Source organism: Lacerta agilis, chromosome 2 (assembly GCF_009819535.1).
Source record: "Lacerta agilis isolate rLacAgi1 chromosome 2, rLacAgi1.pri, whole genome shotgun sequence".
NCBI lineage: Eukaryota > Metazoa > Chordata > Lepidosauria > Squamata > Lacertidae > Lacerta > Lacerta agilis.
In genome coordinates this window covers 3,534,840-3,606,408 of record NC_046313.1, presented here as the reverse complement: position 1 = coordinate 3,606,408, position 71,569 = coordinate 3,534,840, and the positions used below count along the sequence as shown (strand labels likewise).

Here is a 71,569-nt window from a genome sequence, read left to right as displayed (position 1 = left end):
AACCCTTCATCATCCAAAGATCTCAGGGCAGTTCACAGCAGAGAAAGTAGCATACAACTAGAGGAGGCATCACTGAGAGAGGGTGGGTCTCCAGTGCTACTGACTCCCCACACCATTAATTCCTCAGGAGTGAGCTCCCATTGCTCGGTCCCAGCTCCTGCCCACCTAGCAGTTCGAAAGCACATCAAAGTGCAAGTAGATAAATAGGTACCACTTCGGCGTTTCCATGCACTGCTCTGGTTCTCCAGAAGCGGCTTAGTCATGCTGGCCACATGACCCAGAAGCTGTACGCCGGCTCCGTCAGCCAATAGAAGGTTAAGGGGTGATATGATAGCCATGTTCAAATATGTTCAAATATATAAAAGGATGTCATATAGAGGAGGGAGAAAGGTTGTTTTCTGCTGCTTCAGAGAAGCGGACACGGGGCAATGGATTCAAACTACAAGAAAGAAGATTCCACTTAAACATTAGGAAGAACTTCCTGACAGTAAGAGCTGTTCGACAGTGGAATTTGCTGCCAAGGAGTGTGGTGTAGTCTCCTTCTTTGGAGGTCTTTAAGCAGAGGCTTGACAGCCATCTGTCGGGAATGCTTTGATGGTGTTTCCTGCTTAGCAGGGGGTTGGACTGGATGGCCCTTGTGGTCTCTTCCAACTCTATGATTCTATTATTCTATAAAGCGAGATGAGTGCTGCAACCCCAGAGTCGGACACGACTGGACCTAATGGTCAGGGGTCCCTTTACCTTTTTACCTATATGCCTGGGGGCACTATCAGACAACCTGTTTGCAGAGCATCCAACTTGATTGGTTTGCAGAAAGATTGCACACCAGCTGTGTAATAAACATTCAGATGTTTGCAGGGAGGTTAGATGATGATTCGTCACACAAACATTATCCTGTGCCTTTCAGTGTATTTACCCATCACTTTCCTTATTGCAAGAAGTCCAGGCTTTTGGGAGAAGCAGGTTTATTGCACAAAACCTTCCAATCAATGATAAATGCACAACCTGAATTTGCCAGTATGTGTATGAATCCCACCCAAAGCACCCTGGGTTATTATGAGGTATACAAAAAACAACCACAAAAAATGCTCTCAAAATGCATTGCTTTCTTGCAGCTTAATCTTGAATATACCCGAGAGCAGGCATTTGAACCTTGCTGTGAAACATCTCAAACATACCCAATGGTTAGCCAACATGATGCCCTACAGATGCTGTTGGGTTTGAACTCCTAGGCTCCCCAGAAGGCATGGCTCATGCTCAGGGATGATGGGAGTTGGGAGTCCACCAACACCTGGGAGACCCTCCTATTGGTTCCACATGAAATATACATGAAATCACTCCCTGTCAGAGCGTCTCTTACCTCCAGAGTTAAACATTTCCCCCCTCTGCTCCTTGGAGGCCTACTTCTCCAGGACCAAGCAGATAGGAGTACCTCAGGGAGACATGTCTTCCTGCATGTAGGAGATGCATACCATCCAACATTCCTCAGATGAAAATACATCAGTGCTGCTGCCTCGTCCCCCCTATATACGTGCACTGCCAATGGAATATTTAGAACAGGCAGTGCTGGCTGAGCTGCCCCAATGGTTGTTACCAAGAGGAGGATGTAACAATAACATACCGGCAGATGTCCTGGTTATATGCAGGAGATGATAAAACTGCGAGGCTTCCATCTGTCCGCTTTGAGCGTCAGAGGAGACACCTGCAACAGATGTTTACAAGGTGGCACTTCCGTGCCTGCAGTGTAGTCTCTGTGGTCGGCGGCTACTTTCGCTGAAGGGCCCCTGTGCGCCTGTGTGAGCTGGGCCCTCTTAGACTACTCCTGCCACCACCATCACCACAGTCAAATGCGTTGAGTGGTACTGGCTGGCAGAGCTGAAGAGCACAGCGGGAACACCTGGTGCCCCTGCCCCTCCCCTCCCTGTGAGTCCCACTGTACCACCATGAGGGGCCAGGCCTCCTCCTTCTCCCCTTGCCCCCACCCTTCCCTGCTCCCTTTTCCCACTTGCAGAGTTAGGGACTCTGCATGACATTGTGAGAAGCCATGATTGCTCAAGTTTTTTTTTTAACAGTCCTGAGAGCCAGTGTGGTGTAGTGGTTAAGAGTGGTAGACTCGTAATCTGGTGAACCGGGTTCGCATCTCCGCTCCTCCACATGCAGCTGCTGGGTGACCTTGGGCTAGTCACACTTCTCTGAAGTCTCTCAGCTCCACTCACCTCACAGAGTGTTTGTTGTGGGGGAGGAAGGGAAAGGAGAATGTTAGCCGCTTTGAGACTCCTTCGGGTAGTGATAAAGCGGGATATCAAATCCAAACTCTTCTTCTTCTTCTTCTTGCATTGGAGACTATGGTGATGGCAAAGCAGAGGGTGGGACTGGTATTTCACCTGTAATAAACAAAATCTGCCCTTATTCCCTTATGAGGTACACAAGACAAGAGCCCTTATAGAGTCCTTTGCAGGTTCTCCATCGGTAGGAGTAAATAGCAGAGGCCAGCCAGAGAATATTTAGAAGCAAAGCAGCTAGTAAGCTTGATCTTTATTACAGCTGTTGCAACAGGGTGTTTCCCCACACACAGGTGAGCAAGGAAGGACCTAGAACAAAGGAGCGCCTGCCCTTATATAGAAATTTGAAATTGCCCACACTGCCGTTCAAGACCACCCCCAGAAGCATCATACATACATCACAGAAGAGGTGTAGCCCAAAGCCCACCCCCCAGATACATCATACCTACATCACAGAAAAAGGCGGTCTCCAACAGAAATCTGAGAGCGTTGTTTTTCTCCTGCCTGCCAGTTTACCTGATAATGCCTTCTCTGATTGCCCCTCCTGGTATGTGTGGCCATTCCTTGCCCATACACCTGTATACGTGTCTGTTTGGTACATTGATGAACAGTTTATATATATATATATATATATATATATATATATATATATATATATATATATCCTTAATTTGTTTATTTCACACCCAACATGACTCTTCGCACCCCCCAGTCCTTCTTCAGCATCTCTTCACCACCTAGGGAGAGAAGATAAGTAGCAGCTTTGGGAGGGCAGTTTTCATAAGGGGAAATCCTCTCCATGGCTGTTCCAATCACATTTGCACCCTACCACAGCAGCTTCTCCATAATTTTTTAAAAAATAATGGGGGAGGGAGGTATTACATGTAACTGCTGTGTAAGCCTTCAATGAGATGGTAAACCTGTATCTGGGATGTACCACTTCAGGCTATAAATGGGGGCCACATGATTAAATGTTCCCCCATACAACCCTCCCTGCCCTCTCCAAACAGAAAAATAGATATCTGAGAGGCAGGATCTAGCCTAGCCTTCTCCTGGACATGCTACATTTCTATGCACATATCACCCTGGCAGTCTGAAGTAGTATAGCCCACAGCAAGGTTTACCACCCCAGCTAGACCTGAGCAAGCCCTTTCCAGCCTCAAGTAAACCAACTTTCCCCTCCCAGCTTTATCACGAGAGCTACAGAGAAATCAGAGGGAGGTTTTTTTGGAGGGGTGTTTTTGAGGGACACAAGGAGAAACGGAAAAGAAGGGTCCAGTCTAGGGTTTTTGACAGGGAAACAAAGTCGCCACTCAAAATTTAGGCATGAACCAAATATGATGACCTTGCCTGGCACAGTGTCCTTGCCTAGCACATGTCCACTAGCGATGTGCATCTAACAGATGATCTGTGATGTGCCCCCACGATGGGAACAGGCGCAGCACATGCTCCTGCTCTGTTATCTGTGCCTTCTACCTGCCCCCCATCTCTCTCATCTCATTCTAAATACCCATTAGGAGATATTATCCAACCGCTACACGGAATATTAAAAAAACTAATTAAAGCTCCGTTTCAAGCCAAACCAGGCCTCTGTTCCTTGCTCATATAATAGTTTAACAGCCCTCCTTTCAGGCACACATTCTGTCAATCTACAAATCTTTTGTTAAGAGTAAATGGATACAAATAGCTGTTTTCCATATGCACAGCAACATCTGTTACTGCCAGGAAAATTTGCATGGCTAAATGTAATTTGCGTATTATGTCATTTATCAAAAAAGTAGGGGATGGGGAGGGGAGAAGAAAGGAGATCAAATGCTGATGAGACAAACAGCAGGAGAAGGGGATGGTGACCCATGAAGAAAGTAACTTTCCTTACCTCTGCTGCCTTCTATTCACCTGGATGGATGGAGGACAATAGTGACCATGGGCCACAGAGGCAAAGACCAAAGAAGCAACAGGGGAAAGATTTTGGGATGGATTTACATATGCATATTCAGTGCAATCTGACTGTAGCAATCAAGCAGTGGCTCACAGGTGGGAAATACCGGTACTCATCCTAGATCAACCACCCAGGCAGAAGTCTCTTATCTTCCAACTAGCAACACACCACACAGCCAATACTTTTGGGGTGGAAGTTGTTCATATTCATTCGGCTTTTATCCAGAAGATGAAAACAGATCACCGTTGTCTAAATAGTAATTTAATATGATGTCCCTGTAACTACTAGTGGGTGTTCACATTACCACCTTAGACCACAGTGAACTTGGGTTTTGGAGGGGGGAGTGTTTCACAGCTCCCCCCCCCCAGCTGTTCCCATCAGCAGGGCTGCAATTAATTTCTTTTTGTGTACACATCAGGGGGTGTTGATGGAGAAAGGATGTCTTTACCCCATGCAGAGGTGTTCATTCCTTGTATAGAGAAGAATTAGAAGAATTAAGGACTTCAATCATTATAAAGCTGGTTGGAGAAACAATGCAAAAACAGCAGGATCTTATTGTTATAATGCATATACAGGATACATATGCATTTTTGGAAAATGTGTTGTGGACACGGATTAAAAGCCCAGCACTGGAAACGCAATGAGTGCCCAGTAAACAGGATTGTGAACTCAGCCTTAGTGATGAGGTGACTTTTGCCATGACACTAATCAAGGACCGTTTCTAACTGACCCACAGAGGCTTAGAGACAGTCTCCTGCTGTAGTCCCATATGGCTATGGTATATGTGACAATGCACAACAATACGGGTTGGGCTCATTACATGACTCATTACCATGTGACCATCCTTTTGGAGAGGTGGCAATTGGCTGGAAAAAAGCCAGGTGATCAGCCTAGTCCAAACATACAGGAAACCAGTGGCGGAGCTTCATGCTCTGGCACTAGGGGTGGGGATGGGGGGTGGAGAGCAGATGGGGGCAGGGCTGGCGTGTATCCTGGGGACATGGTGCACGTCCTGGGGGCCAGTGTGCTGTAGTGGTTAAGAGTGGTAGACTCGTAATCTGGGGAACCGGGTTCGTGTCTCCGCTCTTCCACATGCAGCTGCTGGGTGACCTTGGGCTAGTCACACGTCTCTGAGTCTCTCAGCCCACTCACCTCACAGAGTGTTTGTTGTGGGGGAGGAAGGGAAAGGAGAATGTTAGCCGCTTTGAGACTCCTTCGGGTAGTGATAAAGCGGGATATCAAATCCAAACTCTTCTTCTTCTTCTTCTTCTTCATGGTGGTGCTCAGCGAGGGCAGAGGGCAGCTGCGATGGCACCCCACCAGGATCTCGCTGCCAGGAGCGGTGCACTCCCCCCCCACTCCTCTTCCTCCGCCAGTGCAGGGAACTTCATTGTGGCAACAGGGAAGCAACTCTGATGCAGCTGTGGTGCAAGAGAAAAGGATTTGGGTTGAGGAGGGAAGACTCTGTGGCCCTGTGGGTGTTGCTGGATTATGGCTCCCATCCTCCCTCCCTGACCATTGACAATTATGGCTGGGGCTAATGGGAATCCAACCACATTTCAATTGGACCTCAAAAGTGGTACCTGTGCATGTGTGAACCAGCCCTGAACAAACAATTACATATGGCTGATACAAGAACCTGGAAATGCACATAACTCAATTTTCTCCACCTTTTAATCAGTACATTCCATTATTGCCAGATATAGCCTATTTTGTTTGATACTAATCATCATCATCAGTAGCAGCAAATGGCAGCATTATGGTTAGTGTGTGCAAATGCTCACAGAATGAAGGCTCATATAGTACAAGAACCAGGCTTGCTGCAGCGGGGCTGGGCTACCCATTGTGTCCTTTGATTTTTGTCAACAGGGATAAAAACAACCATTCATTTATGCAGTAAGAAGTAACAGGGTGCCCTCAGGAACACAGGGAAGTCTCAGGCTAAACCTGCTGTCTCTGCATCCAGTATCCCAGTGTTGGAAGCTGGCTTTGCCCCCTATTTAACTACACCCTCTTGGTAAGATCCCATCTACTTTGCCCTGTATAAAAATTCACTGAACATTAATCTTACTCTTCTCAGTCCAGTTTCCTGGTCACATTGAAGTATGACAAACATTGGGCAAATAGGGCAGAATAGAATGTTGGTGTTGGGAAATGGTTTTTATAGATCATTAAATATTAAGCACTGTGGAGTTTCTTCAAAGGACTTTCTCTTTTCTCCTACCCTCCCATCTCTATCTTGCCCTCACTTCCATGTGCCCTCTGCCCTTCTCCTCAAGCCTCATTCTCTCTACTCATCCCATAGGTTCCACTTTTCTGTCCATTGCCTGTTTCTGTAGTCTTCCTTCAGCTTCCCTGACTCTAAGCTCCATGCCCCTTTTATTCTGCTATATCCTAGATTTCTCTCCTGTCCTGTTATCCCTTGTGTAATTTAAAACAACAACAGCAACTCAGCCAAACTGACAGCTTTTCCTTTCCTCACAGAAGCTGAATTGCAAGCTATTCCCTGAACATCCTGTGCCATCACACTAGCTCAGTCAATCAGTGTCAGAGGCTTCACCACCACAAGCTCAATACAATATAGAAAGATCATGGCACTTTCACTACACATTAGAAAGTGTTTCATGATTTAGCTTTTCCAACACATCCACAAGCTAAGTTAACGCTGAGTGGCAATGCGTTGCTCAAGGACATCTGGTGCGCTTCGTGAATGAAAAGGGGATGTGATGTGAGGCATCTTTCATGTCTAAATTGCAACAGTCTGGCCACTTCACCTGTGTGGTGTTGTTGTTGTTGTTGTTGTTCAGTCGTTCAGTTGTGTCCGACTCTTCGTGACCCCATGGACCAGAGCATGCCAGGCACGCCTGTCTTCCACTGCCTCCCGCAGTTGGTCAGACTCATGTTGGTAGCTTCGAGAACACTGTCCAACCATCTCATCCTCTGTCGTCCCCTTCTCCTTGTGCCCTCCATCTTTCCCAACATCAGGGTCTTTTCTAGGGAGTCTTCTCTTCTCATGAGGTGGCCAAAGTACTGGAGCCTCAACTTCAGGATCTGTCCTTCCAGTGAGCACTCAGGGCTGATTTCTTTAAGGATGGATAAGTTTGATCTTTTTGCAGTCCATGGGACTCTCACGAGTCTCCTCCAGCACCATAATTCACCTGTGTAGCTGTGATCATTTCTGACTTTGTCCTTTGCTCCCATCTAGAGCTAACAACAGAACCCACAGATGGCTCATGATATTTTGGTGGCTGCCTATCTAACATTGCTCCGTGTGGTCATAAAATAAACAGAAGCCCTGATATTGGATGTCCCCAAATCTCCTTCCTGAGATGGGTCACCTCGCTGTGCCTAAAGTCAAAGCCAAACCATGTTTTCTGACGGCTTGAAGCAGAAGCCAGCAAACCATGATCCTGCCCTAAGACTAGCACCAGACCCAGCCCTCCAAGCAGAGACAGGGGATGGACAAGCCAACCCTTTTAATTTCCCACAATGCTCCTGTCTTGGCATCCACTCTGGGGCACTGTGGAAATTTTATAGGTGGCTAGACCCAGTGTCCAGCACTGCTTGGGAGTGATGCCACCACAAGCCTGCTAAGCCACCTGAGCCCACTGATACTGGGCCCCACTGACACTTTGCCCAGGGGCCCTCAAACCTGGAGCTGACTCCAATCTGCCCCACCCTACTCGGCAGTGCTGTCAAGTATCCATTTTCCCTGGATTCTCCCTTATTTTAAGAAGTTTCCCACTGCTCTCCCCTTATTTTTTATTTCCCTTAAATTTCCCATTTTTAATGGAAGCAGCTCCTCCACTGCTGGCCAGGGACTGGGTGGGAAGACCTCGCCCTACTTGGAGAGAAAAGCCTCAGCCCTCAAAGCAAGTGGGAGCCGTTTCCTGTCCTTACAGGGGGGTGTATTCCTCCCCCTGCAATCAGCCCTATCCGTTGCCGCCGAGCCCCTCAGCCGGCCAATAGGGTTAGCTGACGGGCGGAGCCTGGCTGCCTTTGAGCAGCTGCTGCTTCCTGTCCTGTTTTGATGGATCAGACAGAAGACGATGGGGCTCCATTGCGCGGAGCACATGGCTGCCCTCCTCTTTGCTCTGCTCTGAGCCCGAGCCTGCTTGGAGTTTACATTGCTGCTCCGCCCACTTTTGCTTCTGGCTCCGCCCACCACTGACATGTGACTGTCCCCGGGATAGGTGAGACTGCTGATCCCTTATTTTCAAATCCGAAACTTGACAGCTATGCTACTCGGGCCAAAATATTTCGTTACATATCCAGATCTGGGAGCAGAAAACATGGATCCCTATGTTCTAACAATCAGATTTCCACTCTGACTGAGCCAACTAGGGAGAAATTACCAGGTATCACATGTCCATTTCTTTGCTACCACTAAATCCCAACATAAAACCCACTGTCACTCTAGCAATATGTTTTGACCATTGGACTTGCTGGCTAGGGCTGATGGGTGTTGGGAGTCCAACATCATCTCAAGGGCACCAGCTTGAAGAAGGCAGGCACTAGTTTTTACAAGAGCAGGAAATAAGGCTGCTTTCCATCCCATCTCATTACATTTTATAGCCCACATCCCATCCCTTGCCAAAAGTTGGAATGCAAACTGCCCTAGTTGCCCCTGCCTGCTCTAACTACTGGATTCTGCAGTCTCTACTAGCAACAGCAAGTCTGCTGTTAGTGAAGGAAAGTTTTGTTTCCATTCAAGAAGCCAGGTGGAAAGCGAGGGAAAACACTGTGTGTGTGTGTGTGTGTGTGTGTGTGTGTGTGTAAAAGCAATGCAGGTTGATGGCCCCATCAGTTATAAATGTCACCCTCGCCTGGTGTGAAGTGTAGGGACCCAGCAGCAAACATACCTGCGTTTTGTTTGTATGAAAAATAAATTGATTGCAGGCTGGCATATGGTGGAGAGACGTGCATTTTGTCGGCCTTGGCAAATATTCCCGGCTCAGCCCTGCAAGGGGTGCGGAGAAGAAGCAGTCACAAAAATTGTACATTTCTTGAAGGCTGCGCATAGCACAGACAAGGCAGTGATCCTAGCTACATGCAAGCGGTGTGATCAGTGTAACATGTAGCTCGGCTCTATAGTGGAGAGGTGTATTTCCATCTCCCAGGAAAGCGCTTTGTCTTTCTTTGTCTTTTTCCCCCCTTCAGGAGGGGGAAGCAAACAAGGAAATTAACTGCAAGACAATGACATTTTGAGAACCATGCAGGCAGCTTGGATAGGGTTTCACAGGCTGTGGGCCCCAACACACACAGTGATAGCATCTTCCAGATGCACAAAAACAGCTCTGTGCCCCTTTGGGATGAACCTTGTGGGTGATTCATGTGAGCTCCAAGCCTCCAGCCTCTTTCTAGGCTTGCAGCTGGAGGCATCCTTGTGCACTCGGAGAACCCAGAGGCTGATGAGACAGAGGAAGGCCATTTTTAGTAAAAGGCGAAAGATCTATACAATCTGGGGTGAAACCAGAATATTGACAGAGAAAGGCCATTTGAGGTTCCCAAAGGTTGCTTGGCCCAGTACCTCAGGAATACTTAGCATAACTGCACATGGCAAGCTATTCTTCCCCAAACCTCGGGCCATTTGGCAATCTTGGTGCAAAGTGGAACACTGGCAGGAGCCCAAAGAAGCTGGGGGCTCCCGAGCATATTGCAAAAAAGGGTGAGGGTTTTTTTTTTGTTTTGTTTTTTGTTTAACTTCTCTCACAGTGGGTCCCTACTCTGCACACACTTTCCCCAGCCTCTCTCACCCACCTTTGCCATATAGTTGTGTCTAACATTACTTCCCCTCCCCACCCCATTTAATGAAGGGAGGGGGAAGAAAAGAAAAGAAAAACCAGAATGAGAAAAAGGTGAATGGAAGGGAAGAAACACCACCAGCTCACGCCAAGAAGCAATATTTTTTTTCTCCTCTTACTTTGCAAAACCACCCACAAAAGAGTCTGCCCAGGTTTCAGTAGTCTAAGCAAGTTTCCCTAGAAGTATCATACAACTGGAAGGTGCCTCAAGGGTAATCTAGTCCAACCCAATGCAATGAAGGACTTTTTGGCCCACAACCCTGAGACTGAGAGTCTCATGTTCTACCTTCTAAGTCAGGCATAGGCAAACTTGGCACTCCAGCTGTTTTGGGACTACAGCCCCCATCATCCCTGACCACTGGTCCTGTTAGCTCGGGATGATGGGAGTTGTAGTCCCAAAACAGCTGGAGGGCCGAGTTTGCCTATGCCAGTTCTAAGCTACCTGCCCCACAGGACCTGGACTCACCTCCAGCTCCCTTGAAGAGCATCTTTCTCCCTGCCCACTCACAGCGGCAGAAAAGCAACAGGTGACCCCACTTCCTCCCCTCACCAAGTTCTACGCCACGGGAGTTTCTCCTTTGGGGAACTGATCAGCCCCAAGCCCCAATGAAACATAGGACTGTCTATCTGCAGTCCAATGCAGGACTCTTTTGCCCAACATGGGACTTGAACCCAAGACCCTGACATTAAGAGTCTCATGTCCTACCGACTGAGCAGACCCTCTGGCCTCACAAGTACACCCCTCACCTCCACCAGCTGAATAAAACAAACTTTTCTCCCCCTCCCGCTCTGATTTTGCCTGAGGTCCCCCAACTCCCCTCCAATGGTCCCGGCGCCTCCCTCCCTCCCAGCCGCCCTCCCCGCGGGTCCCGGAGGCGGGGGCAGACGCTGCTGGGACGCGCTGGGCTGGCCGAGCGGCCGCTGGACTGGCTGTGGCAGCCGCAGGAGCCGAGGAGATGGGAGACAAGGAAGCCAGCGCGACTCTCCAGCCCAGCCCCGGAGCGAAGGGCGCCCCTTTGAGGGGCAGGTTCTCCCGGCAGCTCAAGAGACATCCAGGAGTGAGTCACCTCTTTCCCGCTTGACCCCTTAGCCTAAGATTAGTGACCCTGAACCCCACTCCACTCCCCCCGCCTACTTCCACAGCAGCCCCCCCAAACCCTCACTAGGCTACCCACAACCCTAAACCTTTGTTTCCTTCTCTCGCCAACCCCCTGCACAGAAAGTACTGCTGAGCATTGCCGCCTTCCCCACCGCTGCAGGCAGAAAGTCGCCAGGTGCAGCTTTCCCCCAATAAAGAGATGCAACTTTCCTCTTATCACTTTGTCTCTACGGTTGGGGGAGAGAGAAACTGCACCAGCCCGCTTGCTTGCTTGCTTGCTTATTTGCCTTCCTCACACCAGAGAGGCACAGGAACCTGCTTCGTTTCTTTTTAAATGAAACGTGAAAACCAGCCACTTCCTTTTCCCCTGTCCCAAGGAGTGAGGTGTTCCAGGTTTCTTTCTTCCACACTCCCATTCTCTCCCCCCCCCCCCGTGAAGTTCCCACTCCTATCTTCCTATGGGGAACGGCAGCAGCTCAGCAGGAGAGCACTGATTGCGGGCAGAAGGTTTCAGGTTCAATCCCCAACATCTCCAGGGAGGGCAAGGAAGATGCCATGCCTGAAACGCTGCAGAATCCCTCCTCTTCAGGGCTCATCCACACTTGCCTTTTGCCCTGGGCTTCCTAGGCAAAGATCTGCACTTCCCCACCCGTGTCGGATCACTTTTCTTTTTTCTTTTTGATTTCCGCTAGAAAACCTGCTCTTTGCTGCTGAATCAGAGCCAAAGGCAATTCGGTTTTTTCCGCAATGGTAAAGAGCAGGTTTTCTTGGGGAAAGCATCAAAACAAAAACCAACCAAACCAACCAACCAACCCTTGGACCTGGACAGCCTTGAGCTATAACTAGAAATGCAGAGCAAAGGTAACTGTGGATGAGCCCTCGGTGTTAACAGTGATGTGCTAGATGGACGCAAGGGTCTGATTTGGTAGATGGCAGCTTCCCTCTAACCCAAGCCACGTTTGAGCCTTATTCTATAACCTCTAACCCTATAAAGACACTCAAGCCTCAGAATGCCAACCCTAACTCTTTGCATTCAGGAGGAGCATCTCATCCCTAACTGCTTCCTCCTAAGCCCACTCAGGAGAAAATATACCTGCTGCCTCTGCTAGCCGGATTCCTATCAAGCCTCTACCCTACCCTCAGAGAGCCAGTGTGGTGTAGTGGTTAAGAGCGGTAGACTCGTAATCTGGTGAACCGGGTTCGCGTCTCCGCTCCTCCACATGCAGCTGCTGGGTGACCTTGGGCTAGTCACACTTCTCTGAAGTCTCTCAGCCCCACTCACCTCACAGAGTGTTTGTTGTGGGGGAGGAAGGGGAAGGAGAATGTTAGCCGCTTTGAGACTCCTTCGGTAGTGAAAGCGGGATATCAAATCCAAACTCTTCTTCTTCTTCTTCTTCTCAGTGATGCCGTTAGGTAGTTGTAGACCATAAGCGCTGGCTCCTAGGGGCTGAAGCACTTTCAGACCCACCATGATTTGGTTTTTTTAACGGGGGGGGGGGGTTGTTCAGATTTTTGTTGTTGTTGTTCAGTCATCCTGAGAAGCTGGTGCCTCTGCTATATAGCCAGAGTGGGCCTGAATTCCCAGCAGCCCCAGCCAGAATAGCCAGTGTTCAGGGATGATGAGAACCGTAGCCTCAAAATATCTGGAGGCACGGCTGGTGCAGGACATTTTGGTGCCTGAGGAGGACCAGAAAATGGCACCCCCACCTCCCCGCCTGGGAATAAGGGTTGAGTGAAGATTTACATCAGGAACAAGGGGGGAAATGGAGATCTACATCAGGATCTGCTGCCAGTGGCGTAGGGAGGTGGGGGGTGCAGGCTGCCTCGGGTGTCATCACTGAGGGGGGTGACAAAATGGCAGAAATATGTGGTTTTGAATAAATAACTCCCGCACCCACCACACGCCCCTTCCTATGCCACTGCAGGAGCACTCTCCCCTCGAGTGATTTCCAGAAAACAGAAGCATTGCTGCCTCCAAATTTGCAGGGAGAGCACAGCCTTTATGGCTAGTAGCCTTCGACAGCCCTCTCCTCCATGAATCTGCCTAATCCAGAGGCGTAGCTAGGTGAGGGGGGGGTCACTGGGTGCCACACCGCGGGGCCTGCAGCGTGCCTGAGCCACGCGTCTCTCCTGAGGGGGAGGTGGCGGGTGGACTGCTTGCCAGCTCCGTGCTGCTTTTTCAAGAAGCGCAGGGCTTGCGTCTGCCCACCACCTCAGCCGCCCTACAACAAAGGGTGAGGCTGCGGAGAGGCTCCATGCAGCGCGCCCAACCATGGCTCACCCCACCCCCATGGACGGCTCGCTCCGCCCCCAGCTGCAGGGCACGCACGCCACCCTTGGCACCCGAGAAGCTAGCTATGCCCTGTCTGCTGCCCCGCCTGGACCACCTTGCCTCATAGAATCATAGAATCACAGAGTTGGAAGAGACCCCAAGGGCCATCCAGTCCAACCCCCTGGCAAGCAGGAAACACCATCAAAGCATTCCTGACAGATGGCTGTGAAGCCTCCGCTTAAAGACCTCCAAAGAAGGAGACTCCACCACACTCCTTGGCAGCAAATCCCACTGTCGAACAGCTCTCACTGTCAGGAAGTTCTTCCTAATGTTTAGGTGGAATCTTCTTTCTTGTAGTTTGAATCCATTGCCCCGTGTCCGCTTCTCTGGAGCAGCAGAAAACAACCTTTCTCCCTCCTCCACATGACATCCTTTCATATATTTGGGTGGCCCGGCCCTGTCAGAAGGGCCCATAGATTCCCTATCCCTATTTTAGACTCTGGACTTTATGCCACCCCCCACCATTGTTGTTGTTGTTGTTCAGTCGTTCAGTCGTGTCCGACTCTTTGTGACCCCATGGACCAGAGCACGCCAGGCACGCCTATCCTTCACTGCCTCTCGCAGTTTGGTCAGACTCATGTTAGTAGCTTCGAGAACACTGTCCAACCATCTCATCCTCTGTCGTCCCCTTCTCCTTGTGCCCTCCATCTTTCCCAACATCAGGGTCTTTTCTAGGGAGTAAATCCAGACATATGGCAGCCCTACCCACCATATAACAATCCCCTGATTCTTTTGAGGGTTGGGGCAGGCATGACTGTATAAAGTGACATCATAGTGCTTTGACTGTATAGGGCAGATGGATAGTTTCATGGGAATCAAAGGCATCTTCTCTCTTTCTCCCAAAAAAATATTTATTTATTTACTTGCTAGCCAAAACTTTTGAGCTTTTCTCTCCCTCCACCCATAGTGGCAAGCTTATGCATATTTAATTCTTGGTAGTTTGTTCCCTAACCCTAGATGTCCGTGGACGGCTGGCGCGCAATTGGCAAGAGGGGAGATTTGATGTGTTGTTATTTACCTTGTTATATCGATGTCTCTAAGGGGTTTTTCAACACTCTAGGAATAAATCAACACGCAGCAGTTTCCAACTCACCCCTCCCCTCTCCAAATTCGAAAGCCAGCTTAAGGTGGTCCCCCCCCATCTTTCCCCTCATACGTCGTGATCTGTTCCCCCCCCACACACACTTCAGAAATTTCAGTGGCAGAATGGAAAACCTACAACCCACCCCAAGCCACCCCCCCTTTATCCCATCTCCCAAAGCCATTGTCTCGCTTTCCATCAAAAATTCATGACAGGGATTTTGTTTACAAATATGAATAAACCCTGATAAATTATATATGCCCACGAGGCCTTGATATAAATACAATTTCCCCTCTCACAGGCTAAAAATGGGGGAGGGGGGAGATGGACTTGCCTGAGCTGGCCACACACACACACACACACACACACACACACACACTGGAGGGGAGAATAAAGGAGCACAGCTTTTCCATTCCATACAGGGGAAAATGCACAAACACTTAAAACCAGATTTTCTCTTAAAGGGTACTGGTTTTCACTTGCTATGGATCTGCATTGGTCTCATCTGAGGAATTTTATTCAAGCATTGGCAAATGGACAATCTAACCAACCTCCTAGAGACAATCTCATTACAACCCCACCCCACAGCTCTAGACCACCACCACTCTCAGCAAGCAGCATCCTGGAGGGTCCATTTATCTCTCAGAATCAGGGGCATAGCAAGGTAAATTGGTACCCGGGGGCAAAAAAAAAAAATGTCACTGCCCCCCCCCACCGGCATGGGAAGGTCAGGTGGTGCCCGGTGCGGAAAATTTCTTGTCAACCCCCCCCCCCATTGATCCTCCCCGTAAAAATGGTTTTACGTTATTTCATATTTTCTTACAAAGGAATAATAACAAGTAATAATAATAATAATAAACTTTTATTTATATCCCACCCTCCCAGGCCGAAGTCGGGTTCAGAGTGGCTAACATCAGATACATAACATTGGTATAAAATCAAACAATAATTAAATTACCTCCTAAAAACATCTCAAAATCAAATTAAAGTCTAATTAGATGGCTTTCCAGAGGGTTAGGGTTGGGAACAGTAAGTGTTCTCTGAACTGAAATTTCAGCCTTCATGACATAGGAAAACAGCCAAGTGAACAGCTATTTTGGTGGAGGAGGGTCAAGATATTAACCGATATGCATGAAATTTCATATATAGCTATATAATCCCTAGTATAGTAAGATAAGACCTTCAGAGCAGGCATTAAAAAAAAAATTCAAAAAAAATTTTCAAATCCCCCCCCCAAAATTGTTCCTTGGTGATTTGTCACCCCCTCCAGTATGGAACACGGGGCGGCCTGCCCCAGCCCCACTTGCTACACCCCTGCTCAGAATCCACCGGTTCCCACAACATGGATGTCCCAAAACAGTTAACAGGTGGCAGTTAACATCTGCTGAGAAGTGCTAAAAGAAAATAAAAGATGGGGGAGATAGAAGAAAAAAGAAATGCTGTCACTATAATACCCACTCACCCAAACAGCCAGTATTTGGGGCACATCCAAAATGTCACTATTTTGCAGGAGAGCTTCAGGTCCAAATTGGGAAATTTAGGCTTGTGCAATTGAAGCAGATTAAGGGGCTTTTTCACCCTGGTGCAACAAATCTAATAATAATAATAATAATAATAATAATAATAATAATAATAATAATATTGCAGTTAGGGAAATGACAGCAAAATGCATCGAAAAGTGTGAGATGAATGAATTACTAATAGGAGGATGTTTATGAACACTAGGGTTATAACTTTTCTTTTAACCTCATGTTCCTGTAGCTTAGTTAGATGAATTTTGGCCTAAAAACAAAGGAATGAACTGTAATTTCCAAATCTTTTGAAAAAAAGGTCACCTGAAAATCAAATAAATTGACTTTTGTATATATAACTGTATAATGTATTATGTAGTTCGACATAATAACAATAATTATGTATTAAAAGACAGGAAAAATAGAGCTTGCAATTTTTCTAAGACGTGTACAATGCTTTGTACATTGTACACAACTTCTTATTGCTTAGAATAAGTCGAGGTTGCAGTTTGTCTCTGTTTCTGCTGCAAGAACCATAAAGTTTCCACATCGCTTTGATTGCGTGTTCTGCGCACTGATTACTTCTTGGTATCTGGAGTAGGGATGGTTCCTGTTTCCAGTGATTCTCCGATACCTATAATGCTTCCCCCCCCTTTTTTTTGGTAAGGTTTCAATATTTCTGACAAGTTCTTGAAGCCATTTTCATTGAGTAGTAACATTAGATATAAGGTGATTCCAACTTTTCATTTCAGGGTGACTTTTTTCACAACTGGGAAGAATTACCGTATTTTTCGCTCCATAAGGCGCACCTAGTTTTTAGAGGAGGAAAACAAGAAAAAAAATTATTCTGAATCAAGTGTTGTAATGAGTTAGGCAAGGATCAGTCCCACCACCAGTCCCAGACCCTTATAGAGGGCAGGCACAGGATCCGCGGTTGGAAGAGGCGCTGCTCTGCACCTCTCCGAACTACGGGTCTTATGCCTGCGCTTGTGAGTGGTGGCGGGGGGGGGGGAGACGAGCAGCCCAAAAGGAGCTTTCGGGCTGCTTGTTCCTCGCCCGCCCCTTTGCAGCTGACAGTGGCTGTGGAGCAGGAACGTGAAGCCCAGAAGCTGACGGGAGCCATGGCTCCAGCGGCAGAGGCATCCCTCCGCTTGTGACTGCAGCAGCAGCCGAGGGATCCCGCTGCCGTCCAGTGCCTTCGCTCCATAAGACTTGCAGACTTTCCCCCTTCCTTTATTGTAGGAGGGGGAAAGTGCGTCTTATGGAGCAAAAAATACGGTAGTCCGTTTTTTCAGTGTTTTTAAGCAAAAGATCATTCCTTTATGATACAGGAACTCTTTTTTTTTAAGTCAAAAAGTTATAACCAGGGGCGGAGGAAGGGGGTGCAGTGGGCTGCGGACCACCCCAGGTATCACCACTGAGGGGCGTGACAAAATGCTGAGTGGCACTCACCGTGGGGGCCTTCAGCGCGCCCCAGCCATGCATCTCTCCTCGTGACGCAGCGGCTTGAGCGCCCGCAGGCTCTGCACTACCCCAAATGATCCACCCATTGCCCTCCCCCAACTGTAGGGCAGCTGAGTGGGAGGAGGCAGGCAGACTCTGGAAGCCCTGCACTGCGCCCCACCCCTATAGGCAGCTTGCCTGGGTGTGTTACCCGAGGCGCCCAAGCGGTTTCCTCTGCCACTGGTTATAACCCTAATGAACACGCTGCAAGGGAATCAGGACGAATGCAGGGCAAATGCTCGTTGTTGTCAAAGCTCCCTGCAATCAAATCAGAACAAATGCTCAATACAGACTGAACATACAGTCATATGCTACTCAGAGAAGACCCATTGAAAATGAAAAAAAAAAAACTTAAGTTGATCTTATCTATTCATTTCAATGGTCTGCTCTGTGTGAAACAAGCACTGGGTGCTAAACCATAGTCTAACCTCTGCGTATGTTTTTAAAAGCTTTGTGCCAGCAAATTGGGATGGCTGCTGAATAAACAGGTCATCCAGAGGAACCTTTGGAAGAACTTTGCTTCTGAAATTGGCCCCTCAGTTTTTACACACACCCACACTCCCTGAAGTCACCTTGTTGCAACTCAGATATTCACCAAGATTTCCTGTTTGGGTAAGCAATAATGGGGGAGTGGGGAAGCAAGCAAACTCTACTGCACATGTGCACCCACTATCAACGTTTTAAAAATGGCCATTCCCAAATTCTTCCCACAGAGGCGAAAAGGAGAGAAAAGGAGACAATGATTTACCGGAGACAGATGCTAGAAAACAGGGACTGTCCCTGGGAAATAGCAGCAGTTGGAGAGGGTGCAAAGGGTTAACTGTGAGCGCCAAGCCCTGCCTGCCTCTGATAGGTTGAAAGAAGTAGGGGGATTGGTGCAGCCCTGACATGCCATCCATTATCCACCATCAGCTGTTCTTTGCACCATCCATGTGGATCAGCATTTTCACCTTGCAACAGCTTCTCCTGCTGCTGTGTGGTTGCACTTCCCAGGGCGCCCAACTGCCGCAGCCTATGATTAATGCCAACTCCACTTCTACCGCCAACTGAGCATAAAGGAAGGAAGGAAGGAAGGAAGGAAGGAAAAGGCTTGCAACCCCAGAACTCTGCTGGTGGTACAGAAACAGAGCAGAAACATGCCGTTGTCACAAAGCAAGGCTGGTGAGAAGCAGTAGCAGTGTTGCCTGGTGGTGGTGGTGGGATTTTGTGAAGTTCTCTTTCTCAGAGTAGCAGAGACTTGGCCCTATAGTTGTCTTGCACGTGTAGAAGAAGAAAAATCTGGACCAGGAGCATTGGGCATAGCCAGGATTTATGTTAGAGGGCAGGCTTCATGTTAGGCGGGGGGGGGGGGGGGACAACCTCAGTTATTTTTATTGATTTATTTGATCTGCAGGGGCAGGTGCCTCCCCCCTGGTATGCCCATGGCCAGAAGAAAAGTCCCACATCCAGTAATTCCTAGTTGGCAGCCACACTCCTGCACTCTCTTTCCACGACTGGCATCCTTTCACCATTTTGCTGTCCCCTACACTCTAGGGCAAGGGAAGGACAATGTGGGGGCTGTTGGGAGTTGAAGACCAGCAATAAATGGAGGGCACCACCATGTCTCTAGACTAGAGTTCTCAGCAAAATAAGAACACGGGAAGTTGCCTTATGACAAGACAAATCGTAAATCCACCTTGCCCAGCACTGTCTGCAATGACATACCACCCAACTTTTTCCGATTGATACCAGGGTGGAATCTACACACATATGAAAAAACACTGTGAAAATGCTTTTTTAAAAAACGTTTTGAAAAATATATTGAATTTGCCATAGCTCATTGTCGCCATCTTGTGTCATATATTGCACTTTACAACACCCTTAAAACATTTTATTTGCAGCTGTATAGTCAAGTCCCAGGACACACTCCCAGGTGCAGTGTTCTTGCCCCTTCAAAGCGCTTTTTGGGGGCGTGATCTCGTGCGGTGCCCCAAAACAGACCACTGCAGAAGGTCACAGGTCTCCCCAATGCTGGGGGGGGGGGCAAGAGCACAGCACGAGAGCAAGCAAGATTACAGCACCCAAAATGGCCACCATGATCTTATGTGTAAAAATGGGAAACTTGGCAGGTATGCAATGCCTGGCAATGGCTCTCCAGGGCTTCAGAGGAGTGTTTTCCAGCCCTAACAAGTATGCCAGTCACATCCTCACAAGAATGCAGGAGTCTGGGAGCAATGACGAGCCAGAGACAGGAGAGTGGGTTAAACATGGCCACAAATTTACTGGTGACAGCACACCACTGGTTCAGTGCAGCATAGGGCAAGGATCTATCCATTGGGCAGCCTACCCCAGCCTGTCCACTCCAGGCCACCTCCGCTGAGACGTGCCTCTCATGAGCCAGCCAGGGCCAGAGGTGGGCTCTGGGAGGTGGGCAGGGCTCACCTGAGACAGCCATAGCATGGAAGCATGACTATCTAGGAACCAGCTCCCTCCCTCCTTCCTTCCCCTGCGGTTTCAGTGTGCAACAAAGGCCTGTCACAGAAAGCACGTTCTTCCCTAGGTATTTCCTGTAGCTCCTTAAGGAGACCTACCTAGGGTTGCATATTTCAAAAGGTAACAATCCTGACACCCCCAAAGTTGTTGAGCTTTTGGGGGGTAACCCGCCCCCCAAATACAGTGGTTTTCCATCATGTTGCCATACATCTGGGTTTCCCCTGACATTTTGCTCCCCCCACAATGCCGTTTCCCCCACAACGCCATTTTTTCACCTGGAAACCAGGACATGTTGGGAATTTTCGTGATGTATGGCAAGCTTAGACCTACCTCACATTGCAAGTAAAACAGCACTGCTTATCCACGGCTTTGACATTTATTTATTTATTTATCTATCTATCTAAGTTTATTTTTTTAATTTGACTAGTGCATCACATCATAACATTTGTAGATTGTTGCTGGATCTGGCCAGTAGCCCATCTAGCTCAGCACCCTGTTTTCACAGTGGCCAACCAGATTCCTATGGGAAACCTGCAAGCAGGACCTGAACGCAACAGTACTCTCCCCTCTGGGATTCAGGTGTATGCTACCTCTGACCGGCTAGTAGCCATGGGTAGCCTTCTCTCTCCTTCATGAGTTTGTTTAAGCCTCTTTTTAAGGCATCCTAGTTGGTGCCCATCACTGCCTTATGTGTGAGCAAATTCACTAGTTTAACTGTGTGATTGTGGGAAGGACTTCCTTTCATTTTACCTGCCCTGAATACCCCAACATTCCACTTCACTAGATGCCCCCGAAATCTGATGTCCTGAGAAAGGCAGAAAAACATTTCCCTGTCCACTTTCTCCATGCCATGCATAATGTTATACAAGTCTATCATGTTGCTCTTCCTCACCTTTTCTCTGAACTAATATAGGGAGCAGTCTCACTGTGGCTGCTGCTACTACCACCAGCTTCCTATCTTGTTGTATCCCTTAAAAACCAGCACCCTTTGCTAAGCCTTTAGAAAACAAGAGGACAAGCTGAGAGCCTTCGTGGCTAAATTGAAATATTAAGCAGCCCTCATGCTTTGTTTACACAACATTTTCTGAGCTACTTTCTGGAACTCACACTTCAAAAGGCTTTTGAATGGGGTGGGTTGAGGTGGAACAACTTGCATACTCTGAAATCATGGAGAACAGGAAAGCAGTTTGGAAAACGTATCATCAGTGCAACGTTCTTCTATCCTCTGCATGGTTCACATGCCCACTGCCATAGAGTCACAGCAGCTTTCTTCCCAGTGGCAGCCAAATTCATGCGTTTATCCCCAGTGAGTTGCCCATCCTCAGATGTTTCCCCAGAATTAATAACCCAAAAGACGCCAGCAGCAGATGGTGAAATACGTCTATAATCCCTGACTCTCTGCAGAGGTGCCAGAAGTCCCTGGGACTGTGGCGTCATTTTTTATTATCCGGTGTGTTTCAGCTAGAAGCCACTGCCAGGTCCACCTGGCATGGGGCCGGCACACAATGTGAAAAAAGGAAAATCATTATTTCTCGACAACTCTAACCTCCTGAATCGCACCTGGCGTCTGCTGAAAGTTGGATGCGCCAAAGGATGTGGGGTGGGGAGGGTAGCTGTGCCTCAGACTGAGCATGCTGAGATGTTAAAAGAAAATGGGGGAATGAATGGGACGCTGCCTGGTCACAAGCAAAGTTGTAGGGTTAATGGTGGCCAAATTATTCTAGATTCCAGAAGGATGCCAACAAGTCTCCCAATGGGAGATTAAGAATGGATGGGAACCCAGGAAGCTGCCTTATACCAAGTCAGACCATTGGTCCATCAAGCTCATGATCTCCTACCTGGAGATGCTGGGGATTGGACCTGGGACCTACTGCATACAAAGCAGGTACTCTACTGCTGAGCCATGGCCCTTTCTGGACTGGAATAAAATATTCCACGATGGGAATAAAACCTATCAATCCTTATTCCCAACCCTTTCTCACCCCTTGGGTTACATCAACCCTCAGAGAAAATTATGTGAAGTGACATTCTTTGGGGGGGATCTTAGAACAAAATATCTTTGGGGTATATATCCCAACAGATAGAGTTTTCCGTACCTGGATTCCTAGCCCTGTCAAAGATCATAGCCCGTAATCAATCAGAAAACTCGTATTTATGTGACTGCCTTGCCCCCCTACTTCCCAGATTCCACTCTGTGTTCTGGGGTAGGCAATGTTTTGATTTACTTCTATGGCAATAGTTAGGATTATAAACTCCTGGCTATTTGTTTCCTAGAGGGCAGGGGGGTAGACACAGAGGTTCATTATGCTCCAAACATCTAGCTGGGCATGAGGGGCCAGTGCAATTTGGGAAAGGTCAAGCAGCTGCTGTATCTGTTTGGATTGCGGCTTTGCACCTTCAGCCTCCTGGGGATTCATATAGCAGGCTAGGAAGGAAATTACCTTGGAATTGGATACAAAAGCTGTTGGCGTTCAGGGCAGCTTCGTTAAATAGGGATGGTAGCTGGAGCCCAAGAGGCAAGTGAACGTAAACATTTTGTGTATGTGGGTGAGCACGTGTGTTGCAGGGATTTGGAGAGAAGTGTTGCTGTAGAAAACAGCCTCAGAATCAAACTATTGGCAGGCAGAGTATTCGGCACTGGACATCAAGTTGGGCTGGAAAGCAAGCAATAGTGCACCAGATAGTGGAAATAGGATTGACGGAGGGATTGGTCCCCTTGCTGTATGTTCCACAGTAGTCTCTGATCAAACCAGTTTTGCAGGCTTTTGTGACACTACCCAAATCTGCAAAACCTGTTTACCAGAGACAAAAGTTGGGACACAACATGAACAGCAACCATACTCTGTCATATCACTTTCAACACTCTGAAAAGCAGCGGTCATCTGTGTTGAGCTTTATGCCCCATCCCAAACCCCCAGCAGCAAGCAATAACCCCCAGCTTGATTAGCTGAGAATACTTTAGCTGGGAGTATTTGGGATGGACATCTTCAGAAGGCGATGCTGCACCCTATGGACTCTCCAATGTGGGGTGCCACAAAGGTCAGCCTTATACCTCATGCTGTTTAACATCTACATGAAACCACTGAGTAGGATCATCCAGGAATTTGAATGGCATTGTCATCAATATGCAGATGAAACACCTCTCTATTTATCCTTTGCATCTGCAGCTGTGGCAGTGGATGGTCTAGACTCAGTGATGGACTGGACGAATGCTGGTTAAACTGTAGCTCCATCTGGTTATTTTGACTGTACTGGTGGGGTCAACCTGTTCTAGGTAGGGTTGCGTTCCCTCTAAAGAGGCTGGTGCTCAATTTGGGGTTTCTTCTGGATCCACTATGGTCACTCAAGGCACGAGTAGCTTTGGTGTCATGAAGTGCCTTCCTTCAGCTTCAGTTGGTGGCCCAGCTGTGACCCTGACTAGATATTCAATGCAAGCAAAGATAAAAGATTTCTTTACAAAATACACGGGGGAAAGCAAGAACGCAGCCATGCCTCCTGACCAGTAGAAAACTTTCTCAACCATGTCCTCTATATCAGCATCTAAGATTTAACCATGCATTGCCCACATACTTTCAGACTGATTGTTGTTTCCATATGGACTAGGAACTTTTTATATATAAAAGAAAAAGAAAGCTGAAATTGTTAGAATGATTATTCCTCTGCAGAAAGCCATATCCTTATATTCTGTGTTAATTAAACCTCGTTCCACACTCTGGTTCCTGTAAAGAGGAAGTCAGTTGGATCTCACCAGACAGCATGCTCCATGTCTTGGGTGCCACAATGGGCAAGGCCCTTCTCCACACTTTCACAACAATGACACTTAAGATATTGGGAGGATATGCTAAAGGACTGCCCACTTCCTTGTCCTCAGTGGATGGCAGGACTGTATGGAAGGAGACATTCCTATAGGAATTCCTGTACCGGAAATAAGCATCAATCCATCTTTTTAATGCTCTCCACTAATTTTGAGAACAGCAGATTGACTATGAGGTAGTTAAGTAGAAAATGATACCGAGGAAGGAAGGAAGATTGGATTGGGGTGTGACTGAGGAAGAAAACTTAGTGTGAATAAGAGAGGTCAAGAATGGGTAAGTGGATTGATAAAAATCATTCTGAGCTGGGTGGAGAAGTGCAAAAGTGAAGGTACTAAGTATATCACAATAAATAAAGGCTTTCATTTACCAGACAAAAGTGCTCATCTTCTCATCTCCCACAAATAGCAACCACAGCTCCATCAGTTACATCACTGTTGACAAAATGCCCCTCATAACCATCTCCCTAAGGGCTCAGCAGGCAGAGGGAGAAAATACGTGCTTCTACTGTCCCTAGACTTTCCCACCAATATGCTCCAATATGCAGTGTTAAGAGGCCTTGCTCTCCCCCATCCCGGGAGGTATGGGGAGTGGCAGGCAATTTCTCATCCCCAGATCCAATTCCTCCCCTAGATATGTCTATTTTTCTCCCCCTCTTTTAATTCAGTCACTCAAACTGACAGCTACACTGTGTACCAGAGCTTGGCTATACGATTGCTGTGCCATATTTTCCCTGTAAATCTCCTGATGTGTCAGGGCTCCCTTTAACTCCCCAGTCCCCCTGATAAATATTCATTTTATTTACGTATTTTTCATCTCTCTCTCTTTCTCTCTCCAGCTCATCCCCCTCATTGGCTTCATTGGACTCGGTCTGGGAAGCGCTGCCCTCTACCTTTTGAGGCTGGCCATCTACAGCCCCGACGTGAGGTATGTAGTTTCTGGAGGGAGACCACGACTTGGTTGCAACGAGAATGAGTTAGTTGCAGCATAGTCGCAGGCATCATCATCATCATCAGTTTATTTGTATGCCACTTTCCTGTGCTAAACCATGCTCAAAACGACTCACCTTCGAAAAGTTTACATAATAAAATATAATAACATTTCCAGATCATTCACTGATAGTTGCAAAACATAAATAGCCTAAAATACAGATAGTCATACAAATAGCAATAGGCCTGGTGCTATTAATAGACCCGTGCAGATTTGTAATGCTTTGTTCACTCATTTCTGGTAGGGCATCCACACAATACCATCATTCAATCATAGTCATCCTGAATTCTCCCTGTTACGAATTCTCCCCGCACACGAAAGCTCATACCAGGAACAAACTCAGTTGGTCTCTAAGGTGCTACTAGAAAGAATTTTCGATTTTGTTCTGAATTCTCCCTGTGCTTCTTCCCACTTTTCCCCCCCCAGACCAGGGGGACTTATTTTTCAGAAGAAATGGAAGGATAGTGCACTCTCTACAGGTGCAGTCAGTGGTCTTTTCCCCCAAGAAAAATAGGTGCTGCTACACATCCATGCCCCCCACCCCCTTCCCCCGCCACCACTTGCCTGCCCACCCACCAACCCCCTCCCTCCCTCGCCACTTCCTACACTGCTGCCACCACTTCCTGTGGCTGCAGACGTAGCCTCCCAGAGGTGCATTGGCACCAGCCTTTAACTATCGCCAAAGCACCTCTTATGATCACCTGGAAAACTCTTTGGCAATCGTAAAAGGGTCATGTCAGTAGACATAGATGGAAGTGACCAAGTAACTCTAGCATAATGTTTAGCTGAGGGTATCACCATATGTTTCAATAGTTTTAAAAGAAATAAGATCCATGTTCTCAAAATTGTGTCAAGAAGGTCTAGCCAGTGCTTAATTTTGAAAGCAAAAGGTGCCTCTGTATTATTATTATTATTATTATTATTATTATTATTATTATTATTATTATTTCTACCCCACCTATCTGACTGGGTTTTCGCAGCCACTCTGGGAGGCTTTCAACAGAACATTAAAAACAGAATAAAACTTCAAACATTAAAAACTTCCCTAAACAGGGCTGCCTTCAGATGTCTTCTAAAAGTCGGGTAGTTGTTTATTTCCTTGACATCTGGTGGAAGGGCGTTCCACAGGGCGGGCGCCACTAGAAAGCCCTCTGCCTGGTTCCCTGTAACCTCACTTCTCACAGTGAGGGAACTGCCAGAAGGCCCTCGGAGCTGGACCTCAGTGTCCGGGCTGAACAATAGGGGTGGAGATGCTCCTTCAGGTATACTGCATGTACACTGTCTGCCTTGGGAAGCAAGCCCTGCTCAGCTGCTCAGTGGTAAGTGAAAGAGGCTTTGCTCATGTCCAGAGTACTTTTCTTATTTATTTATGCACATCTTTAAGGAAACTATCTTGCCACAGATGAAGCAGCCATCAAGTGTACAGCAAACAGGTCTATAGTAATCAAGCAATGTACATGTGTGAACTATAGACCTACATCTCCCAACCCCATCATTCCAGCACTGCTTTATACATTGCAGTGGGGCAGAGTCTATACAGTGCGTGTGACTGACCTGCACTGACACCCTTGCACGCTGGTTGTTCCATTCTGCTGTTGGGACCCTATCGTTCCCCAATAGTATGCTGGCAAATAGTCAAGGTGGAACTAATGGGTGGATTTGCAGTTTGCACCTGTGCAAAACTGCCCTGGGGAAAAATGGAGGAAGGAACAGCAAAGGGGCAAATGGCTATTCATCCCTCTCTCTCAGTTGCCTATGCCTGCCTGCCAAACACCAGGCCGCTGCGCCTCTGGCAAGTGCACCGTGAGTCACCCTTTGAAGATGCCTAATGCTTTTATAATATCTGTTTGCTTCTGCTAAAACTATCATTGATTCAATTTGACACCATCTGCCCAGGGCACTTAGCAAAGCAATTATCAGCTCTAGAGCCCCTGTGCCTGGGATTGAGCTGTGCACACAACACTTGAACAGACGTCCGGGGATGTTCACCAGCCTCTTAACAGGCATTGGCAAAGCCAGCTCTGGATTTTTGTAGGGCCCTCCACGGGCCCTCCTAGTCCCATTGCGCCCCTAGACAAGAGAATACCATGTCCTAGAGAATGTACAGTGTGCTTTCCCTTTCCACTGTGTAACCATAGTCAGCTTCAAAAGCCAGGGAATAGGGGGAGGGACTTCCAAGGCAAAGGCGGTTATTTCCACCAGTCATCAGTTTCTATTCATTATCTGCGTAGATCTGAACCCAAATCCCCTGTGCTAGGGTGGTCAGGGAATTGTAGCCCCCCCCTCTCTCATGCCCCCTGCCCTCTCTGTGTAGTGGAAACTGAGTTTGATCCCCTTAACAGTTTCTGAGTCCTCTCAGCAAAAGCCTGGCACTACCAACTGCTGGTGTTGGCCAACGCAATGAAGGAAGGAATAAAACCCAAGGGTTGCCTCCAACACTAGTGCTACCATTGAAATTAATGAACCATAAATGTCTTAGGTCCATTAATTTAAAGAAGATGCCAGTGTGGTGTAGTGGTTAAGAGCGGTGGACTCGTAATCTGGGGAACCGGGTTCGTGTCTCCGCTCCTCCACATGCAGCTGCTGGGTGACCTTGGGCTAGTCACACTTCTTTGAAGTCTCTCAGCCCCACTCACCTCACAGAGTGTTTGTTGTGGGGGAGGAAGGGAAAGGAGAATGTTAGCCGCTTTGAGACTCCTTCGGGTAGTGATAAAGCGGGATATCAAATCCAAACTCTTCTTCTTCTTCTTCTTCTTCTTATCTGAGTAGGACTAGCATTGGAAACAAGCCCAAGCATGGATTTGGGATGAGGTAAAAGCATCCAGATTTGGTTTCTCTGCCACTGTCAATGCAAGCGCCTTCTTTTATCATCAGTGCCTGATTCCCACATGGAAAGTTTGGTCTCTGCTTCCTGTTTAGGGCCAAAGTGTTAGAGGAGCAGGAAGGAGCTCATGAGTGTGTGGGAAAGAGTTTCTCATGGGAACTTTCCTGGCCTTGATCTCCAGGACTGTTTTTTGGGCTTAACCTCTCCTTGTCCCGACCCATATCATGAGCTGCTTGTTCACAAATACCTCAAAGCTAAAATGAAAAACAGCTCTGAAATACTTAATGTTTCAACAACAAGCACCCTTAGGAGATGAAATGATAAAGACACCCCACCAGCTTAGCTTGTGTCTCTTGAAATCTCATAGTCCCATCTCCAAGATTTGAAATATCTCAGGCACTGATCCACCAATCCCTTTCTCCTTACAGTCAAACCACCATCTAGGAGAGTTGGGCACTCTGGAATTAGAGCCAATACCATGTTGTTGTTCAGTCGTTCAGTCGTGTCCGACTCTTCGTGACCCCATGGACCAGAGCACGCCAGGCATGCCTATCCTTCACTGCCTCTCGCAGTTTGGCCAAACTCATGTTAGTAGCTTCGAGAACACTGTCCAACCATCTCATCCTCTGTCGTCCCCTTCTCCTTGTGCCCTCCATCTTTCCCAAGATCAGGGTCTTTTCTAGGGAGTCTTCTCTTCTCATGAGGTGGCCAAAGTACTGGAGCCTCAACTTCAGGATCTGTCCTTCTAGTGAGCACTCAGGGCTGATTTCTTTAAGAATGGATAGGTTTGATCTTCTTGCAGTCCATGGGACTCTCAAGAGTCTCCTCCAGCACCATAATTCAAAAGCATCAATTCTTCAGCGACCAGCCTTCTTTATGGTCCAGCTCTCACCTCCGTACATTACTACTGGGAAAACCATAGCTTTAACTATACGAACCTTTGTTGGCAAGGTGATGTCTCTGCTTTTTAAGATGCTGTCTAGGTTTGTCATTGCTTTTCTCCCATGAAGCAGGCGTCTTTAGACCACAGTGCCACCCGCATCTCAAGGCAGAGACTGGTAGGAGGACATAGTGTTAAATACAGCTCACCACTGCTGCAAGCTTGATCTACAGACATTAGTATGTGACCATCTTTATCTCCTGGCCATGGAATGTTTCATATGCTGATATCTGCAGATCAAGCTGCATTGCTGCCAAAGGTACCAGGCCATTCTGGAGAAGGATGTTTGTTTGTTTGTGGTGGTAGGCTGCTCTTATTATTCTATATTGACAGCAGTGTTTTCTGGGTCAGGGCTGGGGAAGGACACAATGGAAGAAATATGGGTAGGGAGAGATAGATTCAGGGCTTGCCCAAGGCATGCTGCTACCTGAGGCAAAAGTCAAAATGGTGCCCTCTGCACATGGACTGAGCTGGCAGTTGACTCTTACTTCAGCACTGGCAGTGGCCTAGCATTCTGCACCACATCTGTGATAGAGAGCCACATTAGGAGACCCAGGAGAGTCTAGGAAGCAACAAACAAGAATGGCTTTGAGCCTTGGGAGGAACAGCCACCTGTTGCACTTGTCCTATTCTGCCTAATGGTTGGACCAGCCCTGTTATAGATTTGAAAGAGACAGAGGGAGATCTGTGACTAAGACCTGCATAGGTCTTGTCACTGGTACACAAATAATTGAGAAAGATTGAATATCCCTGTAAATCCATGGTTACCTGGCCTCTGACCTAGTCCCCATGACCTTGGCCTAGGAGGAAGAAACGGAATCTCACCTTTGGGGAAAAGCAGGAAGCTGCAGAGCCTGGGGGCGACCCAAGTTGCTGATGCTCTCACCGCAGGGTCTGACATAGTGTCTTCTTGCCAGGTCCACAGGCATGGTGGATGAACAAGCAAGTGGCAGGGATCACACATTCATTCCTCAATGAGGTGTGAGGGGCAAATCATACCTGGGGCATCAGTACAGTCACCTTCAGCCTCTGTCGCAAAATAGCCCCAGTAGCACATGGGGCTACTCATCCCTACAGGTTTTCTTTTCCAATGTACCTGCTCACACATGCCCCAGCAGAACATATCTGCGCCTGGTCCTGGAGCCTCGGGTATAATTCCCAGCTCTGTCACTACGTTGCAAGGTTAGCCTTTGGCAAGTTGCTGTTTCTCAGCCCCAATCTCCCTTTCGTAGAGATGGACTAATAATGACAACTCACAGATTCACTAAAGGCGGTAAACACTTCTGCACCTTGCAAGAGTTTTATCAGTAATCATTCTCGATATCAACACAAACAGCCACAGAGATCCCATCAGCAACTCTCCCCATTTCTGGGGATCCTTTTCCTCATGGGCACTGAGCAAGCAGCGCTGGATTAATGCAGTGCAGAGGGAATATGTGGATAAACAAAGCAATGACCATTGGGATTAAGACATATACACCACTAATCAGAAAAACATGGCCCACTGCTGCCTGGTGCCCATTGGGACTGGTAGGGTGGAAGGTAGAGAGGTCAACAGAAGGTGGAGGCAGAACTAATGACAGAACCAATGCCATCCCCTGGACTGGATATAAGCAAGGAGGCAGGCAAATGGGGGCAGGCTAAGGTTGGTGCCTCCAGGGTCCCATTTTCCTTAATGGACCAGCCTACACTGCCAGACTGGAATGAAGGGGTGGCAGAATCTGTCTACTTCAGTTTCTCTCTGTGTCTCATTTTTATTTATTTTATTATATTATTTATTTCACAGTGTTTATATACTGCTTGATTGCAATGAAACCTCAGCACGCTTTATGAAAAGGTTTTTCCAACCTTACATTCAGATCTCAAATTATCCACATCAACTTTTGATTTTTTAAAAACATCATCATGAAAATTCATCAGCATTTTTAGTGTGAACGTCTCTTAAAATATTCATTTTCATACGCAGTCTTGCCTAATATACACATTTTTGCAAACCAATTTCCCATAATATAATGCATTTTTCTGTGTTATTTTCATGAATATATGCATTTTTGTGCACATTACTTGCTTGGAGAACCACACAGCAAAATATGGAACAGTGTGAATTTCAAAAGATGGCTGTGTTTTGGTCTGCATATTGTTTCAGAAAGTTCACTTTTAAATGGAAACCGAATAGAATTTCTCTCCCATTCCAATGGAATGAACAGGAAAGCTGGAGTAATGCAAACTCTCTGATCAGTTTTGGTGATATTTAGGGTAGCCAGATGCAAAAGAGAACAGAGCTGCTACTTATACTTTTAATAGTTGTTAAGAAGATGGAATTTGGGATGGGTCAGCTTTTCATCTCATAGTGCTGCATAGGTGAGCAAAGCTGGACCTGTTGAAATTTCTGCTGGACCTGCTGTATATCTATTATAAATACAAGAGAGAGCCCTGCTCTGCTTGGCATCAGGTCACTCTAGTGATGAAATTCTAATTGCCTGCCTCTTCTGAAGCACAACAGCATAACTTAATTTGAAAATACATGGATAAGACAACCAGCAATGGAAGAAATAACAAGAAGGAGGCACACATGGGTCTTAGCTAGATGGACAAAACAAACCAGAGGCAAAGAATGACCTAAGGTGGCCTGTGAACTCATACCATAAATGAGGAGACTCCACAGAGGAGCTCAGAGGTGGGACAGCGCGGTGTATGTGGAGAAATTCATTTGATTCACATTTCAGTTTGCACCTACCTAATTCACACTTCCTGAACCAATATATGAACTGAACAAACTATACTTTGCAATTTGTGCTTCTACAAAATTTGAGACCTTTAGTGCCAAAAAAGCATACAAATATTTGTGCATCAGGGGCAAGTGTGAAAACAAGTAAACTATACAGCAAATTATGAAGCAATGTTTAGGAAAATGTACGTATTGGGCAAAAATTCATTAAAAAATTGCACATTAGGCAAAAGTTGTACAAAAACGCTTGATAATTTTTGTGGGGCTTAAAGAGAAAAAAATCTGCTGTGGAAATAGGCTGACTGAATTGAAGCTTGGGAAAAATGGGAAACTGAGAGAAACCTAAATTGACAGATTCATTTATCCGCAGCTCAGAGTATAAGGCACAACTTTAGGATGGGTTGGCTTAGTTATTTTAAAAGGCTGGAAATCCCTAGCATAAAAGGATTTGTGTTTGGGTGCACAGAATGAAAGAGAAACATTTTAAAGAATCTGGTAGAATGAGATGGGATGGCAGGATATTCGTTTGTTGTTCACTGACAGGCAGATACCTAAATATCTATACATGTGAGACAAGCCGTATAGATTACCGAATAACCTGGAGGGAGGCATGCGTGTGCCTGTGTGGCGGAGGGCAAATGTGGCTTCTCCAGGGGACCCACATGCCAGGTTCATTTCCTCTTTTTGGATCCACAGCTACAAGCAGCTGGAGTTCTAATATGGCTCCATGCCTGGCAGTCTCCCCAGCAGCCAGTTGTCATAGCTACAGGAGTTCACAGGAGTCTCTCAAGTTTTTTTAGTGTTAATTTTGAAGGCTTAATTCCATCTCTTCAGCTTCACACATGGAGATCTTGTCCTTGTTCTCCTTTACACCTTGTTCTCCTTTACACCCCGTGTGAGGTAGCTGTCCGACTGCTTCAGAGTAAGGACTGCTGTAGGGGGGGGGGGAGAGAGATTTTGACTGGAAGTTAGAAGACAAGTAGTAGGAGCTGAAACCAATTTGCTTGAAAATATCTCGTCAGAGAATTGGTATGCAAAATAGTCACAATATTCTGAATATTCAAATATTTACTGGACTTCCTCTGAATATTTTATATCTGCATACAACACCTGGTTATATTTGATCAGAGTGCTCAGTACTGGACAATTTTTGATGGTATTTTATATTTGACAGTTGGCATGCAATAGCATTTTAATAGTATTTCTTTATTTGGTGCCAACATCATGTAATGGTTAGAATGTCAAATTAGAATCAGGGAGATGAGGGTTCAAAAGCCCGCTCAGCCATGATGCTCTCTGCATGGCCATGGGCCATGTATTCTCTCAGAATTACCTCATAATGTTATCACAAGGATGAGGCAGTGGGGAGAATAATGTACACCACCACGAGTTCCTTGGAGGAAGGTTGGGATAAAAATGTGATGAATAATATTTGTCCGTATTTGATTGTAGCTGACATATGGATATTTGCCTCTATTTGACAGATGTCATGTGGTAGTATTAGTGTTTGACAGTTAACAGCTTGATGAAATTTCATATTTGATACCTGCCAAAATCAAAGCAGTCAGGAAATGCCAGAGTCTCGTGTCCTAAAATTCTGAGGTAAATTTTCACATTCAGAATTTGAATTACCCACTGGGTAATATGACATTATTTGTAATCACCTACTCCAGCTATACCCAGGCAAGTTGGGATACTCTACAATATCCCAAGATATTAGTGAGCAAGGATCTCACAACTTGCCTGCAAATAATTGCTCAAGTTGTGGCCATCACCCACCTCAATGATGTCCACCCATAATGCTCCTGATTGTCCCACCCTCATGCTGTCTAGAACCAACAGCAGGGACTGAAATAGACCGCCTTCATAGACAGTGTCAAACAAGGCCGTACTATAGCAGCTGTAGATTGGGCTCTCCTTGTCTCTTTCTAGCCTTAGACTTTGTGGCCCTTAAGCTTAAATGCTGAGTACATGCAAGCTATTTCCCCTTCTAGTGCAATAATGAGTGGCTCTAAGACCAGGAGGGAAAATCAGAGGAGTACTGCCCTGCTTTACACAGACAACATGCTGAGTCCTTTGTAGCACTATACAAGACATTCAAATTGAGTACAGTGAAAGCACATGGAGGGAGTGGGGTTGTGGTAACAGCCCCCCCCCCCCGGCCTGCACGTGTTCTGTTAAATAACTGGCCATCTTACATGGAGCCTGTATGTGAGTCAGGGAGGAGCTTACCACTACAGTCCCAAATCCAGTACCCACGTGTTTTCACTATACGTAGCTCTAAATCTTCTAGCAGAAATTCTGCCTTGGTCAGACCAAACCTGAAATACTGTGTCCATATCTAGGCGCCACAATTTAAGAAGGATATTGACAAGCTGAAACGTGTGCAGAGGAGACTGACCAGAGTTGGATCTACACTGACCTATTTAACATTATTAGAACAATACTAGCTATATCGTTCTAAAACGTCCCAGGGCATACTGCTTTTAAAAAAAAAGTTCATTACCTTAACGTTCTTCCTCCATAACAGCAGTTCCTCTTATTGCCTGGTTCCTGGTTGCTTTGCAATGCCCTCTGGTGTCACGTTTTAATAACACATTCTTAGCATTCTTAGCAAAACGTAATGTGACCCTTACGTTTTGAAAACCATCCCTTAACTCTTTCTTAACGTTATAAACCATGAGTGTAGATCCGCCCCAGTATAATAAAGGGTCTGAAAACCATGTCTTATGAGGAACGGTTGATGGAGTTGGGTATGTTTAACCTGGAAGAGAGGAGACTGAGAAGAGATATGATAGCCATTTTTAAATATCTAAAGGGCTGTCACATGGAGGATAGAGCAAGCTTGTTTTCTTCTTCTGTGGAGGGCAGGACCCAAACCAATGGATTCAAGATACAAGAAATGAGATTCTGACTAAACATCAGGAAGAACTTTCTGACAGTAAGAGCTGTTCGACAGTGGAATAGACTCCATTGTGAGGCGGTGGACTATCCCTCATTGGAAGTTTTTGAGCAGAATTTGGATGGCCACCTGTCAGGAGTGTTTTGGTAGAGATTCCTGCAATTGCAAGGGGTTGGACTAGATGACCCTTAGGCAGTGGTGGAGCAAGCCGATCAGGCACCATGGGGCGGGGCCAGCCAGGGCAGGACGCTCTATGGGGCCTCCAAGAAGTCTGCCTGCCTCCTCCTACTCAGCCACCCTACAGCTGAGGGGCAGGCAGCGGGGACCATTTGGAGAGATGTATGGCATGGGCGCACTGCAGGCCCCGCGGTGAGTGCCAGCCAGCATTTTGTCACACCCCTCAGTGGTGACACCCGGGTCGACCCGCCCCCGTCGCACCCCCTTCCTCCGCCTCTGCCCTTTGGATCACTTCCAACTCTACAATTCTGTGAGTCTGTGGTTCTGTGATCTGCGTATGGTTCCCATCTCCTCTGTAACCTTAAAAAGCCAGCTGTGTTTTAAGGACAGAAAAGAGAGTGACAGAGCCCCCTGGGTGCAGTCAACACAGTGTAGGGGTGTACAACTCTATTCCTGCAACATTCCTGATCACCTAGAGGTGACTGCTGCTACTCACTCAAAGTGAGAAGAAATGAAAATAAATTAATGCAGGTGGCCTGTGCTGGGTATTGGGCAGAGTGCTGGACAAGCCACTATTTCTCTGTTCAGCCTCACCTCATTGGGCAGTTGCAAGGGTAATATGAGAAAAAGCTTCCTTTTCTTCCTCCCTGCCCATTCCTTTTTCCTTTTGTTTTGCATATTTTGCACTGTGAGCCGCAGACAGACACTGTCTTATCTTTTTGCATTTTCCTCTGACCTTCTTGGAGGAAGGGGGGGTGATTAATCATCATCACTATAGCAACAATAACAACAGCAGCTCCATGTTCCCAGAGTCTAAATTCTGAAGCCAAGTTTATTTTCTTTAAAATGTCTTCCCATCCTATCAGGTTGGGATTACTTTGCCATCTATAGCTTCGAATGAAGTGAACCCCACCCCACCCCCAATCTTCCCTCTGCTTTAAGATTGTATTATATTTTAAATGGTGAGTTAGGCTCAGTGTTGACCTGAAAAGAGTTAACGCTGCCCCATTATAAGAGGACAGGCCTGCAGCTGACAGTCAGCTTTCCATCTCCTGTCAGGCCTCAATATCATGTCAGCCGTTGTCCTGGATATTCATTTAAATGGAAAGATGCAGGTTATTTCCCCCGGGCACTTCACCACGATCTGTGGCCATTGCCTGACAGGTAAATATGCATTAAAATGCCATTCTTCGAGTCTATACCTTACCCAGCTTACAACAGCCTCTGTTACCATAATATCTGAGCACCTTAATATATTTTAATTTACCATATTTACTTTCCGGTCCCCCTGCATGAATGAGAAACCAAGATCTAGAAATGAGGCTTGCCAGTCTGCCAGCATTTTACTGGCCTGACCACAATGACCACTAGTAAAACCACATCCTGGCCTCCAAAAAGCCAGGAAATCCTCATTTAGCCAAGTTGTACGCAGCTCCCTCAGTTTTCCAGAATCTGTCTTAGCTCCCCGTTGATGCACAGTGCCTGCCCACCTTGGTCAGCCTTGAGACCAGCCCAGGGTGCCATCTTTAACTTAAATCAAAGTTGGCACACTCCACGCTAGCACACCAGTCTAGCTTTTGAAATATAATTTCCCTCTTCACATCCTAACATTCCATTCCAGTACACCCTGCTAGCAGACTATAGCATATGAACATTCATTCAAGCAGTTGCAAGTTACTCCATGAGGTAAGGGTTCTCACACTTGAATCCATGCAAAGAGTATGAGGAGGGGCCAGGATCACTCTGAGTGGCCCACCTTGCCTTTCAGCCTCTTTGTATCTGTTGGCTCCACCCTTAACCTCCATAGACTGAAGGTATTCTCTGGGCATGCAGGCAAGTTAGACCCCTGCCGCTTTATAGACCCTATGCACATGCAGCTGAATGTGGATAGGGTTGAGTGCAATTATGGTAAGCCATTCTCAGAGTAAAACCACAGAAATGAATGACTAAGTCTTGTATATTTTTCTCTGAAGACACTGTTGTTGGTCGGTTCCAGGGGTGACATACTGGGATTGGGGAATAGTTGACTTGATCTACCTTGATAGTTCTTACAGTCTAGGGCTGCATCTGCCCCCAGGTTTGGCAGGTGTCTTTCAGGTATCCCAGACTACTCCCCAGCCACCCACAAAGTTCATGAAACTATTCCAAGGGTGCGTGGAAGTGTGATCTGGTGCTACCAACAGAGGCGAAGTTACATCCTTGTGCACTGGGCAAAGAATAACTCAGAAATACTCTGCATCTTGTTTTTTCATTAACTTTTTCATTGTGGTGGGATAAATTCTCACAACTACACTAGAAATCTTCTCTTGGGCTTCATTTAGCTCTCTCCATTTTAGTCATTGTGTGATTCTTCTCAACAGTGTATTCTCTATTGACTCATTCAGTCTAATGTTTTTTTTTAAAAAAAAAACCCCACAAAATCTCCCCATCACTCCATCATATGATGCTTCGCATCCACCTATTCTGCCCCCCCCTTTCTTCTTCTTTTTACTGCCTGACAATCTGCAGGATCTTTCAGTGCTGGCTCTAAATTATTCTACTTTCCGAACCATGTCAGAAAGCTCAGTGGATATGAGTGGCACCTTATGACCAGGGACGGGGAAATCTGTGGCCCCCCAGGGAGTATTGCACTACAGCTCCCCTCATCCCTAGTCATTGGCCAGGCTGGCTAGGGCTGATGAGGGTTAGAGTCTAGCAACCTCTAGGTTCCCCATTCCTGCCTTATGAGTCAGCCCATATGAACATGTTAAACTGGCTTTTACTGATTCTGACCCTTGGTCAATTTAACCCTACCCTCCAACATTTCTCCAATGAAAACAGGGACATCCTATTATTAATTAATTAATTAATTAATTAATTAATTTATACCCCACCCATGTGTGACTGGGTTTTCCCAGACACTCTGAGCAGTTTCCAACATGCATAGAAACATAACCAAACATTAAACATTAAAAAAAAAACTTCCCTATACAGGGCTGCTTTCAGATGTCTTCTAAAGGTTGTATAGTTCCTTATCTCCTTGGTTCTGTTGAATCTTTGTGAGTTTCTTTTCAAACTTACAGGGTGTCCCCCATGCTCCTCTGCGTGCTCCACTCTGTGCAGCATTGTCAAGCCTTTTGTGGAGACAATCACCAATGCAATGATGAACTCACTTCACACCCTCGGTTCTGGCAGTGAGGTTCATTGCCGGTATACATGTTAATGGTTCTGTACCCTCACCCCAAAAGGGACCCAGGTGGTGCTGTGGGTTAAACCACAGAGCCTAGGGCTTGCCGATCAGAAGGTCAGCGGTTCGAATCCCTGCGACGGGGTGAGCTCCCGTTGCTCGGTCCCAGCTCCTGCCCACCTAGCAGTTCGAAAGCACGTCAAAGTGTAAGTAGATAAATAGGGACCACTCTGGCGGGAAGGTAAACGGCGTTTCCGTGCGCTGCTTTGGTTCACCAGAAGCGGCTTTGTCATGCTGGCCACATGACCCGGAAGGTGTCTGCAGTCAAACGCCGGCTCCCTTGGCCTATAGAGCGAGATGAGCGCCGCAACCCCAGAGTCGGACACGACTGGACCTAATGGTCAGGGGTCCCTTTACCTTTTACCCTCACCCCAGAAAATTAATTAGATTTCACATTTATGCAGAATTGTGTTTTAGCTCTAGAACATATGGTGCTCACTATTGCTAAACCACTACTTCTGCCCCGACATTTATTTATGCATAACCTTGGTAGGCATTTTCCACTGTCAAATTACCCCTGGGCACCAATAGAGGACACCAACGTGCATGAGATTTGCATGTGGTCATTTATATGTATAGGCACAAATTTGGAAATAATGAATGCAATTTAAAGAGAAGGGAAATGTGGGAATGTTGAGGGATGTGGGAGAGGATATATTGTTTTAGATATCCTATCCCAACTTGTGTTTACAAGCTCGATAATATCAGCAGAGCTAACATTCCCTTTTTACCTCACATGCACAGCGGATAGTTTGCATAGACTCGCTAGAGTCATAAAAATGTTATCCTGGCGTCTTCCCCTTTTGATCCCTCTTTCAATAAGACGCTTCACAGTCTTCGGTCAAGTGAAAAAATGTTTACTCACAAGTAATCATCTAGTCACATACAGGATCCTAGAGGCAGGCTTAAAAGTTGCTAAACAATATACATGTGGTGACTTTCTCCTCATGAGAGAAAGTCCCCCTTTTCTACTCTTGGCCTAGTGCCAACGGTACATTTTTTTAGTAATGCTGCTTTTAAACTGTCAGAGAGAGAGATCAACACGACAACTGACCAGCGACAAAATGGAGCCCGGCCTGAGCTACAGTTGGCCGCTCCCAACTGTGGAGTTCGCTCCCAACTGTAGAGTTCCATATAAGGAAGTTTTGTCTCAGTCCAGGAAGACAGGAAGTTCCGGCTTGAGGACTGAGACAACCTTCTAGAAAAAGTTGGGTTTGACTGCCCCTGTTCTTTTTACATCCCACAGGAAATGCATATACCACTGTGGTTGAGATGTCACCAGGTGACTTGTGTGACTGCTCAGTCGGCTCACCAGGAGCTCCTAATTGTTGATGGGCAACTTCAGGGCCCCTCTTTTCTCTTCTTAAAAGTTCCTTTTATTTAAACTAGACCAGGACTGGGCAGTCCTCAAAGAGAGGACACCTTCAAAGAGCAGACCATCTTCTGATAACCCTTCCAAGGAGAGGATGGTTCTCTGTAACTTAGGTCACTCACATGGCTACCCTAGCATAATGACAGAGCAGGAAATTGTTAATCATTGATTTGAGCCCCTATCAGGGCAAAAGAATTAATAATGGCTGCATTTTCATTTATTGGGACCATGAAGAGGCACTTGTGGGATTTTCTTCTTTAGCTAGCTTTACGTGCTGTAACGGGGGGAAGGGAGGCAGCAATATGTCTTAGCCCGACCTTGCAGAAGACGCCCCACCCCCCACCTTGTTGTTGAACTAAGATTTTCAAATGGTTTCTTGTTCACTTTTAATACTTTGATGCCTCAAAAGGCAATTTTGAAGAAAAAAAAAAATCTCTCTCCACATTGATTATATGGTTAGTGCAGTCGACAGAAGAGGATTGTAACAAGACTTGGCAGTTTGTGGCTTACAACCATCATCTTGTTAGCACATTGCATTACTTGCTAAGGAACCAGAGTCAGCAGCTAAACACCCAAACACCCTGAAGAGTCTGTGATTGTGGCGAGGGGGGGGGGGGAGGGGGGAGGGGAAGGGGGGTACTTCACCCCCTACTGAAGGCAGCAGGAAGATGTGTATTCACAGGAGGGACCCTCATGTGTGTACACATCATTTATATGGGGGTACACATCTCGACAAAAGCAACCACAACCAAACCACATGTTTGAAAACCAACCCCCAATCTAGGGAGCTAGAACCATAGCCTTGGTCTCAGTCACTCCATGGAAAGAGAAAACGGTTGTCCAGAAGTCAGTGTGGGCCTTGGGGGACCTGGTTTCAAACTGTATCTGGGCCACATTTTCATGAGAGATGCTTGTTAGACCTTTGCAACAACAACAATAGACACTTTATTCTTCTTAATTTACGTGACGCTTTTTCTTAATGTACATGACAACATTTAAAGACAAGTCCTGAGAAGCTTACATGTAAGGCTTAATTTGAAAATCAGGACTCATGGTTAGCTCCAGAATCCAGAGGTTCAGTTGTATGCCATAGGGTATATAGAAGCACCTCTGAACATGTACAAAGTGCCCTTCATTCAACACAAGAGAAGAGAACGAAAGTGCTTGTTTCTATTTTCAGTTAACCAGAGTTTAGCATTACGTCTGAACCTTAAACTATGGTTAACGTAGGCCTATGGTTTATTGAAAACATAGGCTTCAAGTTGGCTTGTTTCAATTCATAATTATTATTTTTTAGGCCAGGGGTAGGCAACCTAAGGCCCGTGGGCCGGATGTGGCCTAATCACCTTCTCAATCTGGCTTGTGGACGGTCCAGGAATCAGTGTGTTTTTAAATGAATAGAATGTGTCCTTTTATTGAAAATGCATCTCTGGGTTATTTGTGGGGCATAGGAATTCGTTCATTTTTTTTCCCTTCCAAAATATAGTCTGGCCCACATGGTCTGAGGGACGGTGGACCGGGCCACAGCTGGAAAAGGTTGCTCACCCCTGTTTTAGGCTAACCACAGTTTGTTAAGGTTCAGGCACAATCCTGTGATTAGTTAAAAATTGGAGCAAACACTTCCAATTGCCTCATTGTAGCCATGCTGGAAGAGCAGCATTCACAAGCTCATTCGTGGTGCCAAAAAGAGACCTGTCATGCCTCAGTCCTCCAAGGATGGCAGCTGCAGATTGACCTCAGTCTCCTTGCTCACCTCATACAGTGGTACCTCTGGTTACGAACTTAATTCGTTCCGGAGGTCCGTTCTTAACCTGAGGTACCACTTTGGCTAATGGGGGCTCCTGCTGCCACCGTGCCACCGCCGTGAGATTTCTGTTCTCATCCTGAGGTAAAGTTCTCAACCCAAGGTACTACTTCTGGGTTAGCGGAGTCTGTAACCCAAAGTGTTTGTAACCCAAGGTGTTTGTAACCCGAGGTACCACTGTATTGGGAAACAGCAGAAACGGGATGAGGAGCAGCATGAGCAGTGGCCAGGCGTTAGCATGCTGATAAGCTTAGAAGTATATGAGCAGCACCAACAATGCCAGAAGCAGCAGACAAGATCAAATGCTTCTGGCCTCATGTGCTGCTTCTGCCACCATCACCACACGTGAGGTGAATTCACAAGGAAGATATTGCACTCCCCGCAACTGATCTCATGCCTTTTATACATGGGACTTGGAACCGTCCAACCAATTCACAAGGAATGCAGTAGGTCAAAAAAGAGAAGAGACTCAGAAAATACATTAAATGGTGTTAGATGAAAGAATGACAGGTGGAACTCTTAGCTCAGTTACAGGAAGTGCAGTGTAAGCAGTGGAAGTCAATCTATGAAATTTTAATATTGATTCTGTATGGAGATAAATAAAGTATAGATTTGGATGGATTCCTTCCAAATCCTTCTTTTCTCTTCTCTTCTTTTCCTTTCCTTTCCCCTTTCCTCTTTCTTTTCCTTTGTTTTTCTCGTTGTTCTTTTTCTTTTTGACTTGATTTAGACAATGATTTGTGTTTATGGAAATAGGGGTGTATGTATGTATGTATGCTTGTGTTTATTTGTAGTATTTTGTATGTACTTTGCAATAAAAAAATTTTTTTTAAAAAAAAAGACAAGAGATTCCCTTCACAGAAAAGCGCCACAGTGTAGCTTAGGTAGTTGGAGCCAGGCTGTAATGTAATTTCTGGACCAACACTAGCATGTAGCATCCTGGGGCAGATGCTCGGTTTGTGTCCCACAGCAGGGCCCATCAGTGTTTGCAGTTGCCCTGGGCCTTCTACATCAGGCAGCCAAATCTACTGGGCTCCATTTTAATTTTCCATAATGCCTCAGAGCAATCCTGCATTGGCTACCACTGCCAAGAAACCCATCACAGTAAGAGAGGACCCTGCCTGGTTTTCTGTCCTATCGTGTTATTCATAGCTTAGGAATACCAGTGCTTGGGCCAATAAGAGTTTTGAAGCCTCAGAAGAACAGTGGTCAGAGACAAAACACATTTGAAGCACAATGAACCACTGGGGAATCATCGTTTGTTAAGGGAGTTGTAGCTTAGTGATGGACAAATTATGGATCCCATGATTCTGCAATGGGAAGCCCTGTGCTTTAAATGATGTGAATGTGACTGGATAAATCCATTGTAATAAAATACTATGCGGAGAAAAGATGAAGAAATCAAACATGTCTCAGGGTGGGAGGGTTATACTCAATGGCACTATCCAGATGTGTAAAACTTAATTATATGTGGCTTTCCTTTCTTTCTCCCCCTTTCAGTTGGGATAGGAAGAATAATCCAGAACCGTGGAATAAACTGAGTCCTAATGAACAGTACAAGGTATGTAGGAGGCAACACGTTTTGATCACCCCAGCTAAAAAACAAGAGAATGAAGAAAATGTCCAATTGGACCGTGTCAAATGTAGGGTGGAGTGGGAAGAGTCAGAACCCTGGCAAGGCTGGGGAGTGGGCACTGAGGGATGACACCTCATGCCATAGTAATTTCAATGGGGGCAGGGAGAGCTAATCATCATTCACCAGCAACACCTTCTTTCATAGTTCATGGCTGTCTCCACGGACTACAAAACCCTGAAGAAAGATCGCCCAGACTTCTGAGGGTGCCACGGCCATCTTCCAGCTCCTGCCATGTCCAGGGAAGAACCACTTGCTGCTCTGCACACTCACATCTTCTGCTCTCACATTGAGTCTTTAATCATCTTTCACTTAAATTGTGTACATGCCTTAAAATTGCACACATGCTACTACCGCTTCCTGCCTGCCTATGTATTGATTCGCTGGTGCCAGATTGCAGATGGCCAATAAAATATCTACAGCCCATTCAGCAGAAGCAAAGCAAAATATTAGCCCATTCTTTCTCTAGGAAATGCCTTAGATAACAAACAGCTCTTTCATTAAAAGAGGTGGAGGGAGAAAACGAGAAGGAATGGAACAAAGTGTGTTCCCTTTGGGTCCAAAGAGGCTTCTTGGTTCAGTACTTTCCAGCCACTTCTTGTGAACGTCCCTGATGAACCTAATTTGCTGCATTTCCTGTCTCCCACGCTCAACTGTATTGTTCCCACAGAGAAAGGACAGCACCAAATAACAGACCCCAAAGTCAATCATGCTTACTGAGGCCTATGGGGAGGTGCCCTCCATAAGACAGGCAACTCCTGGTTTGGAGGAACTGGCTTGGTGGGAGACGGCTCATTAGGAGTGCTGCAACACAAGTTGTAAATGTTATAGGACATTTTCATGGGATCCACCAGCAGTTGGTGGAGTTAGTGGTGATCTGGACTGCTCTACCTATGTATCAAAGGATAATTATATAGGTATTTGCATAGCATATATGCATGCCTATGTTAATTTATTCTATTTTTTGTTTTTGTTTTTCACACGTTATTTGGGTGCACAATGTTATATAAATATAAATATACTAAGCATGCTATCATGCACCTAGCACCCATGCAACTAGGCATATATGGAGACTACTTATATAGTACTACACATGAATAATCAGGCTTTTGTTTCATTTTAGCCAGGGCCAGAAATCTGTTTTCTGTGCCAAGACATACAGCCCTGGAATATGCAAAGTAGTCAAAAAGACTGTGGAGCATCTGTAGAGTGCATTTCATTTACCAAGTAACCACAACCCATTTCTCCACATGTGGGTAAATAAATAAATAAATAAATGATAAACAACTTTTATTTGTATCCCACCCTCCCCAGCCGAGACCGGGCTGAGGGCAGCTAACATCAAATATAAACATTGATATAAAATCAAACAATAATTAAATCACCTCTTAAAAACAAGTCAGGATAAAATTAAAATCTGAATTAGATGGCTTTCCGCAGGATTTGGGTTGGGAACAGGAAATGCTCATCAGGCCCAACTGTGTACGCTGATCTTATATGGGCCTGTGAGAATGCTGGGACGCCTCTTTCCTACAGTCTCCCACCGTCAACTGTATTATTCCCACAGAGAAAGGACAGCACCAAATAATAGAGCCCAGAGTCAATCATGTTTACCGAGGCCTATGGGGAGGTGCCCTCCATAAGACAGGCAACTCCTGGCTTGGAGGAACTGGCTTGGTGGGAGACGGCTCATTCGGAATGCTGCAACATACAAAAACAAGTCCCAGTTTTTGTATCCAGCCAAATTAAGCCCTAACATTTCCTCTCTTTCTCTCTCATGTTTCTCTGTGTGTATATGAACACAGTGTACACAACGCAAATACACACTATGGGTTTTAGCCAATGCAGTGCTAAATAATCTGTTATGTACACTTGTCCAATGGAACTGGGGTTTCCCCAACCCCCTGGAGCAGATCTGGGGAGGGTGCAGGGCATGCATATTGAGAAGAGAGAGCGGAATGTACTGTTGCACCTTGCACTAGTGGAATGAGTGCACTGGATACTGCCCCATATGCATAAGAACAGCAGTCTTGATTACACATACATGAATGCAGAACTACATACCTGAATGGTAAATGCCTTTGGAGGTTGCTTATGTGTAAGAATTAAGCATTTGAGCGATAATAATTTGTGCAATGATATGATGTGAGTATTGTTTTTGGCAGATGCTGCCTCTCCAGCCAAAATCCAGAAAGCCAAAGAAGGTTTATTTATTTGTAGTCCGCCCTCATTCAAAGAAGCCCAGAGAGCAGTTTCAGTCTTGTACCAGCTGGGTTAGCCTGAGAGTGACTTGCCAAAGACCATCCAAGTAGCCCTTTAACTGAGCAGGAATTTGAATACGGATTTTATATGGCACATGTAAAGGCACTCGTGTGAAGGAAGCAGCACAAACATCATACAAGTGCAAAATTAAGGTGATTCCAACCTCTAGAGCTTGGAGCGAAGAAATGCATTCTTAAAGAGAGTTGAAAGCGTTTTGAAAGAGGTTTGGAGTGCTTCCAGATGAGGCCTCAATATTACAAATGTTTTATTGAGATATTGCAAATAGGTGGCAAGAAGGTTTTTTAAAACTTATTATCTGGGGGAAATTCCAGGCTAGCATCTTGATGCCAATGACATTGTGCGGATGGGGGGGGGGGGAACCCAAAACAAAACATGCAAGCATGAGCAACATTGATCAGCAATAAAACACCCATCTAGAAGCACCCTTAGGGCACTTACAGACTGTTGCTATTTTAAGATGGGATTCAGTCACATAGCGGAAAACTCGGGTTATGAAATTAAGGCTGAGTTGGAAGTCTTTGCACAACAAATCAACTTCCCCCAAAGACTGGAGTTTTTGCAACAAGCGAAGTGTCAGTAAAATGCACTGGAAAGTTTGGAATGACACTTGGGGCAACACCATCAACAACCTCCCCACAAATAAATTGGAATGAAGGCTCAATAAATAGCCGATGCCATCTATACTTTCCCTGCAAACAGGACAAATGCTTGGTAAACAGGACATCTGAAAGCTACTTTATTTTTCTGTGGTATATGTTCACCACAAACACATACACAGACACATCACATACACATACATATTTGCTTTGGGCCACTGACGCCTCCAGTTAAACGGGGGTTCTGGATTTTTGGAACAAATATAAGAACCTGCACAGCTTGTTTACCAAAGTGGAATGTGAGCATACAGACCAAAAGCAGAAATCCTCTTCTTTCAAGCAGCTGTTTAACTCTCTGCAAAAAGTGCTGCCTGCCTCCCTTCTATGTTCTCTGGTTTGGCTCCAAGAAAAAAACAAACAAATACAGACCAGATCTGAGAACAGGACGTGCTACTGTGAAGGCAGCTACTGGAAGCACTGCAGATGATAATGGGACTTTTTGAAGACACGTAACAGATGCCACCTGTAGCTAAGGAGCCAAAACAGACATGGCACAGGAAAGCCATGATGAGTTCTCTCACAGGTCCACACCCACCATACATTTAAAGTAATGTTATGCCACCATTAACAATCATGGCTTACCCCAAAGAATAATCAGAACTGTGGTTGTTTAAAGGTGCAGGGAATTGCATCTCTGGTGAGGGGTTCCCTAACAACTCTCAGCACCATTAACAAACTGTTGGTGCAGGAAAAAAATTTTTTTATATAAAAAGGAGAATTCCTGGATGCCAGGATACAGGTTTGAGACAAGTACGCTTTGGTGAGAGAACCCCAGAAGAGATGTAAGATCACAAAATATGCAGCAAAGCAAAGAATGGAAATATAGGTTCTTAGTTTGCATACCCATGACCTATTGTAATCCCTCCCAAGGTGAGCTAAGTCTGGCAGGACAGTCTGGCAGGACAGCTTACTCAATAAATGTTAGAGTGGTATTAAAATTCTTCAGATGCATGGTGTGGATCTGACCACAGTTTGCTCTTCCTTTAAAGCAGTTGGGGGAAATGGGGCTCTGCTCTTAGTCAGAGCAGGAACCTTGAGGGAGCCTAAAACATTTTGGGAAAGGGCAATTTTTACCAGGAAAACAATCCAGAGGGGAAAGGGCTCCACCACCACGCCAGCCGTTTTAAAGTGGGGGCAAGGAGCGAGAATGTCAGGAGACGCAATCACAGATCTTCTGCATCATTTCTGTTTTGGTCGTCAGCAGAACTGATAAGCATTACCAAGTTCTTTTTATTTTTTAAAAACAAACAAACACCAGTTGCTTTAATCCATGTTCCACAGTGTGAAAGCTCTAAAAAGGATGCTTGGGAAGAGAGTAGGAAACGCCACTGTCTAATGCCTCTGCGGTCACCTGTGGTCTCCTCCTGCTCCCCAAATCTATTGTTTCATCCAGCCCTCTAGGAGCAGATTACTGTTCTGCTTCAACGGTGGAGACAAATGCAACAGTCACTATTATTAGTGGCTGCCGCCGCCCTCCACCCTCCTCTGCTCCCCTCCCCACTCTCCACCACTCGCAGCACCCAAACAAAGCCACATAGGCCTGAGGCAAAATCCAATCGCATTGAACAAATCCAATTTGCAGTAGCAGCTAATAGAGTTTGTTGCTGGTTTAAGCGATGGCAGCGTCAGAAACGCTCCGAAAAGCATCCAGGCTTCAGGCCAAGCAGAGAAAGAAGGGAGCGAGTGGGAAACTTAACCATCCCCACACACTGGCCTGGCCAAGCCTAGCTTTGTCTCTCCCCTTCCCCTTCCCCTTCCCCTTCCCTGCCCTGCCAAAGGGACACAATTTTTTCCTAGAGAATTGTCTGATTGCACCTCCCTAACAGTGCCAGGTATGGCTCAGGCAACCATAGCGATTGAGGGCTGGGTGGTGGAAGACAAGGGTGTCACATAGTCTGCACTTCAGGTTTCAATTTCAGATCTGCCACTCAGGTGACAGAACCATGATGCTGAGTAGATTGTGCTGACTCAATGTAGCCCAGAAGTGGGCTTCTTCTTCTTTGGTGTAAGTTTATCTCCCAGTGTGGTGGGAGCCAGTGTGGTGTAGTAGTTAAGAGCGGTAGACTCGTAATCTGGTGAACCGGGTTCGAATCTCCGCTCCTTTACATACAGCTACTGGGTGACCTTGGGCTAGTCACACTTCTTTGAAGTCTCTCAGCCCCACTCACCTCACAGAGTGTTTGTTGTGGGGGAGGAAGGGAAAGGAGAATGTTAGCTGCTTCGAGACTCCTTCGGGTAGTGATAAAGCGGGATATCAAATCCAAACTCTTCTTCTTCCCATGAATATGGTCTTAACAATGTGTCCATAGGTGACTGTGGAGGCCAATTCTGGATCCACACATACTTCCATAGTGGGGACATAGGTTTCCGGGTGGTTGTTGTTCACTGTAAGGGTTTGCCAAATGTGTCTTCCTCTTAGCTCGTTTCTCCCTTTTGTCCCGAGTCTGTGTTTCCTCAAAATCCATGATGCCTTTGGTAGAGGCTATTCTCCAACTGGAGCGCTCGCAGGTCAGTGTTTCCCAGATGCCAGTGTTTATAGTACATTTGCCTTGAGAGTGTCTTTAAACCTCTTTTGTCCACCGGCAATTTGCTATCCATTTTTAAGTTTGGAATAGAGTAGTTGCTTTGGAGGACGATAATCAGGCATCTGAGCAACATGACCAGTCCAACAAAATTGATGTTGAAGGATCATTGCTTCAACACTGGTGATCTTTGCTTCTTCCAGTACACTGACATTAGTTTGCCTGTCTTCCCAAGTGATAACGTAATTTTTTTGAAGAAGAAACAGTTGATGGAATCTTTCAAGGAGTTGGAGATGGCATTTATAAGTGGTCCATGTTTCACAAGCATACAGTAAGCGTGGTAGTACAATAGCTTTGTAAACAAGCATTTTGGTTTCCCTGCAAATGTCCCGGTCCACAAACACTCTGCCCTTCAAGTGGGAGAAAGGTGCACTCGCGGAGCTCAGGCGATGCTGGATTTTGGCATCAATGTCAGCCCTTGTGGAAAGATAACTGCCTAGGTAAGGAAAATGATCAACATTTTCCAACGTTACACCATTAAGTTGGATTTGTGGTGCACCTGCATCTCAAGAACCCCCTTGGCCTAATTTCATGCAAGTGTGAAGAGCCCTAAGGACAGTGAGGATCCTAGACATTTTGCTGCCTGAGACCAAAGACAGGATGGACTGTCATTTCACATACAGAGGTCAAATGGACAGGCCACCTTTAAATGGGAAAGGGCCATAGCTCAGTGGCAGAGCATCTGCTTTGCATCCAGGAGGTTTCAGGTTCAATCCCTGGCATCTCCAGGTGGGACTGAGAGAGGCTCCTGACTGAAATCCTGGGGTGCTGCTGCCAGTCAGTGCAGACAGTACTGAGCTTGATGAACTTACAGCTTATATTTGTATAAGGCAGCTGTTACTATTAGGACTCAGTCATTCTGCTGTGCTTTCACATCTGGAGTGAGCTAATTGCACTAAACGCAGAGAGGCAGCAAAAGTATCTGCCCTCAGAGGAAACTGCACATTTAAGGCACAGGGCTTCCACCAAATAATCGTAAGAACTACAGTTTGTTAAGGGTGCTGAGAATTATAGCCAGTGAAGGGTGAAGCACAGTTCCTGGGATTTTTTTGGAGTAAGAACTCCCCAGAATGCTGGTCCTTACGTAGTGAAAGTAGCCCCATCCACACACATAAGAGGAAGGTATTTGTAAGCTTGCAGTACAAAAACTCTAAAGTTAATGCCTAAAGGTGGGGACCCAAAAAACAGTCCAATGAGGACTGAGCGTGGTTGTGGAACTGGTGTTTGGGGAAGGGAAATGGAATGGAGTATCCTGAAAGATGATATGCAGAAGCACTTCACACTGCAATAGTTTGCTGCCAGCCCCACCACCTCTGGGGTAAGCGTACCTTCTGTTTTAATTCCAAGAGAACAGTGTGCCTCAGCATGCCTCTTAGAAGTCTGAGAAAGGATGCTTTAACAGCAGCAAAATGGGGCTCAGACTCAAGATTCTCTAGTCCTGGCTGACTTAAGAAGACTGTTCCCCAAAGCACATGGGTGAGAAAGGAAGGCAAAGAGGCCAGTCAGTGGAGGAAGAAGCTGCAGCTGAATCCTCTTTCTCCAAGACCATTAAAGAAAGAAGTCTGCTCTCCAGGTTGCAACCTAGCAACCTTACAAGCCACAATTCTACATTATTGCTGTAGATGTCCATGCTGTTCTACCTCTTCATTTGAATCTGAAATCTTGCTTCCCCATTCATTTTTCATGCAGTCGATTTCACTCAAGGGGCAGAATATGTACATTTGTTTGCTGGGGTCTGTCTCCTAAACAATGCTATATTGCCAATTAAGATAAACATCATTAAAGGCTACATTGCCTGGATCAATACTGCAGAAACTTTACCATCTCTGCAACCTGATTTAAGAACAAGCTTTTCAAAGCCATGAGGTGTTATGTCAAAGCAGAGCCCCTTGTAATATTTTGGCATCTCCGTAATAACTTCAGCTCCTTGCATTGCCTGAGCATCAGGTATGCATTTGACAAGCCTCTGCAACAGGTTACATGAAAAATCAATGTTTGAGCTTAAGATTAACAGTGCCAGCAGCATAAATATACCACCTCAAGACATAAAATGTGGCAGTGTTAAGCACCTTCATGCAATTTCTCTTTATCTCTTCATTGAAGGAGCCACCAACCTTTTTGGACCAAGAGGCACATTTTGAGAGCAGTGCCAGATTAAACCCTGTGGAGTCGGGGGGGGGGGGCTTGCAAATTCTCTCCTAATACTCATGAATATTCTACTAGGATCTGGAGTCAGTGGGAACTCGTGACACAGTAACTCAGCAAAAACCTTCGTACCTGGAGGCTTCTCATGCTCTCGCTCTAGTGGGACGACATTGAACGAAGAAAGCTTGACGATCTGTTGTCATGGAGCCCCTAAAAGGCACGGGGCCCATAGGCTGGTGCCCACTCTGCCTATTTGGTAATCTGGCACTGTTTTGAGTGCCGTGAGGGGCAGCAGTCACAAAATGGCTCTCATGGGTGTGTGGCAAAATGCAAAATTGGAGAAAGCACAATCACAGCGAATATTTCCCCATAATTATATTTCCATATAAGTAAAGGCTTAAACTGTTGAATTTCTGCCCAGGAAACTCTACATCTAGAAAATCTGCCAAGGAACCTGAGTCGATGAGGGCTCACAACAGCATTCTGTGCCCACCTGGGAACTGTAGCACTGTGAGCCTAGGAATAGCCAGCGGTGGTGGAGGCCCTGCAACTTGCCCCTTTTGCAGTCCTGGGACCCTCACAGGAATTGAACATTGGGAAATTCTGAAGGCAGAATGAATTTGGCAGTGTAATGGGTGCATGTTGCTCTTTTGCATAAGATACACACATTTGTCGAATGTTGGATTTCAAACACACACACACACACACACCTCTAGACCTGATTCTTGAGGGCCTCTTATCTTAGGGGAAATTTGCATGTGTGCTTAATTTTGCTGGTACAGTGTGCTCCTCCCCACCCGAAAGACAGTGAATGTATTTATCTACAGCAACGTGCTTCCATCTACCAGGAATGTCACTACAGCTAACCATAGTACACCCACTAATCTCCTGTGTTTACATGTGTGCAGCATTGTATGTTGAGAAACACCACACAAAAATAAGCTTAAAACCAAACTACATTATCAAAAGCAAGCAGTGGCAGAGGGTGGTTAAAGCAGGATCCATCCAAATGAGAAATAAGGCACCAATTGTCACCAGTGAGAGCAATTAATCATCAGGACAAGCTGCCATTGGCTGGAGGAAGCGAAGAGAGAATAGTTCCCCATAACTTGAAGCCTTCTGGTGAATTATAGACTCCTTCCATAAAACTAGATACAAATGTAGTAGGTTGATTTAGTAATAAGCAGAAGGAATTCCCAAGCATGCAGGAGAAAGAAAGGGAGACAAGACTGTCTCAAGGGGATTATTTGCCGTTTTGACCATTAATCTAAAAGATGAGGAGAAAATTGGGGGAGTGGGGTTGGGCAGGGAACGAGAACAATGCTGCCGAGTGATGCTCCCAGTCACGCAATTTATGTTGTATTCCAAATTTTATATGCAGATTCCTCCTCCCCCCCCCCGAAAGGGCAAAAGTTTGCAACACACACATACAGATGCTGGAAGCTGGGGCTTGAGATTAATACTTCTTGAAACTGTTTACTTTTGGGTAGCAAAACACACACACACTCATGATCCCTACTGGTGACCCTATTCCACTAAAGATCCCAGTGCGCAAGACCAGGGAAGAGTCCAAGTTCAGGAAAACAGCAAGCCTCGGCCCAGAAACATGCTTTTCTAGAACACTATGGAAGAGAAACTCTCCCTCTCGCCACATGTCATTACTACTGCATTTGTGGACATGCATGTGCACACAAACTGTGCCCCAAGGACAGATAATAGATGGCTAGAGATTGCTACTTCCCGAGGGCGGCATCCAGGAGCAACTGCCCTTCCTTCTAGCGCAGGCCCTCCAGATGTTGCTGGCCAGGGATGTTGGGAGCTGTAGTTCAATAACACCTGGAGGGCTGCTGCAAGCTTCCCCATTCATCTTCTGGGTTGTGCACAGAGACACCGCTGCCAGACTTAGAGAAGTCTGTGTTCACTATCCTTCATCCAAATAAAATCTAGTAGATTCGTGTAGTGAGTGCTTTCCACAATAAACATCGCTCTACAGAAGGCAGAGGCAGCATGCAGAAGTAAGCAACGAGCCTAATTCTGAGAAACAGAAAATATGCAGGAGTTGGGAGTTATGTTTGCAGCTTTTAGAAGGTTGCATGTGTTGGCATGTGAGAATATTCTGCAGTTCTCTTCTACAAGTGTGTTCTCAGTTCCTTTCCTGTCTGTAGTGGATGGGAAGAGTGGGGTCCATTTACCATGTAGAATCCTGTCATTAAGCCACTTGGTCAGAACAAATACCTAAATCAGACTTCTTCACCCAACCAGAAATGAAGGAAAGCAGGCAGTGATTTGGGATAATGTAGAAGACCAGCTTACCAAGTAGTAAAGTTACCTACATTCACATGGGGGGGGGGGCCTGGATGTGCTCCTGTTTAATAAAACAGGGCCAATCCATGAATCCATTTTTCACACAATAAACCTACAGCAAGTAGATATTTTGTGCAATATTGACACTGCGAAAACAGCCTTACATATGCCCCAACAAGGAGACAACATACTGGAAAACTTGCAAGAACCACTTGGATGCAGAGGTTGCATCCCTGGCTCCTGTCGGGAGCATTGACAGAACCACTTCCCCACAGCAGAATTTCAGGGAACAAGCAAGTCATGTTGCCTTCACCATGTCAAAGGAAATGACTCCTCTCTGTGCTCTCATTGGACAAGCTAATGTTAAAGCTCTATAATTAACAGAAACAGTGCTCTGTTTACATAGTCAAGCACACAGACTCTGAATCGGGAGGTAGCATACAGCCATCATGACCAGAAGCCACTGAGAGCCTTGTCCTCCATGAACTTGTCCAATCTCCTTTTAAAGTCACCTGAGCCGACCCCCAGGATACAAGGCACATGCCTCTGAGTAGCAGGTGCTGAAAAACAGCAGCAGGAGAGAGTGACTGCTCTCAGGCGCTGCTTTGGGCCTCCCAGAGGCACTTGGTTGGCCACTGGGAGCAAAGTATGCTTGGGCCAGATCCAGCAAGGCTCTTCTTAGAATCTCACAAAGCATAATTCTGTCTGCATGGTACTTAGAAGCCCACAAGTGTGCATGTTAATATCGCTGGCTGTGTGCTTCTGGGCAGAGAAGGTACTGTGAGCATGTACACATGTATACATAAACACTCTCAAACATGGATGGATGGCAAAGGGCACGACATTAGAAGGTAGTTTCAAAAATGCTCTGTTTTGGTTTAGTCAAGGGAGAGAGATGAAGCTGTTTAATTCTTACAACCCATCTTGCATAGTGGGCAGGCAAAAATACTACACAGGTACCGTGGATCAGAGACTAGTCCTGCTATAAAACGGAAAAGAGGTCAGTTGTTTTTGAGTCACTATAAAATGGGCATTGGGAGATGGAGAAAAGGTGGCCAAGGCAATCACCCTTCCAGAAAAGGGCAACTGCTGGCCGGCTCTCAGAGGTAGGACTACAGGGACCCCAAGCACCTGGCCTCTGGCAAGCCCCACTCATCTGGGGGTAATCAGACAGTCTCTGGTTGGGCGTTAACATCAACGTTCATCAAAGCCAGGCATGGGGAAGGCACGGGCAAAGGTCTCAACACGCTGCCTAAGGGCGGACAGGCGCTGCTTCGTCTCTGGGTCAGCCAGCAAGAAGGTTTTGAATTCCTGGAGCTTGGCTGTGGGAAAAGGAGGAGAGCAGGAATGTAAGTAAACCAGGGGTTGCAAAAACACAGGGAGACTGAGGCACAGAGGGAGGAGTTTCAATTATTTAAGAGTGTACTCTTTACTCACTGAGAAATCAGGAACCCCCGTTTTACCACTTTAACCAACTTTTGGTTACATGGAGACACATGGTGGAAAAATCTTGACTTGCTCAACGTCTCTGTGTTAAAAGGCACAGAGCAGGGCCAATAAAGCAGTTGGGGGTGTGGGTGTGGAAACCTGACCTTCAGAGGATGTTCTATGACCTCTTGGGTCTCGGCTGAATCAAGGAAACCCATCATTCAGAAACAGCAAATATAATTAGTGCTGTTTTTCTAGAAAAAGAGGTGCCGGAGCTCACTGTAAATGTCTCCCTTGTTCTCTTAGAATGGCAATGGCACTCACCTGAGAGGTGCCAGAGCTGATCTCTTGTGAGCTCCAGCTGGAAAAAAGCCCTGAATATAATGAGTCTATCAAACAGATCGCCTGAATGTCCCACTAAAGAAGTCAAAATCTCGAGTTAGTGATAGTCAACATGTACTAGTAATTGCAACATGCAAACAACCCGCCCCGATTCAACCTGCTGGCTTTTCCATAACACACCAACAACTTACAGGTTTTCTTTTTGACATCCAGCCCAATCTGGATTCCTTCATCCATGAACTCCACCACCTTCTGGAAATCGCTTTCTCGGAATTGTCGGGAGGTAAGTGCAGGTGCCCCTGTGAGGGATTGGAAGAGAACAGCTCTTATCTTTGAAAGAATAAACACCCTGGACAGTGCTAAAGCTCATAAGCAGGAGAAGGACACACATAGACCTGAAAAGGAGTTCAAAGACCTCAATTCTCCTTACTCTTGTTCTTAATCATATTGACGGATTGCCTACAAAAACATCACCAATACCTACCAATACCTTTTTCTGCAATTGGTATTCCAGCTGTGTGTTGGGGGGGGGAAGGGTTGGGGAGGGCACAGCGGGGGAGGGGGGAGAGCAGGAGTCATCATGGATTGTAGTGTCCTATCCCAGTTCAGCCTTCCTTCCCCATTAGTACATCTGCACTAAAAGTGAATGAATGAATGAAGTAATTTGGGCCAACAAAACAAGAACCTGGAAATGAGGTGATTTATAGCTATTTGCTTACTCTGCTTAATTTATTATACTAATTAGGGGCAAAAATTTACACACGATACTGGAACTGTCTTTCCTCACTCTAACTTCTGGAATACTTTCAAGCCTATTTTTGCAGCCTTAGGGGCTAGAAAGTTGGTTCCCCCCCCCCCCCCATGAATAAGATTTTCAGCTTGCTGAACTCCGGGCCCAGTACTGATTTCAGCGCTTACATGATGTATCCATGGAACGTGAATAGTGTGCCTAGTCCCAAATTTCCATACCCTTCCCACAGTTTTTCTCCCTAGCAGTCCTGAACAAAAATAATTGATATTATTTAAAAAGATGGAGCCTCAAAGCAGAGTTTAGCTTTTCTTGTGGCAGAATGTGGATTATTTCAGTGTAATTATATGCAGCTCTGAACATCAGAAACAGCCATGCGCCTGACTTTTTTTTATTGAAGTCATTGTTCTTACCAAGCCGCAAGCCACCAGGTGTCAACGCACTCTTGTCCCCAGGACAGGTGTTTTTGTTGGCTGTTATGGACACCAGCTCTAGAACCCTCTCAGCCCGGGCCCCGTCAATGCCTTTTGGTCTCAGGTCCACAAGCACCAGGTGGTTGTCAGTGCCACCTAACCAGAGAGACACGAGATTAGAGTATAACCTTCCTAACTCACATCCGTTCTCAACACTCATATAATAGGTCCAGCTCATAACAATTATGATGATCGTTAGAATTACCCTGCTGGGTTAAAGACCTTCACAGTTGCTTGCCGACACAGTCTCTTTATTATAGCGGACATGTTGATGGAGCCATCCACCATGAATTTATCTAATCATCCTAGTCACCGCCTTTTCTCACCCCACCCCCCCAAAAAAACCTATGACACTGAATTCATAGACTATCCTACGTATTTTTATTTATTTCATAAAATTTATATACTGCTTGGTTGTAGAAGAAGCAGTACTGTGTTTAGAGCAGGGGTGCTTAACCTGTGGCCCCTCCAGATGTTGTGAGATGCCATTGGCCATGCTGGCTGGGGCTGATGGGAGTGGGAGTCCAGCAACATCTGGAGGGCGAGAGGCAAGGCACCCCTGCTTTAGAGGTTGATTCATGGAACTGAACACCAGCAGTTTCAAAAAAGTGTCCTACATTAGCACCTTTTTCACACCTCCAAGGTGAAGATGTCCTCTTGATTGAGACTACTATATGGTCCTTGGGGGTCCTTGGCAGAGGAGGGATTTGAACCAGCACTCCAGCCTCTGATCAAAATGCATTTAAAACTTTTCCACAGCCCTTCTTATTCCACCTATTCCAAATAGCATGCTTCTGCAAACAGCTACAGGCTTTCACATCTCCATATGTGCTACTCACTGGCTAACCTACCCCAGCTACACCAAAATAAAGTCAAGACCCAGAGCTAAAGCACACAAGCAGAAGAGTCAAATGGCACAGCTTCGGCTGTGTCATTTCAGAGTGCAGGTGGGGAAGCACAGGTTTGAATCCCATCCCATATTAAAAATTCCCTGTGCCTACCATTAAACTAGAATGTCAGACATATGACTAAGCCTAGAATTCTTCTCCCCTACATACCAATTTCTGTATACGCTGGGAGCTTTTAATATGGGAGAATGCCTAAAATGTGGCATCTACCTGCAATCTGAAATGGTACAGCCCAGTAAAAGCTTCCCCCATGTGACTCTTCTGGTTGTGTGCTTCTGCTCCGAAGCAAACGAATGGTCCTCACTCACTATACCTGAAACCAGAGTGTATCCTCGCTGCAGTAATGCCTCTGCCATGGCCTTGGCGTTCTTCAGTACCTGCTGGCAATACTCCCGGAACATGGGTGAGCTGGCCTGCAACGGGAAAAGGGATGCAAAGTGGGCCAGAATCAGCACTTCTCTTTTAAGCAGCACAACTTGCAGCATTTCGTCACTCCACAGGGAAGCAGGGGCAACACTCTCTCAGCTTCATCCCAGCCCAGAACTCCAGGGCTGGGAGGGGGAACCTTTTTCAGTACAAGGGCCAGACACATTGCCTCACGGACAAACTTCCTTGGGCCACGTGCCAAGATGGAGTGCCGGGACCAGAAGGGAAAGTGGGCAGAGCCACAGGTTCCTACACACGTCTTCCTCCATCCACACAAGCAAGAGGCATTATCACATTGAGTTGGTCTGTGACCGTAAAAATAAATTCATTCATTCATTCATTATCACATTTCAAGGGCACCATCACCATTTATTTCTTGTACCCCACCCATCTGAGTGGGTTGCCCCAGCCACTCTGAGCAGCTTCCCCAAAAATATAAAAGAACACACAGTATACCAGACATTAAAAGCTTCCCAATACAAGGCAGGACAAGAGAGACAAGAACTGAGCACACAACGAACACCAAAGCATGAAGGCAAGGCGGGTTTCAAAAGAAGACAGCAGAGCTTACTATGGGGTACAGATCAGTTGCACTGAGCAATGCACTTGATTAGCCAATCACCAGCTTTCTTTTGCAGGTGCTGCTGGGAAACCAAGAGTGAATGTTGCCCATTTCAGGCCACTGAGGGAGCCAAAGTGGTGACACAAGTTAACATCTAAAACCCTGTCAAAAAGGGTATGCAGGGGGCTCTTATTCCCCTTCCCCACCTGTTTCAGTGCCACAGCGACAGCTGCAATGGCATGGTTATGGGGCCCTCCCTGCAAAGAAGGGAAGACAGCAAAGTTGATCTTCTCTTCCAGATTGTAGGGAATCTCCTTGCCAGTCTTCTTGTCTATGGAACGGGCACCTTTGCGGTAGAAGATCAATCCAGACCTGCGTGTGACAAGAGTGTGGAAGTATGAACATTAGAGTACACCTATCACTAGGGCTCCTCAGATATAGGTCCCAAGCATACAAGGCTTTTTGGTTAGGGTTCGGTCAATGCTCACTGAAGCTTCAGAAACCAGAGAGGAAGCTGAATGGGGTTTCCAACAGCTGGAGACAGTCCTTGCCTTTCCCGTAACTAGCAAAACTAAAAATTGTGCGAAGAATTCCATTTATAATCCCCAACACCTTTTGCCAAAAGTCCTAACTCCAGTATTTTTGACCTCTCGCTCAGAGAGCACTTTGCCCTCTAATTACCCTCAGCACAAGACTGCAGGTGAAGCAAGAGAGATTTCACAAGTGGACCATGTCAACCACGTTCACAGCTCTGAGCAGATTTAAGTACCATTATCAAGGCAACACAGAGGGTCTTCACAACCCCCAAAGAGATGAAAAATGAGTGAGGAACCTCTGGCCCTCTCTTCCTGCGGTGGAGAACACTTTGCGGGCAAAGCCCACACTCTTCCACTGAGTTCACAAAGAGCGGTGGGGGACGGACCTGTGGCCCTCTGGATGTTGTTGAGCTGAAACTCCCAACATCCCTGCTCATTGGCTGTGCTGGCTGGAGCTGATAGGAGTCCACCTGGAGGGCACCAGGTTCCCACCCCCCAGATGAAGAGGACTGATGCTTCCCCACCCCACACTCCTTCCTTGTCATGCTCACCTCGCTCCACGCAGTGTCTTGTGAGTCGTGCTAGTGACCAGGTCAGCATAATCAAAGGGAGAAGGGATGACTTTGGCTGCCACCAGACCACTGATATGGGCCATGTCAGCCAGCATGTAGGCCTTCACCTCTTCACACACCTGACGGAGAAGAACAGGTCAGTCTCCTGCTCACACGCCCCATGCCACATGCCTCGCAAGCAAAAGGAACAAGCACCCTGGCACTCTAGACCAAAGCTAACTGAAGGTCCAGCTACTTGCAGATCCAAAACTATTAGAAGCAAGCAGGTTCCAGTTGAGCCCTGACACTCACGTTTCCGCTGAATTTTACTACGGGGTAGGGAGAATGAACATTATTCATTCATTCATTTTACTTGTATGCCACTTTTCCACGCACACCCCAAAAAAATCATGCTCCAAGCGTCTTACAACAAAGAAACAGGGACGCATTTCAAACCCCTACAACTGCCTGCCCTCCCCCGGCACCAGGGGCTACCTTCTTGATGCGGGCGTAGTCAATAAGGCGGGCGTAGGCACTGGTCCCAGCAATGACGAGACGCGGGCGGAAGAGTCGGGCCGTTACTTCTAGCTGATCATAATCAATCAGTCCTGTCGCTGGCTGCAGGGTGGGGGCGGGGAGGGAAGTGAAGGGTTAACGCATGGGGATTAAGCCAATATTTCTCCCTTCACCCATAAATGCACACACAGGAGAGCAACATTCCACAGAGCAGGGGTTGGCAATGGGCTGCCTTCACACCAAATCCAGCCCACATATGAAGACGAGTTATTTTACGACTCACTCATCTGGCCCCTTGCCTAGTGTCTTGTTAAGGTGCTTGTAGCTGACGGAAGCTGCAGACAGTCTGATGTCCTGCCTTTCCAAGACAGAGGTGGCTGCAGGAACACCCAGGCTATGAAACCTCAGACAGGACTGCAGTGAGTCAAGTTGGGATTCCTTTAGCTAAAAGACTAGGCTGCCTTCTCTGGTTCAGACCAGCTGATATTTAAGATCTTCTGAGGAGTCCATGACCAGCAGGTTGTCACTTGGTGGCAACATGGATCCACCAGAGGGCTCACCCTCTGGAACAGGGGTCAGCAACCGTTTTCAGCCATGGGCCGGTCCACCGTCCCTCAGACCATGTGGTGGGCAGGACTATTTTGGGGGGGGGGGGGGATGAATGAATTCCTATGCCCCACAAATAACCGAGAGATGCATTTTAAATAAAAGCACACATTCTACTCATGTAAAAACATGCTGATTCCTGGACTGTCTGCGGGCCGGACTGAGAGGGCAATTTTATCCCTGCTCTGGAATAACCTCCCTGGGTCTCTTGTGAGGTGGAGGCCGGAACGCAATATGAAATCTTTCTACTGTAATGTGAAATCACTTTCAGATGCTTCCTGGGAAGAGACTCATAAATGAAGTAAAATAAACAATAGCAACCACCTTTAAATGGCTGTTTAAGACTAAATTTATTAGAAAACAAAACACCAAGGTGGTTATCCCCAATAGAAGCTGAAGCAAAAAAAAAATTAATATGAGTGATAACTGGGTACCTATAATGAACTCTTAGACTTTTCAGAAGGAGAGCCAAAAATGAGAAAAATAGATAAAGAATATGTATCAGTTAAATTATTATCAAATCAATTCAAAATTTATGATAGATAAGAAATGGGGATTTGCATAAAAACCATCAAAATTTGAAAAATTATATGACCCAGAGCTAAAACATTTAAGTTATTTTTATTCTTATTACCTAGAGCTTGACTGTAACACAGTATGCATTGATGATATGATTAAACAGAAAAGCATTTTTTAAGGCTCTTTAAGACTTACATTTACCCAGGCTTACCCTGGACTTAGACTCTTAGTTTTGAATTCTGCATGCTGCTACATTTTATTTGTGATAATTTTCAAAAATAATAAATCAGCACAGTGATTTTTTCTTTTTTCTTTTTTTGCCACCACGTAGCCTCTCCAAGAGACCCTGATGTTGGGAAAGATGGAGGGCACAAGGAGAAGGGGACGACAGAGGATGAGATGGTTGGACAGTGTTCTCGAAGCGACTGGCATGAGTTTGGCCAAACTGCGGGAGGCAGTGAAAGATAGGGGTGCCTGGCGTGCTCTGGTCCATGGGGTCACAAAGAGTCGGACACGACTGAGCAACAGCAAAAGCCTCTCCAAGACCAGTTTTATTGGCTGCCAATACTGAGAATGCAGAACTACTAACACACTGCTGCTGTCTCCTCTCCTTTCCAGAACAAGGCAGAATTGTTGCCAGCGTGTTTTCTCAACCTCAGGCCTCCTCGTGTAGCTGGCAGAGGCAAGCCAAGCGGCCGAGCACACAGATAACTGACACTTCTTGGGGAGTAGAAAAGAGGATAGGATTCTCTACATTGCCTTGGGGAAAAACAGCAACTACACTTCAGAGCCACTCAGGAAAAGTGGATGTGAGTGAACTGTGAAATTATCTCCTTCACCCGTAATCTTGTGCAAGGGATAATCAGTGGGCAAAGTGCACTCAAGAAGTGAGAGGTTAAAGATAAAGGAGGCTGGAGGAATGGCACAGAGCCACCTTGCCAGTATTGAAACAAAAGGTGCCCAAGAAAATCCAAATCTACACATGCTTTGCAAATTGAGCTCATCTGCCAAATTTCAACTCTTTTCTTTACATGATTTAATCTGCATTCTTTAGCACTGTGCATAATGTATTCTAATTTGGATAGTTATGAAGAGGAACAAGAACAAGAAGCTACACAGGTTATGGAAGACCTCACCCCTCCCCCACCCCAGACTTTTGGAAATTCTGGCTTCTAAGATTCCTGAAATGGGTGGGGTGGTGGGGAGGGGGGAAGAGTGCCAAACCCCCTACCTACCTACCAACATGATGCTGACACAAACCCCCACACTAACACTAGTCAACAGAACAAAAGTACAATGCCCCCTATCTCCCTTGACCGCTTTCTTCCCCCAGCAGCAAGATGTCTATGACAAAAGTGATTCTCCCTAAATGTAAACGAACTGTGAAAAAGACTATGAATTGAAAGTGGAGGTGATTCTCTGTTTATCTGTTTTGCAGCACAGAAAAATCTTAATACTGTAAAAACTATTTTTTCAGAAAACCACAGATAACACTTCACACACAATGATGTACATTTTATATACATGAAGGCTAATAATAATAATAATAATCAGCCTCCCCATGCTAAAATCAATTAGATTGGCAAGTACTACAAGCAAGGTCTACTTGGTGGTGGCCCTATATTTGTGTAAATCCCTCCCGCAGCTACTTTTCAGCTGGAAGATTAAGCTAAATTTTGATTACTTAATCACTCATACCGTGAGTGGTTGTAAAACTGTTTCTTCTAAAATGCTTTAAAATGGTTTTTATGAGCACTGTGATTGTCTGTGACATCCTGCTAAACTGCTGTTTTAATTATTGAATTTTATTGGAACAAGCAGTTTCAGTTTTATGTTTCATTTATGAATGTAACCCGCTTTGGGGGTATTTTGGAATAAGGAAGGATGGGACACATTTCTGTTCACTCACATTCAGTTTGTAGGGCATGGATTCGAAGAAGATGGACGTGGCCGAGATACGTTTGATGTCAGACATATACCCATGCGTTAGGCTGCAAGAATAGGGAAGACATATTGTCAGGAGATAATCTAAGCCCCAGTCATAGCAGAACTCTGAACATGGGACCGAGTAAGAACCTTCCCACCCAAATGGACCCACAGACTAACTAGTTATTCATCCTCAAGTAGGCCAGTCACTTCCAAGGGGGATTTTCTATGTGACAGAGTAGGATCTACACGAGGCACAGTATGTCCCCGAAAAATATGAGTTCAAAATCTCCACAAACCAGAGGGAGAAAGGAACCAGAAGCTTCCACAGACACAAGGCTGAAAAAACCAATTGCTATATTAAACTGACTAAAGGCCAGCAAATTTCGCTTTGTCAGGGGACCATTAACCTGTGGAGGATTTTATCACCAGTGTGAAGAAAAACCACAATGCCCTGAACCCCACACAAAGACCCACTGTGCCAGCACTGCAGTCCTGCTCCTTCTACCTCCCATCCCAGTTCCTCCAGTTACATCTTCCTCACTTGCGCCTTTATTACCCATGCCAGTTCCCAGTTCCACACCCCAGTTCATACGTACTGGCCTCCATCAGGCAAGTCCAGGCCCATGAGCCGCTCATGGGGCTGCAGCAAAGCTGTGTAGGCAGCAAAGTTGGCAGGAGATCCAGAGTATGGCTGGACATTCACTCCCCAGCACTCAGGATCCAGGTCAAAAGCCTCCAGGGCACGGCGTTCACACAGCAGCTCAATGCGGTCAACCACCTCGGCGCCACCATAATACCTGTGTCAGGATGCAAAGTGGAAAGCAGAATTAAAACATCAACAACCAACACATCCGTTGCCCTGGTGCCACCATTATCTCTGAACCAGAGAAGACATTGAAAAACAAGAGAGAGAACCCTCTCTCTTCTTTCCATGCCACAATGTAGAAAGGAAGTTGCCAAGACAACCATCCCCTGGCAAAAGCTCCTTCTGCCACCCCTTGTCTGCCCCCCAGTACTCCGCAGCTGACTTTTCACACACCATATTCTTTCCCCAGATGAGAAAATGCCCCTTACCCCGCCTCTCGTCACTCCTAATATTTAATCCTAACATGCTTCTGTGGGTGATAACCAAGCAAAGAGGCAACAGCTCAGGCCCACAACACTAGGCCAAATCTCTTTCACTGAGGCCTCTTTCCATGCATCAAGAAACACCAGGCGCACCAGGACAATTCGGTGGTGGTTGCATTCTGTCTCTTCACTGTAAGAAACAAGCCCCAAGCTATCCATGGCAGTCTCAGGAAGAAGAGAAAAGAGGACTTTTCTTCATATGCAGTTTGTACACCTTCTCCCCTGCCCAGCCATAGCTTCTTCCCACTAATGGAAGCCAAAGTCTTCCTTTGGCTTACTCCTCCTTTCACCCCCTTCCACCCCTCTCCCTTGGTGCCCTTAGACATTACAGTGTGAGCTGCTCTTCCCTAGCTTCATCCTGTGACACACTTTGACATTTAAAGGCCCACAGCAATGCTGGTTGGGGCTGTGAATCCCAACAAGATCTGGAGGGCCAACACTCCGCCATCTAATGGGAATCACTATTTTGCCCATTGTTGTTCTTCCTAAGTGGCACTTCTTTTCTGTGATGTTTGTGGTTCTCCCCCACTCTCCACTGTTATCCTCACAAGAGCCCGGTGAGGCAAGTTGCACTGAGAGACTATGACTGGCTCAAGGTCATTCAGTGAGCTTCATGACTGAGTGGGGATTTGAACCCTGGTCTCTCAGGTCTTAGCCCAACACTAACCACCATGCCACCCTGACTCTCAGGGTGCTTTTCCTGCATTCTTGCCCTCATGTTTTATCCACAGCCCAGGAAAAAACTGACGGTGCCAGGCCTAACATCTCCGCAACTCGAGCCCCAGTAACATCTACTTGATAAGTTTTTAACAGCTTTGTATCATTTTTATCCACTGAAAGAGTCTGCAGGCCAGCAGACCATCAAACCTGGTCAGTCTCTGCTCATCCACTTTCAGGACCCTCCATCCCAACCCATTACTGATTTATTTTACCCAGACTGTCTCACTATCAAACAATTGCATTACCTCTTGCCAGGGTAGCCCTCTGAATACTTGTTGTTGAGGCAGGATCCAAGAGCCTCAAGTGCAGCTCGGCTGCAGAAATTCTGGAATTTGGGAGAAAGGGTTTCAAAAGGTAAGAGCTTCCCATACTCCTTGATGGCAGCCTCAACAGATATATAGAATGTGTTAAAATAGTATGGTTTTTGTAGAGCTGTATTGATATTTTTTCACCCCCCCCCCTTTTCTTCTTTCTTTTTAGCTCATTTCCTAGTCATCAATATTATTTATATCTACTGTTTATCAAAATGTGATTTGCCATTTCTCTCCTATTGTATTTTTTTGTTTTCTAAAATATGTGCAAAATTAATAAAGGGTATTTTGAAAAGAAAAGAAAGGAAAAGAAAAGAAAATATGGAGGGGTAAAGACAGAGAAGAGAAAATGGAATCACACACAAGCAATAGATAGAGAGCTAGAAACATTCCATCCCTCTTATGCCATGTTCCTCAGACTGCATGCTTCTCTTTCCAGGTGAATAAAAATGGAGTCACTTTTTCACCTTGCAATAAGATATAACTAAGGTAATGAGTCTTGCTCTGCAATAGTCTATCTAGGCTTGTGATTTTGAAAAGAGAAATAGGATTAGCATCCAAAGGGTAAAGCCAAATAGATGAGAGAGAAAGTGATCCAGGCTGGGACCACAGTGAGGTCAAACTTTGGGGCCAAGTAGCAGCTGGGGGGTGTGTGATTATCAGAACAGTGGGTAGGAAGACATGCAGAGAAATGTCAGACACCTCCTCCTCCCCATACACCGGGATCTGGATTAAAAAATGGAAAACTCAGACTAGTCCTATGTCAAATTGGAACCCCTCTTCCTTTCATTAGCATACACTATTTTATCACTCCAGTCATGTCTAAATCTAGTAGGGCCGGCCCTAGCATTACCCAAAGTGAGGCGCTGGGCAAGGGGCAGCAACAGCCTCTCTGGCCATTCCTTCCGATCCCTCCTGGTACTCCCCTGTGTTCGAGGACAGAGCCGTGTGTGCACTACACTGCCAGCCTTGTGCTCCTGGAATTAGCCTGATGCCTAAAGTTGTGGTGGAGAAGGCTGTTCCATTGCCAGCACTCAAGTAAGATTGAGCCGCCAGTCAATCAGCTTTTGTATGTAGAATAGGGGTGGGAAGCCTCGTGCCCTTTGCTTCTGGCAGCAAAATGCCTTGGGCCAACTATGAATGTCTCATATACAAGACCATACCTGCGAGTTGGATCCAGATTTAGTCATGCTTAGAGCAGAACAATGAAAGGAATGGGGGTCAAGTCCCATTGAAGTCAGTGGGTCTAGCTTTAAGCATGACATAATCTGGATCCAATCCCTATGCATTCTGCATTCATTAACCCAGATTAACTACCTTTCCTTTGTATTCATAATAACCCATACATCCAGGTAAAGATTATAAAAGCAGAGGGGTGGGGGTTGGGGGGGTAGAAAATCCAAAAGTTTTTTTTTTCCCCTTTTCATTTGGACACTTAGGTTGAAAGCTTTTCCAGCCCTGTTAAAAAGACCTCGTTCTTGAAACCTAAGTTTCTGAAATATTTTTTACAGTCCTGACTTTAAACATTTTGCATTTAAACTGTGCATTACAAGTGCTTTATTGTTTATTTCTCAAATTATTATGGCACTTTAAAACTAATGAGTTCAAAAGCAGCCAACACCAAAACTTAATCAAACACGATAAAAAGAAGGATATAAGACATCATTCATTAAGTAACAACTGAATTATAAGGGAAGAATTAAAACCAAAACCCAGTTTAAAAACACAGCAGCGAGTCCTCATGAACTATTTATTTCTCAAACTGCATACTTCAAATGAGGTTAAAGGAAGCCTCTTCTCCTGTAATTGACTAAGAAAGAATGCTCAATCACATCCCTTGCAAAAGCCCATAGCTGCGGTCAAGCATTCAGCCTGAAGACACAAGGGGGATGGGGCAGAATACACTCTTAGGACACTCTCAAGTGTGTAAGAGAGCTACTGGATCAGACCCAAGGCCTGTAAGACCAAGAGAGATCTCTTACCAGGAAGGAGACAGCACTCACGACCCAAAGGATAACACCCTTTTGTGCTGCACTCCAGGGCTAAGGAAGGAGACACCCACCTCGGAGGCAATGAGCTCCAGACCCCGGCACTGGCGGTCCTTCTCTTGCTGCACCAGCGCCCACATCTCTGGGTCACTCTCGGCCAAGCTCTCCTGCCCGGTCCAGCCTGGCGTCTCCTTGGCCGATGCAGCAGCTGCTTTGCTGTGTTGGGCCCGCAAACTCCCCGCAGCCTGGCAGCATCTCCGCAAGGGCTGGCAAAAGGGAAGGGGGGAGAGGGAGAGAGAGAGAGAGAGAGAGAGAGAGAGAGAGAGAGAGAGAGAGAAAGGGTTATATTAGCCTGGCCATCCTAAAGTATTTTGAGGACTCCAGTAGGGGGTCCAAACAGGGGCATAGCAACGGGGGGGGGGTGCGCTCCCGGTGCTACATCTCCAGGGGTAACAAGGCATGCGGTTTGCCGGCGGCAGTGCTCCAGCGCTGTACGGTCAGTGCCGGGATCCTCCATTCGCAGCTGCAGCCACAAACAGAGAATCCCAGCACTGTACGTACAGCGCTGGAGCGGCGCCTCCGGCACCCTGCTATGTACAGCCCCTGTGCGGCATCACTACGTACGACACATGCGCCGTACATAGCGACGCTGCACAGGCACGCTACGTAGCGATGTTCTGCCCCTGGATGCACATCATGTTTGCCACTCCGGGTGCCCGAGCGGCTTCCTACACCTCTGGGTCGAAATGGCGCCCTCCAGGTGTTGCTAGGACTCCAACTCCCATCAGTTCCCGCCAGTATGGGCAGTTTTCAGGAATGATGGGGCTTGTAGTCCAACCGTATCTGGAGAGCCACACATTCCATCTGCCCTTGCCTTCCACACTGGCTCTGGTTAATGGGAGCTGTAGTTCCAAAACATCTGGAGGGCACCAGGTTCAGGAAGGCTGACACAGAGAATAATGCCCGAATAGGGCTATGGACACCAGCCAAAAATTACCAAGCAAGCTTTGTGACTGAGCAGGGATTTCACATCCCCACCCAGCTGCAAGACTCCATCCACTATGCCATGGTAGATCTTGGAGCTGCCAATTGGGGCTTCCTCACCGCCCCCCTTCCCTAGCAGTTATGTCCATTTCAGAACTAGGTTATTATCATGCAAACCAGATGGGTGCTGAGGAATGTATATTACAGCCTTCTGTAATCTAAGGCAGCTGTTGAGCCCAGTGGGAGATTATGAAGTTTGGGGGGTGGCAAGGAGATAAATCATCCAACCAACTAACATATATAAAAATGAAGTCTGGAAAGCAGAAAATAGGTGAAGTTTATCAGCTTCTTTCCACGTTGCCCCTATGGACCTACAGAATAGCATTTGCTTGCATTAACATGTAGAGTTTGGGGAAAGGAGTAATTTCTTGCCACTTCCATCACTGAAAAAAGCAACACAGTGAGAATTCTCGAAAGGAAAAGCTGGAGTGGTGAGGTGGCAGGGAGACAGGAGGAGTTGCTTCAAGGGCTGCCGAAACAGAGCTGGCTTTGTTATGGTGTTACGTTGCAGATGGGCAAGCGAGCTTCGTTTGTGCAGAACAGCAGACACAACAACTTCTGCTGCTGCTGAATGCTGAGTTGGCAAGTCCAGCTTGGGGAGGGGGGGGTGTTTGCAAGTGTACGCACAGTTTGCTTTTTCTTTCCTACTTCTTTCCCACATGTTTCAAAGAAAGGCAACACAAATGCAAGCCAACAGCATTTAAAAGGGGGCAGCTTTTCTTTTTTAATAAAAGAAGGCTGTACTTTGAAAAAAAACATCTAAAACTCACAATCACCTCTGCAGATGATGTAACCGGCTCATCTAGGTTGCATCAGCAAGGAGGTAGAACTCAATAATGCATCTTGGCCTATGAATGAAACACTCCCTGCATCATTTTAAAAACATTTTCTAATAAAAAAATGATTCTACAAATCGCAGAGGTTGTTTGTTTTTTCTTGTAAAGCACAGGCACAAACTTGTTTCTGACTGCTGGATAGAAGGGTTACAAAACCTTTACAGTTCGCTGGCTGTAGAAACTCTTCCCTTTTAATTTTGAGTTGTAATCATGTTACCCAATGCAGATACCTTTAGCCTGCAAATCAGGAAGCCGTTTTCAGGGGGTATGTCATTTTATTGACTGGGTTCAAGAGATCAAATAGCAGGGATAAACAAGAGTAGCTGGTGCCAGAGAGGAGCTTCTGCCAAAGAGACTTTGGTAAGGTGATAAAGCAGCTGCCAAAGTTGCATTTGTACCTGTTCCTCCCACCCCACTCCCCCCCCCACTCCGAACTTGGGCCTCTTTCTGCCAATTTCCCTTTCTTTCCCTCGAAGCTGCAATGTCAGATAGGACAGTGAGAAAGGGAAAGAGATGCTACAAAAATTAGCCTATAAAAGTCAGCAAAGCGTGACCGAGACTCTATTATCAGCTGAAACCTCTCCCAGCAGTCTTGGGAACGTCAAGATAACTCTTCGCCTCGCTCGGTGCCGCATCCAAGAGCCATTAAGCCAGAATTAAATAATAATTGAGCTGCAGAATGGCGCACAGATCGGTGCTGCTATCAGATCCCTGGCTTTGAACCCTCAGGCGGGTATATAAACTCCTTACCCAAGAAGCTTGGCTTTCCAAACTTGCACGACTTAACAGTCCCATTTGGGAGGGGGGGGGGCGGAGAGAGAGAGAGAGAGAATGCCATCAGGGAGGACAGATCTTAACTCACTCAAGGAGCAAAAAAACTACTTCCCCCAGACACTCCAGAACTGAACTGTCTAGGGAAAGGCCTCCTGGCGCGCCCCGCATATGGGTGAGGGAGGTGGAAGGGGGCAGGATGGAGGTGTCGCTCACATCACTGCCACTTTACAAGTCAAGCCACGCACACTCGCCCAGGTGCTCAAAACATCCAAAGCCACTGACCTCCAAAGCACTTCTGCGAAGTTTCGCGCGGGGCCAAAGACACCCCCCCCCCCCCCCCCCCTCACCCTCCTTTTTGCATCTCTTCACTACACTCAACTTAGGAGATCCGAGCAGATCCAACCTCCTCCCCACCCACCCCCTTTTCAGGAAAGAAAGACACAACCTCTTGCCATTCGCACCCCACGCCTTACCTTAGCAAAGTGTCTAAAGGGAAAAGGCAGCATAGCAGCCTAAGGTGCGGGAAGTGCAAAAAAGCAACAACAACAACAACCCAAAACTGTTTTGCTAGTTGTTGCTCACGCTAAGTGAGTCTCTCCAAGATCTGAAATGAGGACGGTGGGCTGGAGGAAGGGAAACACGTGGTTCTCCCTCCGCCACTGCCAGTTACTACCGGGTTCAAAAGGCATCATGGGAAATGTAGTTCTCCCTTTCCCAATGCCCTCTCTCGCTATTGTTTGAAGTCAGCCGGGCGTCGTTCCTGAATGAGCGGATCCCGTACTTGTCTTGCATTTAAACCCGTGCAACGGACAGAAAAGCTGCCGCTCTCCTCACGCAAGAAAGGGAAAGTATACGCATATAAGTAACGTGTCTGGGAAATTCGCAATTCTGCAAACAAGTGGGGTTGCTGCTGCCGGGCTCAGTTTCAGAACTATATATTGCCTGTTAGCACCGCAACTGAATTTAATACGTACACAGTCTGCCTTGCCACATGCAGGATTTTATACAGCTGCTCGTCCACAGATATATTGTCCCTGTCCAAGCTTCCGTCGCTTTAACAGTTAGAAATTCAATCGATACAAGTTCTGCCACTGCTGCATCGGCATGCAGGGGAAGGCTGCACCTGTTAAATTTCTGCCTGTCACGTGACTGTTATAGGCACAGGTCTTTGCTGGATAAAAAGATGTGCCACCCTACTGTTTCTGCATATTATAGGGTGCTTGCTTTTCCTGCTGGTCAAAGCTTTATCCATTATGGATAGATAGATACATTGCATTTCTATATGCCAATTTTGTGTGTGGGGGGGGGGGAACCTGTCCTCTTTCAGGGTGATATCGTCCCTCTGGTTTCTTTCCTTTTGGCAATGTTTAAGTGGCTGCAGTATTTATTATGTCCATAATACAGGGCGACGAGTAGCTTAAGATGAGAACAAGCGCCTCGCCAAAGGATAATCACTACGTTCACGGCACAGTTGCCTTTCACAGCACCTGCTCTTAACCACGATGCTCTATCAGCTTTCTTGAATCAGCCCATCTGAGTCACAACATAACCTCATTCAGGCATTCCCTGAATTTCAGTTACTCTGTGGTTGTCTCTCCTGACAGTGTAAGAAGATTCCCAACAAACAGACCACATTAAAGAACCTCGCTCCACGCCCAAAACAATGGAATCTTCCATCTGTTTGCAAGCATTCAGGTGTTACTTCTTTGTGTTTTGAGATCTTTATATCTTGAGCCATTGTACTGCACTAGAGATGCATGCTGGCACAAAGGCAAAGTATTTTTACGTGACACCCCAATCTCTGAATGGTGCAGGATTCCAGTAGTCTTGGTGCTCATCCAGGGTTTGTGTTTCCTTCAGAAATGAGGCACAGCAAAGACTGTGATGTCTTCATGGTGTATGGTTTAGTTACACATCTGTACAACCAGGGCCGGCCTACCCATAGGCGCTAGGGGTGCGGGGCACCCGGGCACCGGGCTCTCAGGGGCGCCAGGCCGAGAGTCCGGGGCCAAGATTTGGACTCAGGGGATTGAAGAGCCAGGCCAGCCAACAGCTGCTGCCGAGCAGAGCAGAGCCTGCCGGAGCGCCACAGTCTTTTCTGCTGCCACATTTGACCCCTAGGTTTGAGGGTCCTCAGTCCTGCTTTAAGTTAACCAGTAGGTCCCCCCCCCCCCATAGTGGAGAAGTTCATACTCCAAAGCTCTTCCCAGGCATGCAGATTCACATACTTCTGGGCAATGGGAAAAGCAGAATTCTGCTCGGTTTCCCCCCAGCTTCTGTACTTCACATTGGCTTCTGACTCAAAGAACCAAATGCTGCACTATAGAAAAGGTGAGGTATGATGCAGGTGTACTTTTATAAAGAGACCCACCCCCCCAAAAAGAAATCCATTTTAGCTTTTGTATGTAGGGAAGGTACTTTAACCCCTCTGATCATTTTTGGTCACCCCTTTCTCTTCCTCTGAATCAGCATTCTTGAGATGGAGCAGCTAGAACTGTAAGCAGTATCCCAACATTGCAGCAGCATAGATTTGTGTAAAGGTACAATGAAACTGACAGTTTTATTTTCAAACCCTAATAATCATTTCAAGCCTTAAAAATCCCTAGCATGAAATTTGCCTGCCTGTCTTTCTTTCTTTCTCTTCCTTCCTTCCTTCCTTCCTTCCTTCCTTCCTTCCTTCCTTCCTTCCTTCCTTCCTTCCAGGTTTTAACTGGGTCACTCCCACAACCCTAATATCACTTCCTTTGTTAGTTGCTCCTAGGTCAGGTCCCATCTCTGTGTGTACATACATGGCTAGAGAATTGTGTCTCATTTCAACATGCA

General features: G+C 46.4%; 2 protein-coding genes across 3 annotated transcripts; one reads left to right on the top strand and one right to left on the bottom strand.

The window, feature by feature from the left end:
• The first annotated feature begins 10,957 nt into the window (after positions 1-10,957).
• On the top strand, positions 10,958-42,867 carry NDUFA4L2 (NDUFA4 mitochondrial complex associated like 2). The gene is made up of 4 exons (XM_033142520.1): positions 10,958-11,083; positions 24,674-24,762; positions 42,299-42,359; positions 42,579-42,867. Exons 1-4 carry the CDS (start codon positions 10,982-10,984, stop codon positions 42,633-42,635), a joined length of 309 nt encoding a protein of 102 aa, XP_032998411.1. The 5' UTR covers positions 10,958-10,981; the 3' UTR covers positions 42,636-42,867.
• A 10,411-nt stretch (positions 42,868-53,278) lies between these two features.
• SHMT2 (serine hydroxymethyltransferase 2) lies at positions 53,279-69,318 on the bottom strand. 2 transcript variants are annotated; one of them, XM_033137298.1, is made up of 12 exons: positions 68,723-68,777; positions 66,167-66,358; positions 64,039-64,118; positions 62,542-62,742; positions 61,926-62,007; positions 58,871-58,993; positions 58,376-58,515; positions 57,495-57,660; positions 56,614-56,713; positions 55,333-55,488; positions 54,363-54,470; positions 53,279-53,723 (listed from the first exon to the last, which is right to left on the bottom strand). In XM_033137298.1, the coding sequence occupies exons 1-12, from the start codon at positions 68,765-68,767 to the stop codon at positions 53,596-53,598; spliced, it is 1,521 nt and encodes a 506-aa protein (XP_032993189.1). In that variant the 5' UTR covers positions 68,768-68,777; the 3' UTR covers positions 53,279-53,595. The 2 variants fall into 2 exon arrangements, with proteins under 2 accessions (XP_032993189.1, XP_032993197.1); XM_033137306.1 differs by lacking the exon at positions 68,723-68,777 and adding an exon at positions 69,220-69,318 and having other exon boundaries at positions 53,596-53,723.
• Positions 69,319-71,569: the final 2,251 nt, after the last annotated feature.

Bases quoted from the DNA above. Each gene is read 5' to 3' on its own strand.
- NDUFA4L2 (XM_033142520.1), top strand. From the start codon at position 10,982: ATGGGAGACAAGGAAGCCAGCGCGACTCTCCAGCCCAGCCCCGGAGCG. The intron at 11,084-24,673 runs GTGAGTCACCTC...TTCTCTCTCCAG, and splicing joins AGCTCAAGAGACATCCAGGA to CTCATCCCCCTCATTGGCTT. The intron at 24,763-42,298 runs GTATGTAGTTTC...TCCCCCTTTCAG, and splicing joins ATCTACAGCCCCGACGTGAG to TTGGGATAGGAAGAATAATC.
- SHMT2 (XM_033137298.1), bottom strand. From the start codon at position 68,767: ATGGGACTGTTAAGTCGTGCAAGTTTGGAAAGCCAAGCTTCTTGG. The intron at 64,119-66,166 runs GTGGGTGTCTCC...CCCAAATTCCAG, and splicing joins TGGAGCTCATTGCCTCCGAG to AATTTCTGCAGCCGAGCTGC. The intron at 56,714-57,494 runs GTGGGGAAGGGG...TTCCCGTTGCAG, and splicing joins TCGCTGTGGCACTGAAACAG to GCCAGCTCACCCATGTTCCG.